We start from the raw sequence: 72,089 nt of genomic DNA on the forward strand, positions 1-72,089 counted from the left end.
GTAGCCTGAAACCTAGGTCCACCAAGGAGACAGAGACCATGACACTTAAGCTTGTGTTGTTGGCTATAACACTAGTCCTTGTATTTGTTTACCAGAAAATGCTCTAATAATGACACTTTTATCGTTGTCTAGGATTCAGCCTAACCCTGGGCCCCTGGCTCTATCTCATACATCATATTTAAACTGCCTTATTGAAACATACTTCATACAAACGCTTGTACTTTGGTACCTTTGAAAATCAGTTTTGGACTGTTGGCCTCCACAGGTGCTGCGGGGGTCCAAACAATACACTTCTCTTCACTCAACTCAGTCTCTCCAAACACTCCAGAGCAGGGAAAAATCCAGAGGTCTGTATCCTTGGAAAAGAACAGTGGGATTACTTGCATGAGAAAAGGGCAAGACATACACACAAGATTAAGAATCCGGCGCTGAACTAACTGCAAAGTTTAACAAAGAATGTGGCGGCCTCCTGATCAGACCGTCTGGGAGAGCTGGTTGATTTCTGCAGGCGTGTTCAGCCAAAGGCGGGAACACAGATACAAAAGACAGGGAGAAACAGGGAGAGGGGGCACAAAGAAAGACTTTTATATGTCATTTAAAAACTTTGAATAAACAATTATCTGAATGTTACAACAAAAGTGGTCATCTGATTAAATGTATAGAAGTCCATTACTGTATATAGTAACTATTAAGTCTAGTATACCCTAGTAAGCTGTAGTACTTTTTCCTTTGGGAAGGTACCATCTGTGCAGTCTGCAGTTCTGTTGAAGAAAGATGTTGAATCTATTTAAATACTGTAGAAAAATAATTGATTTCTGTGCATTTGTTTTACTCCTGCATTAAATTAAAGTTTACATCGATTAAGGGCGGGGGGTGGTTCCCTAACGTTTTTGCTGGGAGTTGGAAACCCTATGAGGTAGGTAGGTAAGTACTCTTTAAAATACCAGGATAGGGAGGATGGTGCAGGTTTAAATTTATTAGATTGATCAGTGTTGCTGAACTATAAAATGTTTTGGCTGCAGTGTGTTTTTTGCATACAGCTATAACAGAGTAGCTTCAGTCTCTTGTTTTTTAAAACTTGAGTATGAACTTATACAAAATGCAGCAAGATATTTATAAAAAACAGTTTTATTGATTACAAAATATGCTATATCAGAGTCATATCGGCAGATATCCAAATTTATGATATCGGTATCGGACGTTAGAGAGTGGTATCAGAGTTAAGAGGTCAAGAGTTAATGTTTCCATTGTAACACCTCCAGATTTGACAGAGAAACACTCATTTTTAACACTCGATTTTAACTACTATCATTTTACTCCTCAGAGTTACATTAAAAGAATGTGACTCTACTTAGAGTAAAATTAACTCTACTTTTGCAAGAAGACTATTAACACCAAAACATTTAACACTTTTGAATTTGCTGTGTACGTTCATTAATAATCCTAACTGATAAGGGAAGAAATGAGTGCTTGTAGCGGTAAGAAACTCTGCACCTTCGCCCCCAGTTTAGTAAAACGTACTCAGAATGCAGAACATGAGAGGTTAAAATGCCGTCTGCCTGTCTGAGGATGTTCTAGTAGTTCTTGGGGGTTTACAGGAGCTGTCGTGGCCATAATCCTCCCTGCTGTCCTAATCAAAGTTTAATCTGAGCTTCTGACTCTACAGTTAAATTACCAAACCAGCGTGCAGTGCCATACCTTAAGATCGACTCAACTGTTGCTCTGTAAAAAATCATCATGATATCACTGTGAACGCCAAACAACCAGAGTGTAGATGCTGACGGATCAGAGCACAGACACTGTTTGCTTGTGTTCTCCAGCTGAGATCACTGTCAGTATGAACTCGCAGGTATTTGAAGGAGTTAATTTTTTAATTCAGTTCAATTCAATCCTCCACCAGGATCCACCAGCATCTCCACTGTCTTGTATTAATCTGCAGTTGGTGAGCATCGCAGCAGCTGACACACTTCTCCACTGCACAGCTGTGGGGTTTTAAATTGGACTTTGCAGGTAAAGACTAAGTACCACAGTGTGATCAGATAATTTCACAACATATTGATTTGAACGGGAGATTAGTGTAAAGTGTGATTAATTCATATTTTACACTGCTGTGTAAGAAAAGCTTAAATTAACAGTGCAGTATTGAATATTACATAAAATAAACTGTATACACAATGCAGAGATGCAGAAATGTGTGGATGTAGCACAGAGCCATGGCTCAGTGTCTCACAGGATTAACTGTACTTTCACAAGTGTTCGTTTTTCTTACTGATTAAAAACCTCCGTTAGGCTGTTAGTTCTACACAAAGTAATTAAGCAAAATATTAAATTACAGAAAAGTGTTTTTCAGTTTCTGCTCAAGAAATTTCATTTATTTTACAACTACAGTTAAAAAAAAACAGAAGGTCTGGGTAATGAAATACCAGAACATTTTGTAATTTTAAATATTTATTTCTTACAATATAACTGCGAAGAGTCTTCAGATTTCTTCCTGAAGAAAGCGGAGATGTAGTCAGTGGGCTGCGTGTGGTCCGAGATATATAAATCTAGTCTAACAGCGTAACAGCTCGTAGCTCAGTGTTCCAACATTTAGAAGTAGCAGCTCAATGCGGTACTAACATGCTGTTAGTTCATTTTGTAAGGTAGACCCTACAATAATACATACAGAGAAAAAAACAACAATCATATGACCCCCAGAAGCACTTTGCCGACAGTGGGAACAATGCTGGGATGGCGCGGTGGGTATGATGTCACGTGGTGTGTGGAGGCGGCGGTCACGCCTGCCAAAGATCATCTGGATGGATCTTGATATCCCATAGTGCCAAAGCACGCAGGTCCTTCGAATGAGGTCCTGCCAGCTCTGGAAATTCACCCCACGGGAGATTTCCCCACGGGAGCACTCTCGTGATGACACCCTGTGTTCAGCCTTTGACCAAATGATAGAAGCTGATGGTCATGTGATGCACCCTGAACTGAAACTACCTGTGCTTCGTATTATTGAAAGGCTTTGCCAAGTGAGTCGAGACACTGGCATGGAGGAGACACACACCAGTGTACAGTGTTGCTGGTGAAATGATTTTCCAGGTAACTCATTATACAGCAATGAATAATGGCCCCATTTTATTGGCCCGGCATCCCTTCCAACAGCACCTTTGCACCTGTTACCATTAATGGAGGTCTTGTTTGAGCGCATTGGCATGGACCTCATCGGGCCATTTCACTGGAGTGCATCGCTTTGTATTAGTGGATTATGCAACGCGATACCCAGAAGCAGTGCTGCTGCCCACCACCCAGTTTAGTGCAGGCGCCATTTCAGGTCATCTACTGAGTCAGCATCCCGAAAGAGATACTGACTGACCAGGGCACATCCTTCATGTCTCGCACACTAAAGGAACTGCAAATTACTGGGTGTTAAATCTGTTCAGACTGATGAGCTGGGGAGCGGCTGAATAAGACTTTAAACTCCATCATTCATAAGTTCCCTCCACGGGATTTTCACACACAGTCGGACAGGGGAGGGGCCACACAGATTTATCACCTCAGCCTGCTGAAAGCATGGAGATGGATAGATGATAGATGAAGTGTAAGTGGAGCAAACTTTAACCTCTTTCCATGACAGAGTTTTTCTTGTATCCAGAGGTCCTGCAGCAGCTTCATATCCTCTTCTGTTTGACCCAGTTACAGACTGTGCAGGTTCAGAGGTGTCACAGTCTGTAACACTGAACTCTTTATGTTCTTTGAATGTCCTTCCAACAGGAGTTCAGTTCAGTTTTATTTATATACGTCAAATCACAACAGCAGTGGCCTCAGTGTCCAGACCTGCTGACTGTGAACTTCTACACTGATGCAGTTTCCAAAAGTCCTCCAAAGCTGAAGCTGCTGAAACAGAAGCACTGAAACCATCGCAGTCAGACTGTTTATTAACCATCAGGTGACTCGAGGACAAAATACTGACACTTTATTTGACTTGCAGCAGGAGAAATATGTCTGGGCTCAGAGTTTTATCCTCTGTGTGATTAAAGTCTGAGGTTTATGACACGTGTGTTGGATTTTGGGTTGATTAAGTTTTCACTTTTCACTTGTTTTGAGGACTCAGAGGTGAACAGCTGTTAAGCCTGTGGAGGAGTTTTTATGTGATGAGCTCTGATCATGTTTCAGAGAACAGCGAGCTTCAAGAAGCTCAGACATTTACGTGTCTGTGTTGGAGAACTGAGTCACATGACGTAAACAGCAGCAGCGTCTCTGAGGTTTACCATCGGTCACCTGAACTCTCAGAAAGTCCCCGCTCTCTCTGTGCTTTCACTTCCTGTTCAACCAATAGGAAAAGAGCAGCTGCTGCTGTGTCAGCTGTTACTACAGGCAGAAGTCTTTTATGTGAACGGCAGCAGAGACGCTCAGAGTCAGACGCTCTGCTGGATCCACACTCAGTCAGAGTTTAAGGCTGGAATGTTTTTAAACCAGTTTAACCAGTCTGACTGTCTGACTGGAGTCTGCAGGTTTGAGTCACATTAATAATAAACACCGATCCACACACAGTCTGAAAAGTTAAATAAATATTTAGAGCTGATTATTGCAGCAGGACAGCCAATCAGAAACAGCTGAGTCATCAGTTACTAGGTAAAGCTGGACAGCAGAGGAAGTGCTCTGATCCTTCACTGCAGTACAGCAATACTACAAATACACAATAAGTCCTGCATTAGAAACAAATCTACTTCAGCCGCCCTCGTCAAGCAATCACGGTGCACAGACTGTGAGATCATTTCAAACTCCTGCTCTGAAAATGTGGAATGTCTGACTCTGAGGTTAAGGCCTTTTTATTTGCCCACAGTGCTGCAGTGCATCATTGTGAGTGTCGTGCACATCCCCCCCTCCGCTAACTGAAGGAGCTGCACGACATGAACAACGAGCACGAAAATAAACACCCAAGCGCTGCTGTAATTGTTCTGGGAGACTTTAATCATTGTAATCTCCAGAAAAACGTGCCTTAACTTTGTAACCTTCCCCACCAGGGAGAATAAAAAACAGGATCAGTGTTCACAAATGAAATTTTTATCATTAGAGAAAAAATTACCAGTAATCATCCCACAGATGTAATATTATCTACAGCTACTCTTAGTACCATTGATGTTAAGTTAGACTCTTTATCTCCAATTGATCTTTCTGAGTTAACTTCAATAATTACTTCCTCCAAACCATCAACGTGTCTTTTAGACCCCATTCCTACAAAACTGCTCAAAGAAGTCCTGCCATTAATTAATTCTTCCATCTTAAATATGATCAACCTATCTCTAATGATCGGCTATGTACCACAGGCCTTCAAGCTGGCTGTAGTTAAACCTTTACTCAAAAAGCATCTCTAGACCCAGCAGTCTTAGCTAATTATAGGCCAATCTCCAACCTTCCTTTCATATCAAAAATCCTTGAAAGAGTAGTTGTCAAACAGCTAACAGATCATCTGCAGAGGTTTATTTGAAGAGTTTCAGTCAGGTTTCAGAGCTCATCACAGCACAGAAACAGCTTTAGTGAAGGTTACAAATGATCTTCTTATGGCCTCTGACAGTGGACTCATCTCTGTGCTTGTCCTGCTAGACCTCAGTGCAGCGTTCGATACTGTCGACCATAATATCCTATTAGAGCGATTAGAACATGTTTAATGATCTTCTCTTAATTACTGATTCAGGGCATTCTGCTGTATTAGTCTTATTGGATTTGTCCTCAGCCTTTGATATGGTTGACTATAATATTTTATTAACAAGGTTAGAATGTACTGTGGGCATTCGGGGCGAAGCCCTTAACTGGTTCAAATCATACCTTTTGAACAGGTCTTTCTCTGTTACCTTGGGTACTTATTCTTCCTCAACTGCATCGTTATGCTGTGGTGTGCCCCAAGGCTCTGTGCTTGCCCCAATGTTATTCTCATTATATATGCTCCCCCTAGGCTTAATCTTTGAAAAATATAACATTTCTTATCACCTCTATGCCGATGATATACAGATTTATTTTAAATTAGATGATGACGACATTGCTCCTTCATTGCACTGCTTCCTCGAGTGCGTGAGAGAAGTCAGAGAATGGCTTTCAGACAACTCCCTTATCCTGAACGAAAAGAAAACGGAGATTGTGGTGTTTGGCAACCATATCCCTAGGGGCCTATCAGCTGATACCTTTGGTTCCTTTGCCACTTCTTTCTCTGACTCAGTTAGTGACCTAGGGGTTCTGCTGGACAGCTCTTTCAAATTTAACAAACAAGTGTCCTCAGTAATCAAATCTAGCTTCTACCAACTGCGCCTTATTGCTAAGGCTAAGCACTATGTCCCTCATAAAGATCTTGAAAAGCTCATTCATGCTTTTGTGACTTCTCGATTGGATTACTGTAACTCCCTCTACTTTGGTCTTCACTCCGCTCTCCTTCACAGACTTCAGCTTGTCCAAAATGCTGCGGCTCGCCTCCTGACTGGCACTAGAAAGCATGCCTCTATCACCCCAGTTCTTATTGAGTTGCAATGGTTACCCATAAAATATCGCATTGAATTTAAAATATTGTTGCTCACCTTTGAAATTATAAATAATTTAGCCCCTCGTTATCTAGTCGATCTTCTTAGTCTACATGTCCCTGGGCGAGCCCTCAGGTCTTCAGCCCAATTACTCCTGGCTCAGCCTAGTCTTTTAAACGTGCTATACAAATAAAGTTGTATTTCCAGTCACCTTTCTCACTCACTATGTATTAACAGACCTCTCTGCATTGAATCATATCTGTTATTAACCTCTGTCTCTCTTCCACAGCATGTCTTTATCCTGTCTTCCTTCTCTCAGCCCAACCAATCACAGCAGATGGCCCCGCCCCTCCCTGAGCCTGGTTCTGCCGGAGGTTTCTTCCTGTTAAAAGGGAGTTTTTCCTTCCCACTGTCGCCAAAGTGCTTGCTCATAGGGGGTCATATGATTGTTGGGTTTTTCTCTGTATCTACTATACAAACACTGTTAAATGTTCAGGTTCGATGCCATATGTTAAAACAAGATCTAGAGTGTGATTAAAGTGGTGGGTGGGTTCTTTTACATGTTGAGAGAAGCCAATTGAGCCTGATAATACAGATACAGCCACTTTAAATAGCCGCCTCATCACTCACAGGACCATGACAGATACTTAGTGGATTCCTGATGGATTGCCAGCTGATTTGTTACTGTAATGATAGGGTAATGTCTTGTACATCCACCAGGGGGCACAGTGGTAATGGAAGTTAACAACCTGCTTACTCAAGTCTGGTGCTAATCTCAGTCTCTAATCACCTTTGCGATTTATTTTAATATTCTACGCTGTGAAAGGGACTTTCTAAATCCAACAACTGGTACATGTCCTGCAAACAAGTGTCCAACCTGCAGTATTTATCTATTTAGTTAAAGGTGGAAAAGCTCCATGTGCCGACAGGTAGGAGAGAATTAATAGTTATTAGCGTTCAACCTGGTCTGGTTGTGTACGAACAAGGTCTCTGCAGGACCTTTACACACAGAGAGAGCACAGACTGTCATCAGCATCACAGAGGATTCTTTTGTCACACATCAGGTGGTCATTCAAACAGCTCTCTGACCCCTACAGAAGGACTACAAACCCAAATATCCTCTCTGTGCCAGCTGTGGTTTTAACACACGTACACAGTATTCCAGGAATCACTGACAGGATGTCAGTTATACCTGTCTGTGAAACCTTCTTAGTGAGTGCTATTGATGTGATTTGGCCTTTAATAAAATTAATCAACGATTAAGATTTTTAGATTTTTACATTAGTGTTAAAATCCTGTTTTCAAAGTATTGTAACGATCCTTGAGGTGATTTTATTGTGATGTGTTCACTGATGTGAGTTACCAGAGCTGGACAGTGAGGTGTTCCGGTGGACCCTGCCCTGTTACCCTGTTAATAAACCATGGTGAGACCAAAATGTCTGCTGCTTGAGAGTCTCCATGAACATTACAGTATCCAGTAAAGGGTTAAACACTAAAACTGTTATTAACACATCTGCAAACTGTGTGACATCATGTTGAATTTATAGCACACTGTGACTAAAGATATGCAGAAGCAATTTCTACTTGATGGAATTATCTGACAGAACATGCCGTGTAGTTTATTTATGTCTCAGTCAGAAGCAGTTTTCAGTGCTGAGCTGTGTTCATGAAAACTCCGACATCAGAATACCAGCCTCTTTTTATCTTGATGTGAGATCTTATCTTAACTGTGAGAGCATGTACTCTGTTCCTTGAAACAAACTGAAGGTTTCAACAGACATAACAAAAACTAAATATCAAGTATGAAAACCTTAAATTTATGGAATTCACATAGTAGTATTGACTGCATTTAAATGGTAGCCTCCTAATGTCCCAGTTTAAGGAAGGCACCATGAGGTTGCTTTTGTTTGTTCCCTCACATTTCCAAAGACCCAGCTCAGCCGCCACAAAACAAACAGCTGGTATGAGTTACACGCGAATTAACCTAAATGGCCAAACAGGAAGTCCACAGCTGGATATTAGATTCAACAGGCACCAGTGCTAACCACCACACCACCGAGCTGGCCTGTGACTTGGCGCTATATAGATAAAATTGAATTGAATTTACACTCCATAATCACACACACTGTTAAACTAAACTGATCAAAAGTGCAAGGTTATTACAGTAAGCTAAAACTAAACCAAAACTAAAACCAGATATGAAAAAACATTTTAATTAACTAAAAGTAAAAATAAGAAGTGTAAGTAACTGAAACAATGTTGTAAGTTTTTTAGTAAAAAAAAACTTTTTCATCACTTGTTGATGAAGCCTGAATTTTTACTGAGACTCTGGATGTCAACAAGCCTGACAGTGACTGCTTTCAATGAGTTCTGTTTTGATTGGGATGCCTGTGCTAATCTTACCGCCGACACAATAATACTACAAACAAGCATTGAAGCTGATAAAAACTCATATCAGTCCCCTCTAAACACCCTCCACATGAACACATCCGTAGGTTTGGAACAACATGAAACCTTCCTGCAGGACAGTGGGGCTTCCTCAGTGTTTAAACTGGTTTAAACAGGTTTCTCTGACATCAGTAACATCTGCAGTGATGCAGGCAAACAAACACAGCTGAAAGTTTGTGTCATTTTATTTTGACATGAAAGTTAAAATCTGTAAATTAGAATCAGACGAGCAGAGAGAACAAAGTCACCCTGAGACCTGGATTACAGGGATTATATTACATGGATTGAAGAGCAGAGTTAAACAGAGAAGCATCAAACAGCAGAGTCTACATTTGACCTGATCCAGGACCATCCCAGTGAAACCACAACAACCACCAACAACACTGAGATCCTGGATCAGGTTCAGAGTCCAGACAGAGATCATCATCATCATCAGTCTGCTGAACACATGAAGCAGCTGCTTTTATAACATCAGACAGGACCAGGACCAGGAACAGACTCAGTTACTGGGAACCAGAATACGACCTGGAGAAAGAAGAAGAGACGAGGACACAGTCACCAACACTCTGAAAACACTTCATGGAAGCTGATTTTGATCAATACTAATGATCAGTAAAGTTTCATGTTTCAGGGCTTGGATCAGGACTGAGAGTCTTTTAAAAAAAACTACTAAAAAACTGGGTTTGACACATGAATGAAACTAACAGTGGTCTGAAAATAAACAAACTGGTCTACAACTGTGTGAAACTGGTTTAAACTGGTCTGAAACGGAATTTTAAAACATCGATATATATATAAAAATACTGATGTAAACCAGATCCAAACCAGTTTTAGACTCGTGTAATGTGGTTTGAGATTTAGACTGGTCTAAACTGGTTTCATTCTGGTCTAAACTGGTTTCAGGTATGAACTGGTCTGTGAGTGGGAGTTCTGACCTCGGGCCTTCCTCCTGTAGTAGATGAATCCAGCCAGAGATAAGATCAGACCCAGGATCAGTCCTGAGGCTCCGATGGCGAGCTTGTTCCTCTCTGACTCAGGCATGGACGGGTCTGAGGACACACAGGTGAGTCACACAGGTGTACATTCAGGTGTGTACAGGTGTGTAGATACAGACAGGTATTTACCCCAGTCAGTGATCAGAGGTTTCTCCAGGCTGGCGTGCTCCACCACACAGGAGATCTTCTCCCCAGACCTTCAACACAAACAAGCATTAGTGATTCTCTTACAGCTAAGAACTGGAACAGGAACTTATTTTAACCATCAAATCCAGGTAAAAAATTATATAAAGGATTCAATTCAATTCAGTTTTATTTATATAGCGCCAATCACAACAATAGTTGCCTCAAGGTGTTTTATATTGTAAGGTAGACCCTACAATAATACATACAGAAAACAACCCAACAATCATGTGACCCCTATGAGCAGCACTTTGGAGACAGTGGGAAGGAAAAAGTCCATCCCGCTGAACTCTAATAGGGTGATATGGTACTACAAGGTCATTAAGATAAGATGGGGCCTGATTATTTAAGACCTTGTATGTGAGGAGCAGGATTTTGAATTCTGGATTTAACAGGAAGCCAAACAGGAGAAATCTGCTCTCTCTTTCTAGTCCCTGTCAGGACTCTTGCTGCAGCATTTTGGATCAGCTGAAGGCTTTTCAGGGAGTTTTTTGGACTTCCTGATAATAATGAATTACAGTCGTCCAGCCTGGAAGTAATAAATGCATGAACTAGTTTTTCAGCGTCACTCTGAGACAGGATATTTCTAACTTTAGAGATGTTGCACAAATGGAAGAACGCAGTCTTACATATTTGTTTAATATGTGCGTTGAAGGACATGTCCTGGTCAAAAATTACTCCAAGGTTCCTCACAGTGTTACTGGAGGCCAAGGTAATGCCATCCAGGGTAAGAATCTGGTCAGGACTGATGCTCCACACTTGGACCTGACTCACCTGGGTGTGTACTCCAGGTGTGAGTGGGTCTGGTAGTACCAATCACCATCTGCCATCTCCTCAGTGGAAGTGACATCAGAGGTTATTTCCTTTCCATCTCTCAGCCAGCTCACTTTGATCTCACTGGGATAGAAGTCATAGACGCTGCAGACCAACATGGCGGGATGGTGACTGGAAGCAGGCTTCATGGAGTGAAGTTTGACAGTGGGTTGAACTAGAAGACAGTATTATTTTCTTTTATTATTAATATAAAATTTTCAGTGATGCACATAAATTAATAAATATTTTGTGATACATAAATATGTGGATGTGATATCAATTCATTTCATGAACTCAGACATGCACAGACAGTAATCAGTGAGAGGAGGAGGAGTGAGAAACAGCAGTTTAACTTTAACCCACAGAAGCATCAGCAAACTGTAAACTGCATCATTTTTGTTATGCTCAATCTCACAAATACAGCCTGCATGTTCTCATTCACAAAAAAGTTTTTTATTTAAATGTTTCAAAGGACTTCATATAAAATACAATATGAAATTAAACTGCTACTTTATTGTGGTGTTAGAGGTTTTTACAGGAAAATATGAATAGAAAACTTAAAAATATAAAAAAATAATAATAATAATAATAATGAAAATTGACATTAAAAGTGTCAGTATGATTTTTATCTGTGGTTCTGAATACTGTCTGTCTCTGTTTCACCACCAGGGTGCAGCAGAGACTGCATTTCATTTTTTTAAAAGACTACTTATTATTGAATTTAATGAATAAAGACAAAGCACAGTGACAAATAAGTTAAAGTGTTTAATGTGTAAATTCTGTTAATACAGTAGTTTTAAAGCAGCATCCTTCAAACTAACTGTGTGCAGTCAGTGAGTGATTCAGAGTGTCAGTCAGAGTGAGGTTAACATGAACACCTGATGATGTCACACAGACCAGCACACTCACCTGATTTAGACAGAGGGTTGCTGTACCAGATACCAATGTTGTGTTGGCAGTACCTCTCCTTCTGAGCTGTCCATCTAGCCACCTCTCCTGGTAGATTGTTCCGGTAGTCTGCCTGCTTCACTCCGTACTCAGTGTATCCCACAAACTTCCCCAAACTGCTGCTGAACCTGAAAATCTCCAACTTGTTGTAATATTCAGAGTAGATGAACTCGATGTCCTTCAGCTCAGTGGAGCTAAACTGACAGCGCTGCACATAATAATTCAAAAACGCATCTGAGAACAAACAGAATCACATTCACTGTCAAAGTGTGGACTGATCTGAGATCAGAGTATTGATCAGTATCTTCAGCCACATCATTGCTTAGGGTATTGATGAGTGATCAGTGTATTAATAAGTGTATTGATAGTACCTGCTGTGCTGAGGCTGATGAAGAGGAGGCTGAGGCAGAGGAAGGATGAAGCCATGTTCCTGAGTTCTCCTGACAAACTGACTCAGTCTGACTGAGAGCTGCTCTAAAAACAGAGAAGAGGTCACATGACCACAGCATCAGCTGTTACCAGGAAGAACTCTGTGACACCAGCTCACACTCTTCATCATCACAGAGTAACATTTAGTAGTCAGAGACTTTCCACTATTATTATTTCACATGTACAGCAGCTTTACTTTGATGAAAGATGTTTAAGTGTGAAATCATACTATACAACATGTGGATGCAACTATAGATTACATAGTAATGAACTTAATATATTAATAAGCATCAGTCAAATATCTTGCAGGTTTAATTACAAAAACAAAAAAGCTGACATGAGGCTCGAGGCATCATTACATTTAGGTTCATTTTCATTTATTTTAGTCCAAAAATGAAATCGGACCCAAACACCACAGTTCCATGAAATCATTCTGACCATGAGGCCATAAGACACTTCAGTGAGTGTCACATATTTGTTTCAAGGCTCAAGGTCAGCTGTGCTGTTATGTGTTACTGTATCACAAAGGTAAACAGCAGCACTTGTTGTACTGGATCGTGTTGCTACAGACAGCTGGAGACAGTTTTAGTTTCAGAGGACGGCTGAAGGATGTTCTCAGAGAAGATGAGAAGATCTGCAGCAAACCCACAAACAGGATGAGCATCTGAACATAGACGAGGATTTGAACCAGAAGTCTCAGTGTGGATCCATCAGACCTGTTCCTCTAATCCAGTCCAGTTCTTGTCATTTTCATACCTCAGCCTTTCCTCCCGTGTCACTTCTTCTCCCTGACAGCCACCCTTCACTGAGACATTTCTGATGAGGCTTCAGTAAACAGCAGAAAGTCATGTCTCAGGTCCTGTGTCGGGTCTTTCAGATCCTGTTCTCCAGAGGCCTCACACTTCTTCTTCTTCTATCCAGCTTCCTCAGGATTTTAAGCACACACTGAGATATGCAGTTTTCAGCTAACACTTCTTTGGGAATCCGTTTGTTAGAGAAAAAATACTATTTTCATATTAAAATGTTTTTTCTTTGGTATTTTACACAGATTAAACTAAAGAAATAGGACCAATGTTTGTGTGACAGGGTGCTGGGAACAAAGAGCCTACAGGTACCATTTCAGACTGGTTCTTTGCTCAGTGGTCTGTTATGTGCAGACTCCAGTGGCGTGTCTAGAAAATTTTTGTTGGGGGGGCCAGGTAGGGGCACAGATTCAAATCAAATCAAATCAAATCAAATCACTTTTATTGTCACATCACATGTGCAGGCACACTGGCACAGCACATGCGAGTGAAATTCTTGTGTGCGAGCCCCACAAGCAACAGAGATGTGCAAACACAACAACACATACGAGCAAAATACAAGAATGGCCAACCTGAAACTAATAAATATATGTACAATATATAATAGTGTATGCATTTCTGGATGTGTATACTAAATGTTTTCCTACGTGTGTGTGTGTGTGTGTGTGTGTGTGTGTGTGTGTGTGTGTGTGTGTGTGTGTGTGTATGTATACACATTTTTACAAATTAAATAGTAAAAAAATAAAATAAAATAATAATAATAATAATAAAATATATAAAATATACAGAGTTGAATATGTGCAAAACAAGTGGCATTTATATACAGTGTGGAGATTTGGAGAAGGGTGGCAGATGTAATTGGCAGATAATGTTAAAAACAATTCTACCAACCGTTCACCATAATTCAATAACCCTGTAAACCTAATAACATCAATAACATCAATATTTGCATAGTATTTTTACTGACATGTAGTGCACATATGTTTTGGGCAAAAACATTTTTGAATATAAAATACGAACATTTGTAACAAACAATTGACAAATTAGCCAATGCAAAACTTTATCTGCCTGTTAAAAAAAGAAGATAATCTTCTCACAAACTGGTGTTTGATTTTGAAACAGGAAAAAAGTGGGGAAACAACTGAAAAGACTAATATTTGAATAAAACCTGAAAGCAAGTAAATACTTTCTATGCTGCCTTATGGTAAACTTTGGTAATATTGATAAAGAACAACACTGGCTGATGATGAAATACAGACAGCTGGCACGGTGACACTGCCAGTATTAACCTGCAGGGCTGGACTGGGACAGAAAATCGGGCATTTTGACTACAGACCGGCCCCCCAGGTATTAAAGCCATAAAGACTTTGACTGAAAACAAACGCTGTTGTGACCCATATGGAAAAGAAATAGTAAAAACTTATATGATTTACTCATGAAAGTGGCCACTTTCTCATTACTTTCATATATTGTTTTAGTAAGTATCCAAAACATACAAGTTTCACTATATAATTTTTCAAGGGATCTTATATCTGTTTTTACTCTTGTATGCTTTTCATACAAGTTTCACACAAGACAGATACAAACTTTATAAGATTTATATATATCTTTTCCATATGTACACTGTCTTGTTGGTATATGTATGTGTTAAAAGTCCGCTTGTTCACTGTAGCTGGTTTATACTACGTTACCCATGATGCACCTCGGTATCTGTACTTCCGGTTGGGAACGTGTTCAGCGCAGCGCTGCACAGATGAGAGGTGTGTCGGAGGAGTAACGTATTAACGTGCATTCGGTGTGAGTTAATACTGCGTGCGTGCTTACCATGTGAGTATTGTAAGATGAGAGTGAGGCTTGTTGACTTTATCTGTGTAATTTGCTATCGCTAAGAGGCTAGTCCCGTTGCTATCGCTAAGAGGCTAGTCTCGTTGCTATCGCTAAGAGGCTAGTCCCATGGCTATCGCTAAGATGCGTTTTGTTTGGCCTACTACAGGCAGCCTTGTGTTCAGCCCATATTTCATTCCATATACGACTTACTGTCAAGCATTGTGGTAGGTGGATGTAACTATTTACTATGTTTATTCTCTGAATCGTTGCAATCTGCAGAGGTCTGGTTTGCCAATGTATATACAAGCCAGAAATTCATTTATGGTCTTAGGGTGCCATCTAGTGGCCATGAGGTTATGGCAGATTGTATAACATTACCCTGGAAACTCACAGTACTGTATAAGGGGTACACTGCTATCCATAGTGGTTAATACAAATGTTTGTTCTTTCTGTTTACAGATGACCACACACACATACCCATATACACACTCACACCCCCGTTACCTGCATGTGAATACTGTAATGCCTCCCTACCAACGCTGTACATCCTGTTGATGTCATCTGCCACCTCTTTAGTAAAGTTATTTGAACTACATCACTGTGGAGTACCATTCCTTCTGACCGAGGACGACTCAGTTGAAGCGTGATCGGCAATCAGTGCAAACATACATTACAAGTGGTCCTTCGAGCCGGATTCGCCTTGGCTGAGTTAATGAGATGGCAAACCCTCAGGATAGAGGTGCATCGAGTAGCCCCCGTCCAACGCGGGAGAAGAAACTTCCAGTACATCTGGTGGACTATGAGCACAACCTAACTGAGCCATCTAGCGCTCCAAGTAGTTCAAGCAGCTCCGACTATGAAGAGGATGAGAGATGGCAGAAGATGGAATCAGTTTGGAGCAGTGTCCTCCAACACATGACTCAACTGCAAGTGTCTATGGAGGAAACTCGTGGGACACTACTGAAGCGGGTGGAGCGTTTGGAGCAAGCTTCTAAACCTGGCAGTCCTCTTCCCCCAGAAACAGGAGCGTTAGAACAACCCCAACATATTTCCTCCATAACAGAAGTTGCACCACTACAACCTAGCAATGAGGTGTTACATGACACCACAACACCGGCGAACATGCCGACGCCAGTGGAAACATCTGCTCCATCACCTCCCCGTAAAGCGAGCCTTCACATTCAGCCAGTGCTGCACCCTGCCACTTATGTAGCTGCATCGACGCCACTCAGGAGACCTGGGCGATGCACTGCTGAACCCTTCTCATATCAGCGATCGGAACATCAGCTCCTGATAAACAGGCCATGCCAGGTGCAGCTATTACATTCTGCATCCCCAGCTGATCAGCCACTACAACATGCTCATCTTTCAGTGCACCAGCTATCACAGGCTGTGGACCCAATGAGTCTGCAGCAGATGTCACATCCCGCTGCTCCTGTCTTCCAAGTCAGACATCCAGCTAATCCTGTGTACTTGCAGCAACCTTCACGTCCACCAGCGCCTGTGACCCAGCCATCACAGTGGACAGAAGCTCATCGCCCTGTGCCCACCATACTGCATCCTGAAGCTGTGCCTGATCCAGCTGGCAAGTACTATGTTCCTTATCCCTCAGGCAGTAACTATTCATCATCTTCCTCTGCTGAACACCATAATCCACAGGTTGCCACAACTCACCCAGCAGGAACGCCTCTACCAAACCTGATGGAGATGATGGTGGCATCTTCATACGGCATCCCAAAGCCTAAGCTGGTGATCTTCCGGTCGGGGAGAGAGAGTGACTTTGCCTTATTGAAGAAAGGGCTGGACAGCACCTTAGGGCCACATTCTCATCTGGGAGAAGATTACAAGTATCAGGTCCTACTAGATCATCTAGAGCATCCCAGCGCCCTACAGGTAGCCAAGCGCTACATTCACGACCGCACTCCCTACACTAGTGCAATGAGGGCGCTAGAGCAGAGGTATGGACAGCCAAGGCAGTTAGTCCAAAGTGAGCTTAGCACTATATTAAACTGCCCCCCTATTAGAGCCGGAGATTCTCAAGCTATTGAAGACCTCTCCCTCTCGGTGTCCAGCCTGGTTGGGCTTCTCAGTACCATGGATGAAGTAGCAGCCAGTGAGCTTCATTGTGGTTCACATGTGGACAGACTGCTTACTAAGCTCCCTCTGAACTACAGGGACAACTTCATCGAGTACTGTATCACCCGGGGGATCATCCGCAGTGGCAGCAGCCGAACATACAATATGTACGACTTCTCAGAATGGCTCGAACGGAAATCCCAAGTCCTTCAGCTATCCAGACAAGCCTCTCAAATGCCCCCGGACAAGCCACGTCCAGAGAAGAACCTACTCAAAGCCTCAGCAGGGCTCAAGCCACACAACAGATCTGCCTCCATCTACTACGGCCCAAATCTAGCCCAAGCCAAGCTAAACCAGGAGGGAGAATCTACAGCTCCAGATCCGACAATCCAACCTAAGAAGAAACAGAAGTTCAAACCTTATTGTCCATACTGCGAAGGGACAGAGCATTATCTGAATGGCTGTGATGGATTCAAAAGGCTAGACCTCAAAGCTATGGCTACCTGGATTACCGAGAAGGCCAAATGCTGGCGCTGTGGCCGTAAACATTCTCCAGAGCAGTGTACTCTGAAGAAGCCGTGCAGCACCTGTGGTGACCAGCATTTGTTGGTGCTCCATGACCTGGTTGAGGCCAAGAAGCGGGACCCTAACATACTAACTGTGAGTACTAGTATGGTCTACCTAGACTATTCAAGTCACTCAGGTCGTGTTATGCTTAAGGTAGTACCAATCCAACTACATCATGGGGGAAAATCACTGGATACATTTGCTGTGCTCGATGACGGCTCAGAGAAGACTGTTGTGCTTCCAGCGGCAGTTACATCTCTAGGTTTGGAACAGGAGGAAGCAACACTCTCACTGAGAACTATCCGTCGAGATGTAATCCAGATGAAGGGAGGCTTTGTCTCATTTCAGGTGTCACCAAGGGCTAAGCCCAAAGTGAGGTACAAAGTAACACATGCCTTCACAGCCCAACAACTGAGCCTAGCTACTCAGTCATGTCCAGCTGAACAGCTAAAGAAGAAGTATCTTCACTTACAGAAAGTCCAGATTGAGGGATTTAACCAGATCCAACCTTTGGTGCTGATTGGCTCAGATAACGCTCATCTCATCACCCCTGTCCGCCCCGTCCTTCGGGGGTCGTCCAAAGGGCCAGTAGCTATCTGCACCAAGCTCGGATGGGCCATCCAGGGGCCGGCCAGTAGTATGCCTACATCTGAGGGGGACCTGCAGTGCCTGAACATGTGCCTTTCTCCTGCAGAGGCCGTGCATCAAGATGTGAAGCGTTTGTGGCAACTAGATGCTCCCCCCTACAGGACAGAGAAGGAGGTCACACGGTCAAAGGAGGACAGAGAGGCGGTAGCTATGTTGGAGACAAAGACTATCAGAGTCCCAGTAGACAGTGTCGAGAGATACGCCACTCCGCTGCTGAGAAGAAGGGACTTTCCACGGATGTGTGTCTCTCCTGAAGCAGTAAAAGGCCTCCTCAGATCCACCGAACGTAAGCTGGCCAAGAATCCTGATCTGACCCTCACATACAGCCAGGAGATCCACAGGTTAGTAGATTCTGGTTATGTTGTTAAGCTGAGCCCAGATGAGACACATAGCCCTTCCGAGTCATGGTATGTACCCCACCACATGGTACATCACAATAATAAGGCTAGGGTGGTCTTCAACTGTTCGTTTGAGTTTCAGGGGGCCGTCCTGAACCACTACCTCTTACCAGGACCTCCCTTGGGGCCCACTCTGCTGGGGGTATTACTCCGCTTCCGCCAACACCCTGTAGCCGTGAGTGGAGATATCAAAGCCATGTTTCACCAGATTCGGCTGCTCCCAGAGGACTGTCCTCTACTACGGTTTCTGTGGAGGGATTGTGAAACTGACCGGCCCCCAGACGTATATGAGTGGAGAGTTTTGCCCTTCGGAACGACATGTAGCCCCTGTTGTGCTATTTACGCCCTACAGAGACATGCAAGGGAGCACGAAGACACCCACAAGGACATCTGTGACTCTGTCCACACAGCCTTCTATGTGGATAACTGTTTACAGTCCCTATCCAACCCAGAAGAGGCAAAGCAGCTCATCGACTGAATGAGAGATTTACTCATTCAAGGAGGATTCGAGATACGTCAGTGGGCGAGCAACGTGCCCGAAGTAGTTGCTCACCTGCCCGCTTCAGCTAGATCAGAGAGCTGCGAGCTTTGGCTGAACTTCAAAAGTCTCGACCCACAAGAGTCAACATTAGGACTCAGCTGGCACTGCCCGACAGATGTCCTGGGGTATAAGCACCGCCCTATAACCTACTCCACGGTCACGCTGCGCAACGTGTACAAGGTACTAGCTACCCAGTATGACCCCCTAGGTTATATTTGTCCCTACACTACAAGGGCCAAGCTGATTGTACAGGCCCTGTGGAGCACAGAGAGAGGATGGGATGAGCCCATCGAAGGGAATCTACTTCAGTCCTGGCTTGAGTGGGAAGGTGAACTGTCACACCTTCAGCATGTCACCATTCCCCGCTGCTACACTCCTTCTCACAACTCCAGCAATGTGACATACGAGGCTCACATATTCTGTGACGCATCAGAAAAGGCGTATGGGGCTGTGGCTTATCTCCGAGTAATCGATCAACAACTGCCCATCGCCACATCATTCCTGATGGCTCGCTCCAGAGTGGCCCCACGTAAACAGGTGTCAATACCCCGGCTGGAGCTTTGCGCAGCGCTCACAGGGGCCCAATTGGCCAAATTACTCCAGACAGAGCTCACCATCCTCCTGAAATCGATCTACCTGTGGACAGACTCCACAACGGTGCTGCAGTGGATCCAGTCTAGTTCCTGTCGCTATAAGGTATTTGTGGGGACTAGAATCTGTGAAATACAGGAGCTGACATCTCCTGAACAGTGGCGGTATGTGACCTCTGACCTCAATCCTGCTGATGACATCACCAGAGGGAAACATCTCGCTGACCTAACTGTCCGCAATCGTTGGTCACATGGTCCACCCTTTCTGTCACAAACTGCTGACACTTGGCCTAAGTTGCCAACAGAGTTCCCGGCATGCAGTGAGGCAGAGCTCAGGAAGACTGCATTCTGTGGGCACGTTTCTGCATCCCCGACTTTACCGGATCCAACACAGTATGCCACGCTAGATGAGCTGATTGCTGCTACCTACCAGACCCAACACGGGGCGGCTGACGCTCCTATTACAGCAGCGGAGCAACTAGAAACCAAAACCATGCTGCTTCGCTCGGCACAGACTGACAGCTTCTCAGAGGAGGCTCGAGCCCTCCAGATCGGGCACCCAGTCCGCTCAGACAGCCGTCTTAGCGTGCTGTCCCCTGAATATGACAGTCTTACCGGTCTCATCAGAGTCGGAGGCCGCCTCCGTCGAGCTGCCGACTTAGATCCAGACAGTATTCATCCCATTGTATTAGCAGCTGAACATCCCCTGACCAAGCTCATCATAAAAACTTATGATGACCAGCTCCTTCATCCAGGTGCAGAGAGGCTGTTTGCGGAAATACGGCGCACCTATTGGATTCTCAGAGGACGTCAAGCCATTAAGAAGCATCAGCACCAGTGTGTGGACTGTAGGAGATGGCGCGCCTCACCTTCTACACCCAAAATGGCTGACTTACCTTCATCGCGGCTGAGACTCTATAAGCGGCCGTTCTGGTCAACGGGCGTAGACTGTTTTGGGCCATACACGATAAAGATAGGTCGTAGAAGAGAGAAACGCTGGGGAATCATCTACAAGTGTCTTACAACCAGATGCGTGCACCTTGATCTCCTCCCTAGTCTTGACACCGATTCCTTCCTTATGTCATTACGCAGATTTATTGCACGCCGAGGAAAGCCGTACGAGATGTGGTCTGATCGAGGGACCAATTTCAGAGGTGGGCACAGAGAACTCCAAACGGCGTTTGAAAACATGGAGCCGGACCTCAAGCAGCAACTGGCTAAGCAGACTATCAACTTCTGCTTCAATCCCCCACACTCTCCTCATTTCGGAGGAGCATGGGAAAGGGAAATCAGAGCAGTGAAGTCAGCTCTGCAAGTGGTCCTGAAGGACCAAGTTGTGGTGGAAGAAGTCCTACTCACTGCTCTCATAGAGGTTGAGGGCATTTTGAACTCAAAGCCGCTTGGCTATGCATCGGCTGACATAGCTGACCCAGATCCCATCACACCAAATCTTCTCTTGATGGGGCGGCATGATTCGGCACTACCCCAGGCAGCTTACGGCCCCTCAGGCACTCTTTCTAACAGAAGATGGAGGCACAGTCAGGTCATCAGCGACCACTTCTGGAAGCGGTTCATACAGAACTACCTCCCAGGACTGCAACTCCGACAGAAATGGAGGAGGTCCACTGACAACATGGCTGTGGGACAAGCTGTTATGATTGTGGACTGTAACTTGCCTAGAGGCCTTTGGCCTGTGGGTACCATTGCCAAAGTTTTCCCAGGGATTGATGGCGTTGTTCGAGCTGCCGAGGTCAAGGTTAAAGACAGTACCTATGTTCGCCCGGTAACTAAGTTGGTGGAACTTCCCAAAGTTCCTGAGGACTCAAATGACACTGTTTCAAAATAGAAGGACTCTAGCGGGAGTGTATTTGCCTACAAATACAGGGGCGGCTGTTAAAAGTCCGCTTGTTCACTGTAGCTGGTTTATACTACGTTACCCATGATGCACCTCGGTATCTGTACTTCCGGTTGGGAACGTGTTCAGCGCAGCGCTGCACAGATGAGAGGTGTGTCGGAGGAGTAACGTATTAACGTGCATTCGGTGTGAGTTAATACTGCGTGCGTGCTTACCATGTGAGTATTGTAAGATGAGAGTGAGGCTTGTTGACTTTATCTGTGTAATTTGCTATCGCTAAGAGGCTAGTCCCGTTGCTATCGCTAAGAGGCTAGTCTCGTTGCTATCGCTAAGAGGCTAGTCCCATGGCTATCGCTAAGATGCGTTTTGTTTGGCCTACTACAGGCAGCCTTGTGTTCAGCCCATATTTCATTCCATATACGACTTACTGTCAAGCATTGTGGTAGGTGGATGTAACTATTTACTATGTTTATTCTCTGAATCGTTGCAATCTGCAGAGGTCTGGTTTGCCAATGTATATACAAGCCAGAAATTCATTTATGGTCTTAGGGTGCCATCTAGTGGCCATGAGGTTATGGCAGATTGTATAACATTACCCTGGAAACCCACAGTACTGTATAAGGGGTACACTGCTATCCATAGTGGTTAATACAAATGTTTGTTCTTTCTGTTTACAGATGACCACACACACATACCCATATACACACTCACACCCCCGTTACCTGCATGTGAATACTGTAATGCCTCCCTACCAACGCTGTACATCCTGTTGATGTCATCTGCCACCTCTTTAGTAAAGTTATTTGAACTACATCACTGTGGAGTACCATTCCTTCTGACCGAGGACGACTCAGTTGAAGCGTGATCGGCAATCAGTGCAAACATACATTACAGTATGATTTCTATACATTTTACGTCAGATAAAAACTTTGGTTGTAAGATTCAGATAATTATTTTTTAAAAGTGAGACATTTTAAATGAGAATAAGAAAGAAAAGTATTTCTTTGTGCCCCCCTCTCCCTGTTAATGCCCTACCTGGCCCCCTGGCAACACATTGCTAGACCCGCCCCTGCACAGTTACCAGCTGTCAGCTGCTTAGAAAAGGATCCTGGTGTTATTTGTCTCTCAGAAACAGTTCATAACTTCAACTCATCCATGTCACCTAAAAGGTAAACCTGTTTCTCCATCACCTGCTCAGCTCTGATGATTCAGTAAGGACATCTCCTGGTTTCATCTTCATGTTTCCCTCTCACCACATATCCAAACCGACATCATGACCAGCAGCTTTACAGCTGTGGCTCCAGCAAACATCAGCTGATACTAGAAATTAATATTAAATACATTCTAACAACAGCTGATCGAGCTTAAACGTGCTGCTGTTGTTTAGCGCGACATCCGCTGGTTTCCTCTTTCGGCGCAAAGTGGGCGATAAACAAACGAGAGAGAAAAGCCGATCAGCTGATCATTGATCAGTTTCATAATAGAAACAGGAGAGGGAGGGGAGAGAATGAGAGAAGCAGCGTAACGACAGAATAACTCCAGCTTTGTGTCTTTTTCCATTGTAGCTAAAGTTCGGGACAAACTGCGTCTCTTCTCAGCTCAATACGAAACGTGTAATATTTTCTCTGAATGAGGGACCATTCCATTTTTAAGGAGCCGTTGGCAACTCTACTAACTAACCTTATGAATAAAGTTCACTATCAGTAACATCATAGCAACCGAACAGCTGTATAAAAACTCCGTCAAGCTAGCTCACGCAGTACGAGTTATTGTAACTGACTGTAAAAAGTCAGCACAATGAAAATAAACTCCACCTAAACTTGGTTTATATCTGACCCAGATAGACTGCAGGTCATAACTTCTTACCTGAAGTTCAGTTCACCTGACACTCTCGGACCGGTGTTCCAGATCTACTGGCGTTTAGATCAACTGGCGTTGGTCGAACAGATGTGTGGCAGTCTTGCGTTTCAGTAGCTGCTACCGACAAACCAGCAAAAAAACGCCAAATGTGTCATCTGTGACACTTGTGAGGTTGTCTCAAACACACTCCGTCAGTCTTGATGCTGTTGAACAACAAAATGTTTAAAATGTGGCGAGTTTACCTGGTGATATCCTCATGCGCGACGCGATCGCGAAAACAGCAAACAAGTAACACCACGCCGTTGTTGTTCACAGGACAGCAAGAGTAAACGATCGGGAGACTCTTGTCGTCGTCATCGTTCCCCTCGCACGGTTTATTTCTCCGGTTTCAGCGTTTTTGCTTCACAACTACAGCGAGCTGTTTACTTTGTGCACTAACATGGAGTCGAGTCAACCAGCGCCACCTCTGGCCAAGTGCCACAGCCTACAGCCAGATCAACCTGTGACACACATCTGCAGCACGTTTGAATTTGTGTCATGCACATTTGTACCTTTCAATTGTGTCTGTTTGTGCGTCATGCAAACAAACCTTTGAAATGAATGAAATGATATCATGTATTTATTATCAGCCTACATTTGTACAAAATGCCAAATGACATACACATAAGAATCACCATCCTGATATCAATACTTTTGCCCATACGAAAAATGTCGTGAACACACTAATATTTCACCAGTGTTGTAACATCACATGTCGTTAGCGTAGTCTGTCTGTGTCTTCCCTCTGCAAACAAACATGTTAGAGTTGGTTGTGATATACAGTCTGCACAAGTGTGGTCAATCTAATAAACATTTATAAGGAGATGGCAGTTACTGTGAATGTACAGCAGGTGATTAGTAATAAACAGTCAGACAATGACCCTGACAATCTCATTCAATCTTGCAGATTTCTGTGGAAAGTGGTACCACACGGTGTGTGTGGACTTCCCCTGTGCAGAAGGCGACTACAAATGTTGTGGGTGCTAAATAAACAGAAACAAATGATCCCTGTTGTCTTTGCTTACTGATTGTTTTTAGTGTTGACAATCCACATTGCTGCCATTGCATCTTTCAACATGTTTGTGGGTAGATTTGGATGTACCAGGGGTAAGTGCAGCCACTCAGCCTCTACTCACTGTGATCATAGCAGCAGGTGCAGATGTGTCACAAGTTAATCTAGTAGTGGGCTATGGTCATGTGTTAGTGGTGGGAACAGTCATATCCACTCACTCTCACTGGCTGTTTATTACTAATCACTGTGTAACTGCTGTGAATTCACAGTAACTGCCGTCTCCTTACAAATCTTCATTAGATTAACCACACTTATACAGACTGTATATAACTCCAGCCATGTTGATGGATTGTCTATATTGGCTGGAAATATTCATTTTCAGGGAAAAGACACAGACAGACGATGCTTACAGGATGTGATGTGACAACACTAATGAAATATTGATGTGTCATATTTGTCCAAGGTGTATTTCATTGTTATGGAAAAAGAGAATATTAAAATCATGATGACCAATTGGAGTGGTGATTTCTATGACTTTGTGTATATAATTTGGAATTTTGTACAAATGTAGGCCAATAAGGAATATATGATATCATTTCATTCATTTCAAAGGTTTATTTGCATGACGCACAAACAGACACAATTGAAAGGTACAAATGTGCATGACACGAATTCAAACGTGGTGCAGATGTGTGTCACAGGTTGATCTGGCTGTAGGCTGTGGCACGTGGCCAGAGGTGGCGCTGGTTGACTCGACTCCATGTTAGTGCACAAAGTAAACTGCACGCTGTAGTTGTGAAGCAAAAACGCTGAAACCGGAGAAATAAACCGTGCGAGGGGAACGATAACGACGACAAGAGTCTCCCGATCGTTTACTCTTGCTGTCCTGTGAACAACAACGGCGTGGTGTTAATTGTTTGCTGTTTTCGCGATCGCGTCGCGCACGAGGATATCACCAGGTAAACTCGCCACATTTTAAACATTTTGTTGTTCAACAGCATCAAGACTGACGGAGTGTGTTTGAGACAACCTCACAAGTGTCACAGGTGACACATTTGGCGTTTTTTTGCTGGTTTGTCGGTAGCAGCTCCTGAAACGCAAGACTGCCACACATCTGTTCGACCAACGCCAGTTGATCTAAACGCCAGTAGATCTGGAACACCGGCAGCCGCCTCGGGTCTCTCCTCCTGCCTCCCCTTCCCTCATCCACCTGCTGCCTCTGTGGAAGCCCCGCCATAGCCACCACCAAACAACGGAGTTATTTTTACACATCGACCTGCATCTGGCCAATCCACCACCTCTCATTGTTCATGCCATTACAAAAAAAAAAAAAAAAAAATAAGTCAAATAAGCCCGATGGCCAGTCCAGCTATGTTAACCTGCAACCAAATCTGCAGCTCCATACAGCAATGTTACGACTTAGATTATATCTTATAACTCATAACTCTTATGTTAGCTGCCCTCTGTAGCATACTGTCTGAAATATTCCAATAATTCTTTAAGTGTTATTTTTTCCTTGGTATTCTAATTTCACCGAAGTTTACTAAACTCAACAAACTTAATATTACTTACCGGGACATTTATTCTGTCCTCATTTTCTTTCACCGAAAAATTGTTTCCTGCAGTGTTGTCCTTCGTGCTTGGCTCTCCTACCTTTGCTAACGTGATGCACATAGCGCAGAAGCCGATGCTGCATTCACTTACACTCGGATATCTGAGCTTCACCGTGAAAACATAATCGTACATTTGATATTTGATTGAATTTTATTGTTTTGCCTTTGGGGTGGCACCTGGGGTGGCCAGTCTGGTTGGGGGGGTGGCCTGTGCCCCCCCAGGCCACCCCGCTGGACACGCCACTGGCAGACACAACACTGATTCATTCCATCAGTTAAGAACATTTCTTTGTTCACCTTCAATAGTCATAATAACATTTAGAGTATTTTATATTTGGATTTAGTTGTTTATAAGGAGTGTGTTGAATTGATGTGAAGCAGATGTGTTCATTTCATACGTCAGACATGTTTCCACAGTCACACTTTATTGACAGAGCAGTGAAAAACAGCAGAGAAAACTCTGATTGGCTCTGCAGATAAAGATCATGTTTTTAACTGTTAAAAGAAGAATCATACAGAAAGCAATATTTTTAGATGTAAAATATCACATCATGATAGCATCGTGATGTTTACACAAACACATGAATGTCTGAAGGACAACAGGCTGAGGGTCTGTGTTTCATTCACTGAAGCATCATTTACAAAATGTCCTAACAGCTGGATTAAATCCCATTTTTATCTACACTCAAACACTGATGACATCATCACTGTGCGCCAATCAGCTGCACTCGTTTCCTTTGATGAGGAAGAAGGTTCCAGCAGCCACACCGAGCAGACCCACAGTCAGACCCACTCCACAGAACGCCGCCGGTCCAACTCCTGGATCAGACTGACCAGAGGCCTCCACATCTGGAGACACAAACACACAGAGAGATGAACCAAACATCTGGTGACAAATGGTCAGCTGACTGACTACAGTCAGCTATTAACATTAATATTGGCCCAAGTCTTGTCAACATCAGAAGAAAATGAAAATAAACAAGCACTATGTGAACTATACATCTGTCTTCAGCTGATTAAGCAGCGTTAGCTGTTTGGGCTCAGTCTTCTCCAAAGGAAGACAAAGATAGTTGTCTTTGTATTTCAGTCAGTGTGCTCACTTTAAATAAAGGGTTTATTTTCTCACCATAGAGTCTAGTTTCTGGTTTTGTCAGGGCCAGATGTTGCACTGCACAGCTGTAGATGTCTCCCTGCTGTGGGGTGAAGTCCAGTCTGGAGATCTGGGTGAAGGTCCCATCTTTGTTGGGATAGGGAACGTTGATGCTGGATCCTGTGACCTTCTGCTCGTTCTTGGTCCAGGAGACGTTGACAGGAGCAGGATAGAAACCAGTCACATGACAGATCAGAGTGTTATTCTCTCCAAACTCCACCTCATCTCTGGTGTAGATCGTCACACCTGAAGGAGCATCTGTGCACAAACACAAAGATTTGATGTATTTTACAGATCAAAAAGATCATTTCTAACAGATTTGTACTTCTAGGCATATATTTGAATAATATTCTGTTTATCTCAGTGCTGTGGGAGGGATTAGCACTGTTCTGAATATGAGAGTATTTATTTGATTTAAGAACCACTTTAGTTAAGGAATGACCGATGGAGGAACAGTATGTATGAGCCCAGTTTAAAAAACAAGCAAACAAACAAAAAAGCCACAACAAAAAACACTATGCCAGCATGACTACAAATCACCAAATTCTATTTGATTAAGAGATGAGATTAAGCAGGATACATTTTAATCTAACATGGATAGACTGGTCTTTAGCAATTGGTCTGGAAAAATATTTTCAAATAAACTCTGCTCTAATGGGGTGATATGGTACTATAAGGTCTTATCTTAATGACCTTGTAGTACCATATCACCCTATTAGAGCGCTCCGCTCTCGCTCTGCAGGCCTACTTGTTGTTCCTAGAGTATTTAAAAGTAGAATGGGAGGCAGAGCCTTCAGTTTTCAGGCCCCTCTTCTGTGGAACCAGCTTCCAGTTTGGATTCAGGAGACAGACACTATCTCTACTTTTAAGATTAGGCTTCAAACTTTCCTTTTTGCTAAAGCATATAGTTAGGGCTGGACCAGGTGACCCTGAATCCTCCCTTAGTTATGCTGCAATAGATGTAGGCTGCTGGGGGATTCCCATGATGCATTGAGTTTTTCCTTTCCAGTCACCTTTCTCACTCACTATGTATTAACAGACCTCTCTGCATTGAATCATATCTGTTATTAACCTCTGTCTCTCTTCCACAGCATGTCTTCATCCTGTCTTCCTTCTCTCACTCAGTTAATCAGGTACATGTTTTTATAAAAGATAAATAAACTGTTTTTGCTTTAATCATTAATCAGATCTCTTTATAAGGGCTATTCTATTTTATTCCTTTTACTTAAAGAAATATAATTAAAGATAATACCCCTGTATCATTGTGGTGATATTATATGGAAATTATTTACACATTACTCATGTGGTAATTTCCTGCAGCTAGTTTATGGATATGACCTTTATTTTTGCATTATTTCTACTGTTAAATGCTGTGATTAATAAATTATAGCTTGATTATTTGAAAACTACACATAAGCACCAACACTACAGTGAAACTGAGTTAAACAGTACTTGATTTATTGATCAGTAAATCTTTCTTTGTGTTGATGACGATGGAAGGATAATGATCACCAAGAGGGAAGCCCATTTAAGCACACAGAACTAAGGGCTGGTGTAAATGGGTGAATGAGGTATGTTGCATGAATGCACTTTAGGTGATCAGTTACGATAGAATAGTGCTATATATGAATTCGTCTGTTTACCAGTACAAACATTAACTCTGAGCACAGATTAAGTTCATTCTGCAAACTGCAGAGTGAGAAAACTTTAGAAATAAAGCTAGGAATGATATTTTATTCATACAGTATTAAAACAGATCAAGTGAAAAACATGTGCCCCTTAACGTTTCTTTCTAAGTTTCTTAGTTTGTTTGTAATTATTTCATTTACACATTTTTGTAGTTTTATTGCAGTTTCACGTATGACAGCACTGTTCTACATCCAGACACAAGGGGGCGCTCATTGTGCTGGCAGTACAGAGCAGTATTTTGGAACACAAAGAAAGAATAAACATCTGTGTTGTGAAGCTAACACTAGCTCAACATGTGTGTGTCTTCTGTTGTGTACTGAAGCAGAGGGTGAGGACACAGAGCAGTGGCCTCTGACTGCAGATTTAGAGAAGCTGCAGAACAAAATGTGAGCTTTGCTACTTTGTGTAGTTTAAGCAGCAGCACAGAAAACAAAGGTTAAGTGTTGTGTTTACCGTGCTCCAGAGGAATGTCCTTCATTGCATCACGTCTTATCTTCAGGTTGTTTTTGCAGACCTGTTGATTACCCACAGCTGCTTCATAAGTTCCTTCCCGGTAAGTCATAGGATCAATAAAAGGAGGCTGAGGGTAGATCATCTCCTGCTTGTTGAAGTCTGCGTAGGCAAGCTCTTCACCATCCAGTCCATACATCTTCTCTCCATCAGAGTCTGAACAGCCAGCGATACTAATGTCACTGTGCAGAGCTGAAACACATCAAACACTGATCAGTGACCTGATCAATGACCTGATCAATAAGCTGCTGTTTACAGAGACAAACTCACCGTCAGCAGAGACACAGAGGACACAGGAGAGGAAGAGGAGCAGCTCCTTCATCTTCATCAGCAGCTCTCTGACAGTTAAACTCTGTGTGTCTGTGTGTGAACCTCACAGAGTGTGTGTGAGAGTCTGTGAGTGAACTGAAAGTTGCAGCTGAGCTCTAACACACAGCAGCCAATCACAGAGCTCACAGTTCATGATGTCATCAGTGTCCAGGCAGACAGCAGCTGGAGGTGAACATGATCCGAGACAGACAGCACAATCAATAATCAATATTTATAGACTCTTCAAAATAAAGTTCAGCCTGGTAAATGTTTCAAAACAAATGATTGTTCTGAAACATTTACAAACAGATGCTGCAAAATATAATTTATTATATAAATAATTTCCAACATCAGACACTCTTAAATAAAATCCCTCTGACAAATTTATGTCACCTTCACACTTTTATTTTACTAAATGATTTATGTTTTATGGCACACAGTCTGCTGTGACTGATAAAGAATGAGCTGATCAGGTGTCAGAGTGCAGATGAGTGTTTCCCAGCGGTCCTCCACCTGCTGCTCACTCTTTTTAACTGACTGAGATTCATTTGTAGATGTGTTTGCTGAAAACAGTTGAGTCTGTTAAACGTATTAGCGGAAAATAAAACTGCTGAATTCTGATCCAAGTACGTTACAGAAACATCCTGTGAAAAAGGAAACTGACGGATAAATGTATAAGTCATCAAATTTATATGAACTTATAAACAGTCTGACTAAACTAACATGTAACTGTCACAGGCTTGATCAATGGAAGGACATAAGAACAGGAGGTCACATAACAAAGCCTTCTGGATATGTTATGTGGAGCGCTCTGAAGGAAACTAACCATGACCCCAACAAATCAAACCCCAAGCAGAGAGACAGTGATGCTAGCAGCCTTTATACCAGCTCAGATGTCACCTGCTTCACCTGTTGCAACTCTGCAAAGGAGGAAACAGCCTGTAACCCTCACAGTGAGACATAATGGAGGATGTTTTATTCTGATTAAGATTACTCTGATTACTCACACTGATTAAGTTTTGTTGTAGTTTAAAGGAGAATTACAACAGTTTTGTTACATTTGAACAAAATTATGAATATTTTGGTGACCTACAGCTTTGGTCTTGTTAAACTAAACCTCCTGTGGCCAGAGTTAGAATAATCTGGGTAAACTCGTGTTCATATGGCTTTTGCTTTATTTTGTGAATTGTGATTGGTTGTCCTGCTACTCCTCAGGAGACATACAGAGACTCGGATTCTTATTCTTTTAGTAAACTGTGAATTTAGACAGTATCTGGTATCAGTATTGGATCGATACTAGTGTGATAGGATCAATACCTTGTTTCTATCCTCTAAATTCAGTATGTAACCCACTGAACTGTGTTAACTGTGCTATTAAATAAAAATTATCCCTCAAACTTTCACCATGTAAAATGTCTGAACTGTCAGATCAGTTTGACTTACAGCTTAAAGCAAGTTTTAACAACAGAAGCTGACCACAGTGCTTTAGAGCCAGGCACCATTACACTGCAGGTCTTTAAAATAAGTTTCAAAATAAAAGCTGAAGGATGTGTTTTTATTGTATTTATGATGCGTCACCTCATAAATCATGACACACTGCTCTCATGACATGACAATCATGTCATTACAGATGCTCCAAAAGGCTCCAACTGCACAAACACGGTCAGCACACAGTCACCTGTGTCACCATCCACCTGTCAGTCAGAGAGGCCACGCCCCTGATAAGCAAACTTTACACCTTAATACAGTTTAAACAGGTGAGCTACAAACTTTCAATTCAATGTTAATTATACAGCACCAAATCACAACAACAGTCTCCTCCAGGCGCTTTATATTGTAAGGTAGACCTGACAATAATACATACAGAGAAAACCCAACAATAACATAAACAGTTTTAAATTATATACACAGACTAATCAGTTTGCTGGACATTAGAATAACTGCAGGTTTCTTCATGTTTCAGGCACAGAGGTTGTTGCTTAGATTTCCAGTTGCCAGTTTTGATTGGCTGTGTCAGGTTTAGCTGACGCTGAGGCTGTGTCCAAATTCAGGGGTTGCATCCAGCCGGGTCCTTCGAAGACTGAAGACCAGAATTGCCAGACTGTCTAGTCTACAGTGCGTGGTTTCTGTTTCTGCGGGGCAACAGAAACCACGACATAAGCAGCTTCAGCTATGGTGGACAGCATGTAAGACAGAAATGCAGAAAATCTTTATTTTATGTCATTCCGCTTTTATCTGGGAAAATTGTGTCATTTAATTTCTGTGTGATGTATCTGTGAGAACATTACAGCCACCCAGAGTCCCCTTGGCCAACAAGGACACTAAGTTTAGATAGGAAAACAGTTTGCTAAGGTAGCTGCTGAGACTAGTCTCATTTCACTTTGATGGTACAAATGTAACAGGATTTACATTACTGATATTTTACTATATATACTCTGTGGTTGAATTTAACTCAGTTGTCTCAAATGATGCTGAAGATATGAGAGCATTAAACAGGCTGATGTTCGGGTAAGAGGCTCTAACAGGAGACAGATGATACAGAAACATGATATCCTTATAAAATACTGACACACTTTATGAATGGACCACCTTTCTCAGCTCTTTGAACCTTTTATTCAAATGAGCTGCATACTTTTCCCACTGAAACCAGCACAGTCCCACTGTGATGAAAATAATATTTTAACCAAATATATTCTGGATAAATCAAAGCATTATCAAAGTTATCTGTGGTTCCCTTTAGTTTTCCTTCTTTCCCCATCAGATCCTGTCCTGCAGGACAAATAGTAGTGAGTGGTTCCCTGTATGCAGCTGTCTGTTCTCCCTCTGTTTTCCTCCTCCTCTTCCTCACACACTGTCCAGGATCTGTCCTGGTGCTTCATCAGGGGTGGAGAGCCTCCATCTCCTCTCAGCTTCTCAGTCTTTTCTGACCCTGGACACTTGCAGAAGGAAATCAACCACGGCAGTCAGCAACTAAAGCAGCAGAAGTTTATCAAATATCTGTTAACTTGCAGGATGAAAACACAGTTTTCTCTTCACACTTTGTATTTAAATCAGAGAGAAAAAACTCAGAAAGGGGAACATTTAGTTTTTCTTCTTTTATACCCTGTCTTGCCAGCCACGCTGTGGAGTACTTGGACGCGTGTGATGGAGCATTGTCCTGCATGAAAATCATGTTTTCTTGAAGGATGCAGACTTCTTCCTGTACCACTGCTTGAAGAAGGTGTCTTCCAGAAACTGGCAGTAGGACTGGGAGTTGAGCTTGACTCCATCCTCAACCCGAAAAGGCCCCACAAGCTCATCTTTGATGATACCAGCCCAAACCAGTACTCCACCTCCACCTTGCTGGCGTCTGACTGGAGCTCTCTGCCCTTTACCAATCCAGCCACGGGCCCATCCATCTGGCCCATCAAGACTCACTCTCATTTCATCAGTCCATAAAACCTTAGAAAAACCAGTCTTGAGATATTTCTTGGCCCAGTCTTGACAGAGAGATACTCCCATACGGTTTATGACAAAATTTGATCCGATTTGATTGATGGCCCTAATCATGACCTTTTGACCTCCCCCCTCCCCCCCGGAAGTGTGTAATTTGATCCCCTAAGCGTGACGAATTGCATCCGGAGAAGGGAGGGGAAACCTCCGGAAGCGCGCCACCTGTTGTTGGAAAAAAAGAAAAAAAAGTTTTTAGAGGGAGGGAGGGTCTGCGGCAGGGGAGGGGGAATAAAAAGCAGAGAGGAGGCCGTCACAATTTCTAGGCACAGACGCAAGACGGATCCTTTCATTCTGCGCTGGGGAGATGAGAGAGGGAGGGAGGGTTCCTGATGCACAGCGGTGATGCAGCAGTTGACTCTGTGCTGTATAGAGAGACAGAGCGGCAGATAGTTTTCCACAAACTCATAGTTTGAATTCTGTTTCAATATTATGACAATTTTCTCTGTATTTCTTTTTTTTTTTACAATAGCGGATGTAATTTTACTTTCTTAAGATGCACCGGCGCTTGTAATGGGAAAAAAGAGTGACTTCCTGTAGAGAACCGTTTCTTTCAATAGTATTTTATTTTCCTATAATACAGACGCAGTAAAAAAGCCTTTAAGATGATCAGCCTAGCAACAAATTGCATTTTTAGGCTACACCATAGCTTGTGATGAAAAGAAGAACTTTCTATCCGCTTGTAACCTACAGGCTGCCTACCCCGTATGTGTAAAAATGAATAAATATCCCTTAGTGAATACTTTTCTTTGAATACTACTTTTCCTTTTGAGAGTCCTTTTTACAAGGGACTGAAAAACAAACCATAATTACCGTGACAGGCGATCTTGTTTCACACACACACACACACACACACACACACACACACACACACACACACACACACCGCGGGTCAAGGAGGAGTGAGACAGCAGATATCAGTTTTTTCTCAATGCCTATAACCTATAACGCGCCCCCCAAAAAAATATTATTATTATTAAAACATCTATATGAGGTAGGTTTTGCGCAGCCTGCTCCTTGTCAGACCAAAGTAGAGAGTTTTTTTCTTCAATACTTTTACAATGGGTTTTCTCAATAGACAGAAAATGAAAATGAGGAGTCAACAGCCGATATTATCATTGCTTGTAACCCGGTAAATAATTTCGTACATCTCCCCATAAAATAAGCCTTAGTGGAAAAAAGCTCATATTCGAATAAGTTTATTCCCCTCTGTGGGAAAGAGTTTTTTTCTCAGAGTCAACCATGAGGCGAGTTTTGTCAACAGCAAGAACAACTGTTGCCCATAAAGTAAAACAAATATCCGCCTCTAAGTCGTATTTTACCGTTGCAGAATGTGGAAAACAGACAGCCCTCACAGGAGGCACCCAGGGGCCCACCTCACACACCATAGTTAAAATATTTAAATTTCAACTAAATTTGTAGTAATGATCGGATTTCCTCACTTATCTACACCACACTCCTTGTCCTTGATTTCTTATCGTTTCTTATCGTTCCTCTGTCCCTTAATAGAAACCACATATATAGAAACTATCCTCCCTTTCAGTTGTCTTTTGCACTTCCATATCGCAAAGCAGTTACTGTAGGTTATTTTCTGCTTATGCATTAATGTAATTAATTAACTTATTTATCCTTAAGTAAGGTAATGACTTGAGTTCTAATGCTTTTTGTCTCTTGAGTTAGCTGTCAATGTGGGATTTTTTTCCCCTTTTGTCCAGTTAAAGCTGCCTTTCATTCTTCAACACAGCTTAAACTCTAATAGGTAAGCTTTCTTGTAATTTCTTAGTTCTGCAGGCTTCTTGAAAGACATCCGAGACTCTTCTTTGGATGCTGGCTGCCTTTTGTTTTGTTTTCTGTCAAGATGATCCCACACCGCTTCGATTATCTTGAGGTTCGAACCCTGGAGAGATCAATCCATGACTGATGCGTTGTTTCATCCAGGCATACTTTGACTACATTGGCAGTATGTTTGCGATCATTGTCGTACTGAAAAATGAAGTTGAAGCCAATCAGACACTACGTGGTAATACATGGTCGATCAAAATCTGGTGGAACTTTTCTACATTCATAATTTGATTAATTTGGATAAGAGCTCCAACAACACTGGCTGAAATCCAGCCTCAAAGCACGGTAGAGTATCCACGCTGTGTTAAAGACGGCTATAGACATTCACTGTTGTATCTCTCTTCGGACCTCTTCCGTGCATATTTCAAATTTGGATTCATTACTCCATAAGACATATTACAGCTGATTTCTTTTTCCAGTCAATTTCTTGTGTAATTTGGCACACCTCAGCCTTATTTTTCTCTGTTCTCCTTCCTTAAGAATGGCTTATTAACAGCCACCCTTCCAACTCAGATAACTTTTGATGAGGTTTCATGAAATGTTTACAGCACTTGAGTTACTCGCCACGGCCATCCTAAATGCTAAAAACACTAAACTTTAATTCTAAATTACGTAATTAACGTTAACCAGAAAAAACAAGCCAAAGTCGAAATGTTGCTGAGCTGACCTGTGGTATGCTATGTCTTCTAAAGCACGTATAATGTAAACAGAACTGGTCTTTGCACAGAAGCCTGTGGAGCTTCATAATTAACCTCAGTGTGTGAAGAGGACTCTCCATTTAATAATAGCTGTAATAAAATGTTCTGGCCGACGGTGTTAAACGCTGCACTTGGGTCTAGCAGGGAAGATTTCAACTTTTCAATATGAAGGCTGAAAACTGATTAGATTAATGTCTGATGATCTTTTCTGTGCTTCTTCAAGTTTGTAACACCGAACATATTAAAGGATGATGTAAGGTTCACAGGAAGAGTTTAATTAGACACACATTTACTATTTTCTTTATACTCTTTCTTTCTTGACATGTTTAATATGTTTACTATCAGAGGAGAAAATGACCCTTGTGTAGTTTAAAAACGTTTTTATTTAATCAAACTGTAATGTTGTTGAACTCTGACGGACGTGTCTTTTAATCTTGTCAACAAATCCTTAATCACCTAAATCTGCCATTTATCATCTTGTAAAATGTTCCCTCTGCTTCTGTTGCACATCTCCCCCCGACACTCTCTGCTTCACCAGCCCTGTGCAGCTGGTCCAACCCCTGCCTGCCTCCTTAAACTGGGGTGTTTAAATCTCTTTACCTCTGTTGTGAACTTCACACAAAGTTTGTGGTAACAAAATCAAACTGACGAGGATCTCATTTGAAAAAAAAAAAAAAAAAACACACAGTCACGAGACAAAATAAAAACAGACTGCTCAAAGCAAAAGCAGAGTCCTCACAGCTGGTAGTACAAACACAGTGACAACATGCGTATTAGATACCCTCAGTGCCAAAAGCATAAATATGAAAAAAATGTGATCACCAAGAATATCCTAAAAATGGCATTGAGGTGCGTGTTACAGGAAAAAAAACAAAAAGCAGCCAAATTTTCATCGGAAAATGTTGAATTTTAGTAAAAACAATGCTCTGTAGTTTGATACTGTCGTTACAGACAAAGCAGATGTTTAAAAGCCTTTGGACGCTCATTTGAAACGCACTCATTCTCCTTATCAGCTGGAAACATTAAAGCCGTAAAATGACTTTTTCAAACGGATAAAAACTATTGAACAGCAGCAATGTTGAGCCTGTTCCAAAATTTGAATGTACATGTGTTGAAGGTGCGGGTCTTGTTGAATTATTAAAACAGTATCTCTCTCTTGACGTTTCAGCTTGTGTGTCTTGTTCAGTGGTGGTCGTCTTTCAGCCTTTCTTACCTTGGCCATGTCTCTGAGTATTGCACACCTTGTGCTTTTGGGCACTCCAGTGATGTTGCAGCTCTGAAATATGGCCAAACTGGTGGCAAGTGGCATCTTGGCAGCTGCACGCTTGACTTTTCTCAGGTCATGGGCAGTTATTTTGCGCCTTGGTTTTTCCACACGCTTCTTGCGACCCTGTTGACTATTTTGAATAAAACGCTTGATTGTTCGATGATCACGCTTCAGAAGCTTTGCAATTTTGAGACTGCTGCATCCCTCTGCAAGATATCTCACTATTTTTGACTTTTCTGAGCCTGTCAAGTCCTTCTTTTGACCCATTTTGCCAAAGGAAAGGACGTTGCCTAATAATTATGCACACCTGATATAGGGTGTTGATGTCATTAGACCACACCCCTTCTCATTACAGAGATGCACATCACCTAATATGCTTAATTGGTAGTAGGCTTTCGAGCCGATACAGCTTGGAGTAAGACAACATGCATGAAGAGGATGATGTGGACAAAATACTCATTTGCCTAATAATTCTGCACTCCCTGTAAGCATGACAGACACAGGAGGAGGACTTCTCCATTTACCGTCTGTCTCATTATTAGTGGATTAGAGCTCTTTGAACTCCAAACTTCAGCACAGCACGGTCGAGTCTGCGTCCTCACTACAGTCCACGGGTCAGATATTTGGTCAACCGTCTGCTCTGTATTAAAATGTTTAAGTATGTTTGGTTTCACACCGACAAACAGACCCAGCTTTGGTTTTCACAAAAATTCCTTCAACCTTTCATTTGCAATGAATCCTGGGATATGTTGGGCCACCAAGGATACACCTGACCCGTCCTTCAAATCTGGGGAAAAGAAGGATGAATTGGACAGACTTCATCGCCTCAATGTGATGAAATCGGCCTACAAATGCAGCCTCCAAAGGATCGAGCCCCTGAATTTAGACACAGCCAGTGGGTCTGACACATCAGATACAATTAGATCAGCCAGTGATCTGTCAGCTTTCTTCTTCTGTCTTCTCTGACTTCCTGTGTTTCTTTTTACTGGCTCGGTCTGTGTTCCAGTTTCTCTGCTCACCACAAACCAGTCTGACCTCATGATGCCTTCGGGTGTCTCTGTGAAAACAAGATTAGCCTCTTCTGATCCTCAGTTAATCTGAGGATACTGATATTTCCTGCAGAGCATGAACACAGCAGCAACTCTGTGGAAAGTCCCAGTGTTTACTAACCTCTGCATCAGCAGCCAATCAGGAGCTGAGCTGCTGGTGAGTCATTAGGAGAACCAGGAGAACTGAGCTGGATTTAATTAAGTAGACAGGCACCCCTACTGACTCAGGTGACCTCTGACCCTGCTGTGATCCTGATGATGTCAAACACATTTTAACGGAGGGCCCTCCGTTAAAATGTGTTTGACATCATCAGGATCATAAGTATTTTTTATCACATTTCCAGCTGATAAATACAGACAGTGTGGACAGAGATACCAGAACCTCTCTGTAATTACACACATTTATGATGCAGAAACACTGAGACGTGCTGAGGAAGAACGTCATCTTATCTTAAATCTTATATTCACACATCTTAGATTAAATATCTTTACAATGGCAGAAAAGTTTCCCTCTTCTCACCCACTGAAGGTCACAGTGTGGCAGTTCAGAGACTCCAGGACTCCAAACAGATGCAGAACATCTGGTTTAACGGGTCAGACTGTTGATAGGAAAATCATCTGTTCCAACATGAACTTCAACTCACATTCATTCAGGACAGTCCTGACAATCTCAGCTGAGCAGGTTTTCTGTCTTCATCCTGATGTTCCTGAGGATGATGTCATCAGTAACCACAGCTGTGAGGCAGGATGGAGTGAAGACCAGGCTGGGATCAGCTGTGGTATCATGGACTAGCCTGCTGTGGGTGGAAGTCGAGGTGCTGCAGGATGCTGTGGAGAAACTGAGGCTGTGACATTCTTGAAATGTCATCTGAAGGGGAACAGGTTTCCTTCAGGAGTCTGATCCATTTGAATTCCCTGGAAATGAGGACCAAAGATTTTCCTCCACTAAGGAGACTTAGTTTATCCTGGAGGCTGAAATAGTGGAAGAACTCCTGAGAGCGAGGGGCAGAGTCAGGACCGTCTCCCAGTGCTTCGTACCATGGTCCTGGGTTTAGGTCATTGGTGGACTGAAGCTCACTGGAGCCTTTGGTTTGGTACCCAGTGTGCTCCTGGGACTGGATATTTGTTTCTCATCATTTTCAGTGTAAAACTTTATGATTTATTATGACTAAGGATCATAAAAGGCTTTGCTGTCATCAGAGATAACAAGGATGAATGCATAGATGATATCTGGGTGGAAGTGTAAGCAGAGCTAACTTTAACCACTGACTGAGGTTTTCTTGTTTCCAGAGTTCCCACAGCAGCAGCAGCTTTATATCCTCCTCTGTTTGATCCAGTTAAAGACTCTGCAGGTTCAGAGGTGTCACAGTCTTTAGCAATAATCTCTTTATGTTCTGAAAATTCCAGCATGAATTCAGCTTTGTTTTCTTTTTTAGAAGAAACCTATCAGAGGGAGGATATTTATGAGAGTGACAGAGGACACAGATCTGTTAATGACTCTCACCGCTGACCTCTGAGGGGTTTATTGTGTTTCAGAGAACTGTTACAGTCCTGCTTTTATCTCATGACTACAGTTTGGTCTATACTGAGGTGTTTTATATGTGTGGATGATTTACAAACATGCTGACTGTAAACTTCTACACTGATGAAGGGTCCAAAAAATCCTCCAAAGCTCCAGAGTCACCTCTGAAGCTGCTGAAACAGAAGAACTGAAACCATCGCAAACAGTATCTGCTTAGTAACCGTCAGAGTGACTCAAGGGAAAAATACTAACATTTCAATTTACTTGACTTACAGCAGGAGAAATGTGTGCCAGGCAAAGTTAAAGTCTGAGGTTTAAGTTGAAGGTCCTGTTGAAGTTTTTACTTTGCATTCATTTATGATGGGATCAGAGGTGAACAGCTGTTAAACCTGTGGATGATTTCAGAGATCAGACTGATTTTTATGTGGTGAGCTACGATCATGTTTCCAGAGTACAGCAAGTTTCATGAAGCTCACACTTTTACATGTCTGTGTTGGAGAACTGGGTCATATGACGTAAACAGCAGCAGCGTCTCTGAGGTTTACCATCGGTCACCTGAACTCTCAGAAAGTCCCCGCTCTCTCTGTGCTTTCACTTCCTGTTCAGCCAGCAGCCAATCAGAAAAGCAGCTGTTGCTGTGTCAGCTGTTACTACAGACAGAAGTTTGTATGTGAACAGCAGCAGAGACACAGAGAGTCAGACGCCCCCTGCTGGAACCACACTGTAACAGCTGATCTGGGATCAGTCAGAGTCAGCGTTTAAGGCTGGAATGTCACAAACCAGTTTAACCAGTCTGACTGTCTGAGTGGAGTCTGAAGGTATGAGCAACATAAGTCTCATGTCCTCACACAAAGTTACAAAATGAAATATATATTTAGAGCAGATTATTGCAGCAGGACAGCCAATCAGAAGCAGCTGAGTCATCAGTGATCAGACACCTATATTAAAATCATCTGTTCTTGTGAAAATCTTGTAAGTGAGCAACTGAAGGAGTATCTTATAAGTTATGATATTATATCATATGTTCATTCTGCTTTTAGAAAAGGTCACAGTACAACTACAGCGTTAATAAAGTAATAAATAATTCATTGACGCTTTAGACAATAAGAAACAAACATTACCTTCTGCTTCTTTGATGTGGTTAAAGGTGCTCTCCAGGGATCAGTTCTGGGGCCCTTATTATTCACCTTATATGTTAATGCTCTTGATCAAGGAGTATCAAACATGAATTTCCATTTTTATGCCGATGACACTGTGATGTATTCCACTGGATCCACACCTCAGCAGGCATCAGCTCCAACAAGCCTTCCATGCTGTCCAACAAACTTTACACACTTCTAAATTTGCTCTCATTGCTAAAAATTTTTTTTATAAAATTATGTTGTTTTCAACAACTAAATGTAATTCTTTGAATTTTCCATCTAGTACAACTTTTCGTGGTTTCATTCTCCTTTAAGTCATATATCAAACAGTTGGTAAAAATATGAAACTGAAGCTCAGATTTTTCTTTCGACTTAAGTCCTGACTTTCTTTTGAGGCTAAGAAAAGACTTGTGTCTGCCACTTTCATGTCATTGCTTGACTATGGAGACGTAATTTATATGAATGCTTCGTCAAAGTGCTTAAATTTTCTTGATACAGTCTACCACCGAGCCTTGAGATTCATCACACGTTGTACCCCACTGTCAGATGTTCTGTATTGTTGGTGCAAAGACTAAATCACTGGTATATGCTCCTTTATAAAGGTATCTATGGCTTTCTCCCTTATATATAATATCTTATATTATCCAGTGTGGGACCTTACTACATTCATTCTTATTGATGAGGTCAGGGGTTCGCACTGAGTTGGGGGAAAAAGCTCTCAAGTACTAATTTGCCCCTTTATGTGTGGAATCAGCTCCAGAATGAGCTACTCTGTGAGTTTAAACAAATGTCTAATATTTGAAATGAACTAAAAAGAGATCTTATTTTAAAAATCTCTATCTCCATTGATATTAAGGGTACCAAGCTTAAAGTTGCTCATATTTGAAGAAGAGCTAAAAGAAAACAAAGACAACAGTACCAGAGAAAAACAAGGAACCAGTCAGCCTCACTAATTTGATTCCTAACCTTCATTATCAGTTTTCTCAGTCTGAAAAATTCTTCTTCAGAATGTTTTTTTTTTCACTGAAACATATTTCACTTATAGTTATATGATGGACATGGACATGATCTGTAGGCTCGCAGCTTCCATGTCAGGGTTTCCACATTCAAACTGGATGAAAGGTTTAGAAGTTTCAGCTCTTTAACATTAACCACCCTCTTTTTAAAGTAATTGGACAGTTAACTCAAAGGCTATTTCATGGGCAGGTGTGGGCAATTCCTTTGTTATGTCACTATTAATAAAGCAGATAAAAGGCCTGCAGTTGATTTGAGGTTTGGTGCTTGCATTTGGAAGATTTTGCTGTGAGCAGATAACATGTGGTCAAAGGAGCTCTCTATGCAGGTAAAACAAGCCATGCTTAAGCTGTGAAAACTGAAGAAAACATCAGAGAAATTGCTACAATATTAGGAGTGTCAGGATCTACAGTTTGGTCCATCCTGAGAAAGAAAGAAAAAAAGCAATACAAGACACCTGGACGTCCACAGAAGACAACAGTGGTGGATGATCGCAGAATCATTTCCATGGTAAAGAGAAACCCCTTCACAACAGCCAACTAAATGAATAACACTCTCCAGCATGAAGGCGTATTGATATCCAAGCCTACCATAAAAAGAAGACTGCATGGAAGTAAATACAGAGGGTTCACTGCAGGGTGCAAGAAACTCATAAACCTCAAGAATAGAAAGGCTAGATTAGACTCTGCTAAAAACAAACAAACATGTAAAAAAGCCAGCACAGATCTGGTAAAACATTCTTTGGACCGATGAAATGAAGCTCAACCTCTACCAAAATGATGGAAGAATAAAGTATGGAGAAGGCGTGGAACAGCTCATGATCCAAAGCACACAGGTCATCTGTAAAATAGCGGAGGCAGTGTGATGGCTTGGGTGTACAGGATTTCAAACAGGTTTGATTATCATGCGACCATACAATTGATGATTGGGAGCTGATCGTGAGGTGTTAACTGCTTTTCGTTAGCCCATGTATACTACAAGATGCACACACGATTAAGGCAAAACACGGCCGATCCCCAAAACGGTTGCGCTCAAAATGGGCCAAAAATCGCACAGTGTATGGCCAGCTTTTGGAGGCTAGCTCCAAGCAAACATCCACAGCTTGGCAGTGTATACAGCGCCATAATGACCAGACCTGATTCTTTTGAAAACATCTTTCCACAGGTCTCCACTTCATCAGACATCACCTAGACTCAGAGCTGGATGAGGCCAGCACAAACAGCAGCCTAACCGACGAAGATGATGGATCCATGGGGTCAGGAAAGCCAGAAGCAGGGCTGGAGAGGTACCTTTCATGTCACTGGAGGTGTGGATCTATTGCATGGCGTTCCTCACATCAAGAAGCTGTCGATCAAAATCAACACAGCTCTTCCTGCATCAGGAGCTTGTGAAGGACGTCTCAGTCATGCAGGACTCCTGTTCACTGCTGAACAGTTACAGCTTCACAGAAAGAACCTTGAGAGCAAACTGCTGCTGAAGCTGAACCATCTCCTCAGTGAGTGAAGAAATGGCACATTTTTGCTGAATATGCAGGAATAGATGCACACCCATACAACTTATGGTAACCTGAGCTGCCTTGTATGAACACATGTTGAAGATGCCTCGTTCTGTTTTCTCTGAGGCTGCTGAGCCATTTGGAGCAAAGATGAATATAAAGTTTACAGCATATCTTGTCACTGGAAATTGTTTGCACTGTTTATATGTTTATATTATTTACTGCAGGTTTTGGTGAAAAAAGCTTCATGTTGTGAAAAACTGAAACCTGGACATTAGAATAGTTGTGCCTTATTTTGTTGATGTTTTTACACATATTCCTGTTGAAAATACTAAAGTTTGTATATTTATTTTTGTTTGTCTGATAGCTTTTATTTATAAAATAAATCTGACATTTCAAACAGTTACTCGCTACTTGAGTAGTCTTTTCACCAAGTACTTTTTTACTCTTACTTGAGTAACTTTTTTGATGACTACTTTTCACTTTTACTTGAGTAATAATATTTTAAAGTAATGCTACTCTTACGTAAGTAAAATTTTTGGATACTCGACCCACCTCTGCCAGTGAGTCACGACAGTCGCACGGAGGAGACACACACCCAGTTGTTGGAGCCACAAAGCCGCCGGGAAATGATTTTCCAGGCGGCTCATAATATAAGAATGAATAATGGCCCAATTTTACTGGCGGGGCTTCCAAGCGGATGTGCGCCGATGGCGCGCGTCCTGCCTGGAATGCCAACTTGTTGAGCCGGCCATTCCAAAAGCGCCTTTGCGCCTATTACCATTAATGGTCTTGTTTGAGCCCATTGGCATGGACCTCATTGGGCCATCTCACCAGACTGCACAAGGCTATCCCTTTGTGTCAGTCCTGGTGGATTATGCAACGCGATACCCGGAAGCAGTGCCGCTGCCCACCATCTCTGTAAAGAGTGTAGTGCAGGCGCTGTTTTAGGTCATCTCCCGAGTCAGCATCCCGAAAGAGATACTGACTGCCCAGGGCACGTTGTTCATGTCTTACACACTAAAGCATTTGTGCAAATTACTGGGTGTTAAATCTGTTCGAACCCTCAGACTGATGGGCTGGTGGAGTGGCTGAGTAAGACTTTAAAGTCCATGATTAGTAAGTTCCCCTCACATGATTTTCACACACAGTGGGACGGGGAAGGGGCCACGCAGATTTATCACCTCAGCCTGCTGAAAGCATGGAGATGGATAGATGATAGATGAAGTGTAAGTGGAGCAAACTTTAACCTCTTTCCATGACAGAGTTTTTCTTGTATCCAGATCCTGCAGCAGCTTCATATCCTCTTCTGTTTCAGATTCATTCTTATATCTGGAGGAATATTTTTTTTTCAATAAATATTAACGTTAGCCTGCGACTTTGTTCAAGTTTTGAATTTTGGCCCACTGTGTATTTGAGTTTGACACCCCTGCTCTAAACAATTACACACACTCTCAGGCCTACAGCTAAGCCAAACTAAAACACAGATCCTTCCTTATTCCTGTGATCTAAACAAATTTAACACATCATATTATAATAATTATTTTCTTGTACTCACAAGGATTCTGCGCAGTATCTTAACTGTTCCTAGGACTGCGCTCTTCTGGACAGAGATCTCCGATGTTATTCCCGGGATCTGCTGGAGCCACTCGCCTAGCTTGGGAGTCACCGCACCTAGTGCTCCGATTACCACGGGGACCACCGTTACCTTCACCCTCCACATCCTCTCGACCTCTTCTCTGAGCCCTTGGTATTTCTCCAGCTTCTCGTGTTCCTTCTTCCTGATATTGCTGTCATTCAGAACCGCTACATCGATCACTACGGCCGTCTTCTCATGTTTGTCTACCACCACTATGTCCGGTTGGTTAGCCACCACCATTTTGTCCGTCTGTATCTGGAAGTCCCACAGGATCTTAGCTCGGTCATTCTCCACCACCCTTGGGGGCATCTCCCATTTTGACCTCGGGACTTCCAGGTTATACTCGGCACAGATGTTCCTGTACACTATGCCGGCCACTTGGTTATGGCGTTCCATGTATGCCTTGGCTGCTAGCATCTTGCACCCTGCTGTTATGTGCTGGATTGTCTCTGGGGCATTTTTACACAGCCTGCACCTGGGGTCTTGCCTGGTGTGATAGACCCCAGCCTCTATGGATCTTGTACTCAGAGCTTGTTCTTGTGCTGCCATGATTAGTGCCTCTGTGCTGTCTTTCAGTCCATCGTTGTCCAGCCATTGGTAGGACTTCTGGATGTCAGCCACTTCTTCTATCTGCCGGTGGTAAACACCGTCTAGGGGCTTGTCTTTCCATGGTGTTTCCTCCTCCTCTTTCTTGGGTTTCTGCTGCCTGAAGTATTCACTGAGCACTCGGTCGGTTTGCGCCATCCATTCGTGGATGTTTGTTGTCTCATCCCGGACTGTGGTGCTGGCACTCACTAGTCCCCGGCCTCCTTCCTTCCGCTTGGCATATGGCCTCAGGGTGCTGGACTTGGAGTGAAACCCTCCATGCATGGTCAAAAGCCACTGACATCAAGACCAGGAATCTCCTATCTCCTCCTTTGGGAAACTTACTGTATGTCTTTGAAGGATGTACAATAACAATCTGTGGCTTATGTGATAGGCGATAATCATCCAAGAATATAACCTCAACATTTGCTATAAGTAAGGGTCAGAAAATGTCTTGGCTGATGACTGTCACATGCTGTATGATCTCGTATTTAGAAGCTCCAAACATCTTGTTTGGGCTTGGAAGGGTGGGGGTGTTACATATCTTACAGACTGTTTGTTTCCTCCATTCTCCCTAGAATGCAGGCAGGTGTGAATTTGAAATCTCCAGCTAATTAGAATTTATAATTTTTTTATAATTTCCTATAAAAGGAAGCTTACCTGTGGCTGGACTCACGCTCCCCTCCTCCCTGCTGATAACTGTTTGGCACACCTGTGAGCATTTTTCTTGTTTGTTAAAGGCTTGTGGTGCGAGTTAGAGGACTTAGTAAGTCTGGGGTACCCTGCACATTTTGCCTGAGGCCAGCTCCCCGCTGACCGAAGTAGGTACCCGCGTTCCCTGAAATCCACCAAAGGAAGGGGACCAATCCAGACAGGGTCCACAGTAGCCGAACCACCAAGCTCCACAGAGCACGAGGCGGCCCATAGTTCCATCGATGCACCAGAAGCCCCCCCCCCCCCCCCCCCCCCCCCCCCCGCACCAGGGCTGGGCCCCCATGCACGGATAAGGTAGCCCTTCCCCAGACAGAACAATCCATCAAGCTTCCAGCAACCAGTGCAGAGAATCAGCCTGCTGTTGCCTCCTTTTCCTCAGCAAAGCCCACACAGAAAAAAACACTCTTATAGAAGTCTGGAAGAAGTTAAGAGTTCAGCTTACTCGAGTCCATCAGAAACAGAGAAAATCCAAACCCATATGACCAAGCTGCTGAAGAATACAGCACGATACCCTCCTCCATACTAGATCTGGGGGTCCTGTAAGCAGACTCTGAATAAACTGAAAGTGAAAAGCAACCCCTTTATTGGCCAAAAGAACCAGACCTTGTCCACCTTCCTCTCTAAGGAGAAAAAGGACACTTTGAGGAATCCAGTGCAGCTTATCCCAAAGAAATCCAACAGGAGCCTTTGAATGTTAGACAAAAGAGGAACTGGGGGGTCAACACAAGTCAACCGGTGCCACAGAGCAGAAGAAACCAGATTATTGATGACGAGAACCTGACCTCTGTATGACATTTTAGGTAAAATCCAATTCCATCTTGAAAGCCGGCCATTTATTTTAACACATTTTCCCAATTTTTCTGCAAAAAAGCTGCATTACCTACAAACACCCTTAAATATTTAAGCTCACCCTTTTTCCAGACTAAACCTCCAGGCAGGCTGAGCTGATCCTCCAACTGCCCTCTCACAGTTACAGCTTCACTCTTTTCCCAATTTATTTTGGCAGAAGAAATATAACCAAAAAGAGAAACCGTGTTCACTAAAATCTTTCTGTGAGTTGATCAGAACAATTAAATCATCAGCATAAGCCGACAATTTTAGAGGGACGTCCCACCCAGCAATATAAACACCACACAAGTTCTGTCTTAATTTTTAAAGCAACGGTTCAATCGCCAGGAAGTACAGCATCCCTGACAAAGAACAGCCCTGCCTCGCCCTCCTTAGAACATTGAATGGACCACTTAAGACTCCGTTCATTTTCAGTACACTCGTAATGTCACAGTATAGAACCTGAATCATTGCTACAAAACCATGGGCTGGAGCGAAAAGCAGTTAAAGTTTGCCACAAATATTGGTGTTCAACCCGGTCAAAAGTTTTTCTAGGTCTATAGAAATGAGACCAATATCTATACCCAAAGAGCTAGAGATTTCCAAAACATCTCCAATTAACGTGATATTGTCACTTATCAGCCTGCCGGGCATGTTTGGTCTCCACGAATGACAGAAGCCATCACGTCTTGAAGTCTGGTGGCCAGGACTTTGGAAAAAATCTTGACAGAGCAAGGAGACTGGTCTCCAGTTCTTCAAATTTCGTAGATCTCCCTTCTTTGGTAGCAGAGTAATGATCGCCCTTCTACAGCTCAGAGGCAGTAAGCCTCTCTGCAGACTATCTGTGACAACCTCCAGAAAATCCTCACCCATCACAGACTAAAAGGATTTGTAGAACTCAACAGGAATGCATTGAGTTTTTCCTTTCCAGTCACCTTTCTCACTCACTATGTGTTAACAGACCTCTCTGCATTGAATCATATCTGTTATTAACCTCTGTCTCTCTTCCACAGCATGTCTTTATCCTGTCTTCCTTCTCTCACCCCAACCAATCACAGCAGATGGCCCCGCCCCTCCCTGAGCCTGGTTCTGCCGGAGGTTTCTTCCTGTTAAAAGGGAGTTTTTCCTTCCCACTGTCGCCAAAGTGCTGCTCATAGGGGGTCATATGATTGTTGGGTTTTTCTCTGTATCTATGAAGCGCCTTGAGGCGACTTTTGTTGTGATTTGGCGCTATATAAATAAAATTGAATTGAATTGAATTGAAGACCATCAATGCCAGGAGTTTTGCCACTCTGAAAACTCATCAGAGCAGTATAAAGTTCATGCAGAGTTGTCTGAGCCTCCAATTTTCAATTGGCTTCAGCCGCCACCTGAGGGAGTCCTTTGAAGAAACTATTCTACGTCAAAAAGGTCCTTATAATAGCTGACAGCAAATGTCCTGATCTCAGAAGGATCTGAGATTGTGGAGCCACTGTCAGACATTGGAGAGTGAACAAGCTTTCTTTGCCCATTCTTCGTTTCTAGTCCAAAGAAGAAGTGAGACGGGGCATCCATCTCTGTGACACTGAGGAAACATGACCTGACCAAAGCCCCTTTGGCTTTCGTGCCCAACAGGTCGACCAGAAAAGCCTTTTTAGATTTGAGGGAATCTAAAAGCCCTCGTTTTCCTGTAGACGCTGCTAAACCCTGCAGTTCTACTACTTGAGTCTCCAGGTCCCTCATAGATCTGGTTATGTCTCTGGTAACATTACGAGTGAACTGTTGACACAATTGTTTAATATGACACTTGCCAAAATCCCACCACAGTTGGATACAAACAAAATCTGATTTAGATTTTTTGTGACTGAGCCAAAAATACTCAAAGTATTTTTAAATGAAAACAGAACAACGAACCAGACAATGACCAGAGAAACCAACTGTTTATCTGACAGTCTTTAAAAATACTCAAATGGTGTTTAAATGAGTATATGCGATCCAGTCTTGCCAAAGATAAACGATTGTCCTTAGAATAACTCCACGTGTATCTGACGTCCGTTGAAAGCCCTCCACACATCTGACAGGTCCACAGCTAGAGCCAGCTGCCTGAGTCTGCGAGAGGATGCAGGATGAGGCTCTGTGTGGTTCCTATCCAATAAAGCACATGTTCCAAACTCAAGGCCCGCGGGCCACATCCGGCCCGGCGTACATTTATATCCGGCTCGCAAGATCATTTTTTATAGATTTATTATTATTGTCATGCGTGGCCCAGCGATTTGAGGCGCTAATAACGCACAAACTACAGATCCCATAATGCAGCGCTGCAGCCTCCTTGCTGATCGCTAGGCTACTGGGAACATTCAATCAAGTCAAACTTCTGTTATTGAAAAGTCGATTCTGAAAGCAGAGCCTTTCAGCGCCAGTGGGAGGCTGAATATATGTTTACAGACATTGCTGGTAAACCCGTGTGTCTTATTAGTGGAGATAATGTGGCTGTAATGAAGGAATTTAATTTAAGACGGCACTACGAGACAAAACGTCAGGATAAGCTAAAAAACCTAAATGCAGAGCAGAAAATACAGAAAGTAGAAGAGCTGAAGAAGAATCTGACGTTTTTCACAAATATCTTTAAATCCATAAGCTTGAAAAAAGCTCTTTTAACATCATCTCTGCACAATTCAAATTTAATGTGCCTATTTTAAATTCACACGTAAAAAAGGAGAGACAGAGAAAAAAGGACAGGAACATTTAGAGTATATTTCTAAACATCATCATCAGCACTAAGTGCTTGAGCTCTCACTTTAAAAATCAATTTCTTTAAACGATAAATCTCTCGATCCGTTAATACGTCATCAACGAAATTTCCAGATTTTTTTTATCAAGACCCAAGACGACTCAACAAAAAGCTTCAGGTCTGAAAAATAATCCACTTTCACCAGCCTGAGGCCTTTGGTTTCTGTAAGAACCTCCTGGTGTCAGCAGGAGAGTACAGGTTCTGGTATTCCTGGCTCAGGGACAAATCACTTTCAGACTCCATACTGCTCTCTTCTGCTTTGTTTCCTAACTCAGCTTTTAATGTTTTAGTACTGCAGTGGGCAGGTTCAGAGGTCTTCCTCTTTTGAGACAACTTCAACAAATCCTTATCAAACATACTGTCATTCTCACAAAGATCCTCACACACAGACCACAGACTCAAGAGTTGTTTCATCTTTCTGACTTATGTCAAAAACACCTGCAGACTGGTCATTAGTCAGATCAGTCTCTATGCTGTCAGCTCTCCTCACATTGTCATTTTCACCAGACCTATCACTGCTCATAAGTGGCTGTTTTTCTACCAGCGCCTCGACAGCGGCGTCCGCCTCAGCAACGGCAGGGCTGCCTGCAGCTTCGGCGGGCTTTGCAGGGGCAGCTCCTTGGTTAGAGTTTCATTTTTAATAAAAGGAGGTGCATTTGAGATGGTAACCTTTTTAGGAGGGCTAACCAACGGGAGAATGGACATGAATGTGTCATGAATAACAACACCTCTTTCCACCAAATTATTAGATACATTATCAAGAAAGATAACAATTGCACCATTCATACGAGAGGCAGATTTGAAGCTGTCGTAACCCACCACCTCTCCTACAGCTAAACTAGCCTCCTCCACTCAACAGTTCATAGTCGGTATGAGTTTGACAGCATGAAGGCGTGTCAGCTTCTCAAACTCTGCACCGCCCTCAACAACGGTCAAACTGAGAGGGATCACAATGTGACAACATCTTGTAAAGTAACCATGACGGTTCATATGCTTTGAATTTTATAAAGGTTCACCGGTTTAACCCAGTCTTAATCATTACTTTTTACTAGTGTAATGGCTTTACAAAAAGGGTTGTTTGTTCATTTAGTGACAATATTTTTAGGAAGCATGACTTATTTCCAGTATGATTCTTTTAAGTGTAGGTTTTTAATTGCGTTGTTGCTTTTAATTTCTGGCAATGTACAACCTAATCCAGGTCCTGAGTCCACTACCTTCTTTTTTAAACGACTCCTGCTGATTTTATAGCAAGAACTGGACTTGGCTTAACTCCTCTATCACTGTGAAACTTCTTTTTAACAAAAACTGAAAATCTCCTTCTTCTTTTGGGATGGTCTGTCCTATATATATATTATAGCCTTCAATACCAATGTCTTTGTCAGTGATAAGTGTGATATAAGTCATATAACAATATTACTCTTCTTATATTTATTGTTTGTTTACTTGCACTGCTGTAGCTGGAGCCTCGTCGTCTCGTCTCTATATACTGGACTGTATGTAGCGGAGATGACAATAAAGTTTACTTTGACTCCAGCAGCGAGCAGGCGCATTGAGGGCTCTCGCTCTCACTTTTCGCGTATAGAATTTCGAAAAACCATCGGTGCAGGCGCACCTTGCAAACGGAGGGCGGCCTTACTCCCAGCAAATGGGCGAAAGAAACCGATCGGTGCCTATGCCATTCCCAATATGCGCTGGCTGACGTTAGGGCAGCATGAGTATGAGCATTTTTTTTTTTTTTTGCCGATGCCCGTGATGCTGCCCCCCACCAGGATGCCACCCCGGGCAACCGCCCGTGTTGCCCGTATCAAAAACCACTACTGCCAATAAGTTCTGTGATGTTTCAAGTTCATCTTTCGGTTTTAGTTCAATTTTAAATTCACAGGTACATGAAGCTCTAAAGTGTTTTTCTTCCGTACAATTTGCTGCTGTTATTTAAAAGGTGCAACCCAGTGACCTAAACAGTTCCAGCCCTATATTAAAATCATCTGTTCTTGTGAAAATCTTGTAAGTGAGCAACTGAAGGAGTATCTTATAAGTTATGATATTATATCATATGTTCATTCTGCTTTTAGAAAAGGTCACAGTACAACTACAGCGTTAATAAAGTAATAAATAATTCATTGACGCTTTAGACAATAAGAAACAAACATTACCTTCTGCTTCTTTGATGTGGTTAAAGGTGCTCTCCAGGGATCAGTTCTGGGGCCCTTATTATTCACCTTATATGTTAATGCTCTTGATCAAGGAGTATCAAACATGAATTTCCATTTTTATGCCGATGACACTGTGATGTATTCCACTGGATCCACACCTCAGCAGGCATCAGCTCCAACAAGCCTTCCATGCTGTCCAACAAACTTTACACACTTCTAAATTTGCTCTCATTGCTAAAAATTTTTTTTATAAAATTATGTTGTTTTCAACAACTAAATGTAATTCTTTGAATTTTCCATCTAGTACAACTTTTCGTGGTTTCATTCTCCTTTAAGTCATATATCAAACAGTTGGTAAAAATATGAAACTGAAGCTCAGATTTTTCTTTCGACTTAAGTCCTGACTTTCTTTTGAGGCTAAGAAAAGACTTGTGTCTGCCACTTTCATGTCATTGCTTGACTATGGAGACGTAATTTATATGAATGCTTCGTCAAAGTGCTTAAATTTTCTTGATACAGTCTACCACCGAGCCTTGAGATTCATCACACGTTGTACCCCACTGTCAGATGTTCTGTATTGTTGGTGCAAAGACTAAATCACTGGTATATGCTCCTTTATAAAGGTATCTATGGCTTTCTCCCTTATATATAATATCTTATATTATCCAGTGTGGGACCTTACTACATTCATTCTTATTGATGAGGTCAGGGGTTCGCACTGAGTTGGGGGAAAAAGCTCTCAAGTACTAATTTGCCCCTTTATGTGTGGAATCAGCTCCAGAATGAGCTACTCTGTGAGTTTAAACAAATGTCTAATATTTGAAATGAACTAAAAAGAGATCTTATTTTAAAAATCTCTATCTCCATTGATATTAAGGGTACCAAGCTTAAAGTTGCTCATATTTGAAGAAGAGCTAAAAGAAAACAAAGACAACAGTACCAGAGAAAAACAAGGAACCAGTCAGCCTCACTAATTTGATTCCTAACCTTCATTATCAGTTTTCTCAGTCTGAAAAATTCTTCTTCAGAATGTTTTTTTTTTCACTGAAACATATTTCACTTATAGTTATATGATGGACATGGACATGATCTGTAGGCTCGCAGCTTCCATGTCAGGGTTTCCACATTCAAACTGGATGAAAGGTTTAGAAGTTTCAGCTCTTTAACATTAACCACCCTCTTTTTAAAGTAATTGGACAGTTAACTCAAAGGCTATTTCATGGGCAGGTGTGGGCAATTCCTTTGTTATGTCACTATTAATAAAGCAGATAAAAGGCCTGCAGTTGATTTGAGGTTTGGTGCTTGCATTTGGAAGATTTTGCTGTGAGCAGACAACATGTGGTCAAAGGAGCTCTCTATGCAGGTAAAACAAGCCATGCTTAAGCTGTGAAAACTGAAGAAAACATCAGAGAAATTGCTACAATATTAGGAGTGTCAGGATCTACAGTTTGGTCCATCCTGAGAAAGAAAGAAAAAAAGCAATACAAGACACCTGGACGTCCACAGAAGACAACAGTGGTGGATGATCGCAGAATCATTTCCATGGTAAAGAGAAACCCCTTCACAACAGCCAACTAAATGAATAACACTCTCCAGCATGAAGGCGTATTGATATCCAAGCCTACCATAAAAAGAAGACTGCATGGAAGTAAATACAGAGGGTTCACTGCAGGGTGCAAGAAACTCATAAACCTCAAGAATAGAAAGGCTAGATTAGACTCTGCTAAAAACAAACAAACATGTAAAAAAGCCAGCACAGATCTGGTAAAACATTCTTTGGACCGATGAAATGAAGCTCAACCTCTACCAAAATGATGGAAGAATAAAGTATGGAGAAGGCGTGGAACAGCTCATGATCCAAAGCACACAGGTCATCTGTAAAATAGCGGAGGCAGTGTGATGGCTTGGGTGTACAGGATTTCAAACAGGTTTGATTATCATGCGACCATACAATTGATGATTGGGAGCTGATCGTGAGGTGTTAACTGCTTTTCGTTAGCCCATGTATACTACAAGATGCACACACGATTAAGGCAAAACACGGCCGATCCCCAAAACGGTTGCGCTCAAAATGGGCCAAAAATCGCACAGTGTATGGCCAGCTTTTGGAGGCTAGCTCCAAGCAAACATCCACAGCTTGGCAGTGTATACAGCGCCATAATGACCAGACCTGATTCTTTTGAAAACATCTTTCCACAGGTCTCCACTTCATCAGACATCACCTAGACTCAGAGCTGGATGAGGCCAGCACAAACAGCAGCCTAACCGACGAAGATGATGGATCCATGGGGTCAGGAAAGCCAGAAGCAGGGCTGGAGAGGTACCTTTCATGTCACTGGAGGTGTGGATCTATTGCATGGCGTTCCTCACATCAAGAAGCTGTCGATCAAAATCAACACAGCTCTTCCTGCATCAGGAGCTTGTGAAGGACGTCTCAGTCATGCAGGACTCCTGTTCACTGCTGAACAGTTACAGCTTCACAGAAAGAACCTTGAGAGCAAACTGCTGCTGAAGCTGAACCATCTCCTCAGTGAGTGAAGAAATGGCACATTTTTGCTGAATATGCAGGAATAGATGCACACCCATACAACTTATGGTAACCTGAGCTGCCTTGTATGAACACATGTTGAAGATGCCTCGTTCTGTTTTCTCTGAGGCTGCTGAGCCATTTGGAGCAAAGATGAATATAAAGTTTACAGCATATCTTGTCACTGGAAATTGTTTGCACTGTTTATATGTTTATATTATTTACTGCAGGTTTTGGTGAAAAAAGCTTCATGTTGTGAAAAACTGAAACCTGGACATTAGAATAGTTGTGCCTTATTTTGTTGATGTTTTTACACATATTCCTGTTGAAAATACTAAAGTTTGTATATTTATTTTTGTTTGTCTGATAGCTTTTATTTATAAAATAAATCTGACATTTCAAACAGTTACTCGCTACTTGAGTAGTCTTTTCACCAAGTACTTTTTTACTCTTACTTGAGTAACTTTTTTGATGACTACTTTTCACTTTTACTTGAGTAATAATATTTTAAAGTAATGCTACTCTTACGTAAGTAAAATTTTTGGATACTCGACCCACCTCTGCCAGTGAGTCACGACAGTCGCACGGAGGAGACACACACCCAGTTGTTGGAGCCACAAAGCCGCCGGGAAATGATTTTCCAGGCGGCTCATAATATAAGAATGAATAATGGCCCAATTTTACTGGCGGGGCTTCCAAGCGGATGTGCGCCGATGGCGCGCGTCCTGCCTGGAATGCCAACTTGTTGAGCCGGCCATTCCAAAAGCGCCTTTGCGCCTATTACCATTAATGGTCTTGTTTGAGCCCATTGGCATGGACCTCATTGGGCCATCTCACCAGACTGCACAAGGCTATCCCTTTGTGTCAGTCCTGGTGGATTATGCAACGCGATACCCGGAAGCAGTGCCGCTGCCCACCATCTCTGTAAAGAGTGTAGTGCAGGCGCTGTTTTAGGTCATCTCCCGAGTCAGCATCCCGAAAGAGATACTGACTGCCCAGGGCACGTTGTTCATGTCTTACACACTAAAGCATTTGTGCAAATTACTGGGTGTTAAATCTGTTCGAACCCTCAGACTGATGGGCTGGTGGAGTGGCTGAGTAAGACTTTAAAGTCCATGATTAGTAAGTTCCCCTCACATGATTTTCACACACAGTGGGACGGGGAAGGGGCCACGCAGATTTATCACCTCAGCCTGCTGAAAGCATGGAGATGGATAGATGATAGATGAAGTGTAAGTGGAGCAAACTTTAACCTCTTTCCATGACAGAGTTTTTCTTGTATCCAGATCCTGCAGCAGCTTCATATCCTCTTCTGTTTGACCCAGTTACAGACTGTGCAGGTTCAGAGGTGTCACAGTCTGTAACACTGAACTCTTTATGTTCTTTGAATGTCCTTCCAACAGGAGTTCAGTTTTTTATTTGAAACTGATCAGAGGGAGGATGTTCGTGAGACAGACCAGCTTTAATGGCCACAGCTGACCTCTGAAGGGTTTATTGTGTTCTATTTATTGCAGTTGAGATGAGAGAGGTTGTGTTTCAGAGAACTGTTACGGTCCTGCTCTTATCTCATGGCCACAGTTCGGTCTGTACTGATGTGTTTTAAATGTGTGGATGATTTAAAGTGTCAAAATACTGATACTTCACTTTATTTGACTTGCAGCAGGAGAAATATGTCTGGGCTCAGAGTTTTATCCTCTGTGTGATTAAAGTCTGAGGTTTATGACACGTGTGTTGGAATTGGGGTTCAGCTTTGGTTGAAGTTTTTACTTTTCACTGATTTTGAGGGATCAGAGGTGAACAGCTGTTAAACCTGTGGATGAGTTCAGAGATCAGACTGATTTTTATGTGATGAGATCTGGTCATGTTTCCAGAGAACAGCGAGCTTCACGAAGCTCAGACTTTTACATGTCTGTGTTTGAGAACTGAGTCACATGACGTAAACAGCAGCAGCGTCTCTGAGGTTTACCGTCGGTCACTTGAACATCTCTCTGTGCTTTCACTTCTTGTTCAGCCAGCAGCCAATCAGAAAAGCAGCTCCTGATGTGTCAGGTGTTACTACAGGCAGAAGTTTGTATGTGAACAGCAGCAGAGACACAGAGTCAGACGCCCCCTGCTGGAACAACACTCAGTCAGATCAGTCAGAGTCAGAGTTTAAGGCTGGAATGTTTTTAAACCAGTTTAACCAGTCTGACTGGAGTCTGCAGGTTTAAGTCACATTAAAAATAATCACCGGTCCACACACACAGTCTGAAAAATTAAAAAAATATTTAGAGCTGATTATTGCAGCAAGCACACAATCAGAAACAGCTAAGTCATCAGTTACTAGGTAAAGCTGGACAGCAGAGGAAGTGCTCTGATCCTTCACTGCAGTACAGCAATACTACAAACAGACAGTAAGTCCTGCATTAGAAACAAATCTACTTCTATCCTGACTTTATTTTTATTATGCAGCAGGAACAGCTGCTCCTGAAACTCAATCAGATCAATTCAGTTCAGTTCATTTTTATTTATACAGCACAAAATCACAACAACATCCAACAATCATATGACCCCCTATGAGCAGCACTTTGGCGATGGTGGGAAAGAAAAACTCCCTTTAACAGGAAGAAACCTCCGGCAGAACCAGGCTCAGGGAGGGGTGGGGCCATTTATTTACCTACATGTTAGTTACCTCACTTAGTTAGTTACTGCGTGTCTCATAGTGGATTTATTTCTACCTCTGACCTCTGACCTGTCCCACCATCATCACTCTGCTGGTATCAGTGTCAGTAATGTTACGGTTACAATGCTTGTCACACTTACTGTAACCAGCACAGTATAAGCATTAGGGCAGGGCAATAAGGCCAAAAATATTAATCACAATATATATTTGAAAATGTGCGATAACATTTGCATTAAAGTTATATAAAAATTCACAGTGCAAATGCAGAATTCACACATAAGGCACACGGGATTATAAGGGGCACTGTCGATTTTTGAGAAAATTAAAGGATTTTAAATGTGCCTTATAGTGCGGAAAATAGGGTATTAACGACAGCCCGCTTGCATGTTCTACAAAAACAATGTGCTTTAGTGTGTATCTGACGGACAAAAGCCAAACCAGTTCCACACCATTGAAGTTGCAGCATTTTTACAAACCAATTCTGGTTCATTCAACGATCCGCTGTCGCCCTTCTCATTCTCTATTGCCGCCGTGCTTTTTCCACCATGTGCGTATGAAAACAAAGGCACTGCGCGTTTTACCCATATTCTATCGTGATATTTCATTTTCTTATCATTGCCTAACATTACCTAATATTACCGTGAACGGTATAATATGGCCCAGCCCTAATAAGCATATATATATATATATAAAAAAACACCCAGCACGCCCTGCGGGCGGTTTATCCTTCAAGCTCGGGTCCTCTACCAGAGGCCTGGGAGCTTGAGGGTCCTGCGCAGTATCTTAGCTGTTCCCAGGACTGCGCTCTTCTGGACAGAGATCTCCGATGTTATTCCCGGGATCTGCTGGAGCCACTCGCCTAGCTTGGGAGTCACCGCACCTAGTGCTCCGATTACCACGGGGACCACCGTTACCTTCACCCTCCACATCCTCTCGACCTCTTCTCTGAGCCCTTGGTATTTCTCCAGCTTCTCGTGTTCCTTCTTCCTGATATTGCTGTCATTCGGAACCGCTACATCGATCACTACGGCCGTCTTCTTCTGTTTGTCTACCACCACTATGTCCGGTTGGTTAGCCACCACCATTTTGTCCGTCTGTATCTGGAAGTCCCACAGGATCTTAGCTCGGTCATTCTCCACCACCCTTGGGGGCATCTCCCATTTTGACCTCGGGACTTCCAGGTTATACTCGGCACAGATGTTCCTGTACACTATGCCGGCCACTTGGTTATGGCGTTCCATGTATGCCTTGCCTGCTAGCATATTTATATATGCTAAGAATATATATATATATATATATATATAAAGTGGTCATAATACATCACAGCGTCAGACTGAGGAAGAGCTCACAGAAGTCTGCTGTTATACAAAGAGCAGAAACACAGGATAAATCCATGTTCACTGAACTTCAATAAAAAGCTGTTCTCTTTGTGCTCTCGGAGCTTAAATCACTCATTTTTATACTGGACTCTGGTGAGTCAGGATGTGTTTTGTGGTGATGTGAGTTTGTCTGGTTGCAGCTTTTAACAGATCTCAGTATGAACAGATATCTGGGTGACTTCCTGATCAAATAAAAGTTTATAACCTGCTGGTTTAATCTGTGATAACCCGAGACCATTAATCAACCAGCCGGGGACCAGAATCCGCCGATTCCCAGTGATCTGAGCCTGGATCTATGTATGATTATGAGCTGGCTCACTTCATGCACAGCCAACACACACACACACATACGCACATACACAAGGTTCACCAAAGTAAGCTGCACAGGGACTGCTCACACAGCCGAATACAGACATTTTAAAGAAGCTAAGTGGCTAAAGCTAAAGCTATCAGAGCTCAGAGCCTCGGTATGAGCAGTGAAAGAATCAAAGCATTTAGGAGGAAAGTCAGGAAGAGGAGAGGGGATGTCCTGTTATCCACTGAGAAGCAGCTGAGATTAACTGTAAGGTCAGATCTGAGCACACAGCAGCTCATGTTCACTCCATCATCTGTACCTCTGCCCTGCTGCTGAGCTCTTTATCACCTCCACCAGGCAGGGTCTGTGTTTGGTGTTTGCATCACTCTGTCCGGGGGAGCGGTGTCTATTAAAATGTTGCTTCCATCCACAGGATGAATAACACAAGCCTGCATTTGGACAGATCTTTACTACAGACGTCTGACAGTGTGTTGAAAGATATGAAAGAAAATTAAATGAATATATATAAATATATATTCCGTGCTAACCAGGCAGCACGGTGGCACGGTGGTTAGCACTGTTGCCGCACAGCAAGAAGGTCCTGAGTTCAATTCCAACATCAGGCCGGGGTCTTTCTGTGTGGAGTTTGCATGTTCTCCCCGTGTTTGCGTGGGTTCCCTCCGGGTACTCCGGCTTCCTCCCACCGTCCAAAGACATGCAGCTTGTGGGGATAGGTTAATTGGAAAATCCAAATTGCCATTAGGTGTGAATGCGCGTGTGAGAGATCCTCAAACTAACTGCAGTTTGAAACAAACTGTAAAGTTTAATCATTTTTTTATTATGAAAATTATATCTACCTTTGGAGAAAAGTTGATTTTATCAGCCTTCAGTTAAGAAAATACAACAAAATCAGTATCAACAAAAATTAGAATAAAAATTAGAAAAAGGTTGGACACCTGAATCAGAGCATGTGAGTGTGTGTTTCTGTGTATTTGTGTAGTTGTGTGTGTACATGCTGACACATGCTGTCACTTTGTTGGGACAAAAACAGAAAGTAGAAAGTAAAAACCTCCAACAGCCAATCAGAAAAGCAGCTGCTGCTGTGTCAGCTGTTACTACAGGCAGAAGTTTGTACATGAACAGCAGCAGAGACACACAGAGTCAGACGCCCCCTGCTGGATCCACACTGTAACAGCTGATCAGGGCTCAGTCTGAGTCAGTCAGCAGTTAGCAGATAAAGCTGGACAGCAGCAGAGGGTGAGGTACTCTGATCCTTTACTGCAGTACAAGTACCACAGTCCTATTTCTAGACTGAGACAGCAGGCGCATCGCGCACCACTGCCCAGTATCCTACTGGCCAATGTACAATCCATGGAGAACAAGCTCGATGACCTAAGAGCAAGGGTCACCTTCCAACGTGACATGAGGGACTGCAACATTCTGTGCTTCACGGAGACATGGCTGACCCCCACCGTGCCGGACCAGGCCGTAACTCCGTCGGATTCATTCTTTGTGCTCCGCGCGGACAGAACGGCAGAGTCGAACAAAACCAAAGGTGGAGGAGTGTGTTTCATGGTAAACAGAAAGTGGTGTGATGCCAGGAGCATTTCTACTCTCTCCAGCGGCTGCTCGCCACATCTGGAGTTCCTGAGCATTAAGTGCCGCCTTTTCTATCTGCCCCGTGAGTTCACCTCAGTCATTGCCACGGTGGTCTACATCCCACCCCAAGCGGACACAGGTATGGCTTTGTCCGAATTACATGATGTGCTGAGCTCGCTTCAAAACAAGGACCCGGGCGCAGCCCTCATTGTATCAGGAGACTTTAACAAAGCGAACCTCAGACAAGTCATGCCAAACTTTTACCAGCATGTCTCGTGTCCAACGAGATCGGATTTTGGATCACTGCTACACGCCATACAAGCAGGGCTACAAAGCTGTCTCACACCCGGCTTTTGGGTAGTCTGACCACAACGCCATCTTCCTCATTCCCCAGTATAAACAAAGCATACGGAGGGAAGACGTGACCACGAGGGAGGTAAAACGGTGGACTGTCCAATCAGAAGCTACGCTACAGGACGCACTCAACGACGTCGACTGGGACATGTTCAGAGCATGCGCAGTCGACATCAACGAGTTTACGGAAAGTAGCAGTATGCTTCGTCAATATGCTAGCGGAGGGGATTATCCCCACTGCGAGAGTCACCACATTCCCAAACCAGAAACCGTGGATGGACAGATCGATCCGCACTGCAGTAAACGCCAGGACCGCCTCCTACAACGCGGGTCTCGCCACTGGCGATATGAGCGCCTACAAAGCGGCCTCATACGGCGTGCGGCGCGCGGTGAGAGATGCCAAACGCCGGTACCGGGAACGTGTGGAGTCCCGCTTCCACCAGGGCGACACACGGAGTATGTGGCACGGACTACGCACCATTACGGACTACAAAGCCAGGGACACTGCGCCGATCAACGCCGACTCTGCATTCACCAACGAGCTGAATCGGTTCTACGCCCGTTTCGAGATTAGCCAGGCGGCTAATGCTATCTACCGCCTGACTACCGAGGACAGTGACGTCATCAGTGAGAGACTGGTGACCAGCATCGCGGAGCATGACGTCCGAGCGGCACTGAGGAGAGTGAACACAAGGAAAGCGGCGGGGCCAGACGGCATCACCGGCCGTCTGCTGCGCTGCTGTGCTGACCAGCTAGCAGGTGTGTTCACTTACATCTTCAAGTCTGTGGTCCCCACATGCTTCAAAAGATCCACCATCATCCCTGTGCCCAAGAACAGCAAACCCTCATCCCTGAACGATTACCGGCCAGTTGCACTGACCTCGGTAGTAATGAAGGTGTTTGAGAGGCTGCTGAAGAACATCATCTCCTCCTCCATCCCAGACATCACAGATCCGCTGCAGTTCGCCTACAGATCCAACAGATCCACAGAGGATGCCATCGCCCACGTCCTACACACCACTCTCAGCCACGTGGACAAGAAACAGGGTAACTATGTGCGAATGCTGTTTGTTGATTACAGTTCAGCGTTTAACACAATAGTGCCCTGCAGACTGTTCACAAAGCTGAGGGATCTGGGACTTAACAGCCGTCTGTGTGCATGGGTGTTGGACTTCCTCACTGGCAGAACTCAGGTGGTGAGGGTGGGCAGGTGCTTCTCCAACAGCATCACCATCAACACAGGAGCACCTCAGGGATGTGTCCTCTCGCCACTGCTCTACTCCCTCTACACTTCAGACTGTGTGGCCACCCATGGCTCCAACACCATTGTGAAGTTTGCTGACGACACAGTGGTGTTGGGTGCCATCTCCAACAACGATGAGACGGCCTACATGGATGAAGTGAAGAATCTGGCATCGTGGTGCCAGGACAACCACCTCCAGCTGAACGTCAGCAAGACCAAGGAGCTGGTGGTGGACTTCAGAAGGGGTCAGCACAGAGACTACAAGCCCATTATCATCAATGGAGCTCCAGTGGAGAGGGTGCAGTCCTTCAAGTATCTTGGTGTCCACATCTCCTCAGACCTGACATGGGCTGCCCACATTCAGGTCCAGACCAAAAAGGCTAGGCAGCGCCTGTATCACCTACGACAACTGAGGAAGTTCAGGGTCTCTCCAAAGATCCTCAGGAGTGTGTGTGTGTGTGTGTGTGTGTGTGTGTGTGAGATGGTGAGTTTATGTGTGCTTCTGGATTATTACAGTCTCTCATTATCATCCCCCTGTTCTCCCACTGTAACCAGTATAACCAGTGTCAGTGCTGGTGCCTACGCTCACTGCTAGTTCACCTTGTTTAAAGGTCCATGAAGAACATCACGTGCACCACAAACAGCCATGTAATGTACCAGGATGTGAGCTTCAGCAAAGGTCAGCAAAGGTCACCCTGTATGACCAACGGCAGAGGCTGATGATCTGCACTGAGATCAGACGTTAACACTGACCATGAACACTGTGTGTGTACAACTACACACTAACAACATGATGTCATGGCGTCGATGAGCACTGATGACCAGCAGTCTCGTGCTTGTTTCTCTCCTGAACCTTTAGTAGCACTGTAGTTTTCACGCAGCTCTCTTTATACGTCTCATTAACTCGCGTACATCAGCGGCTCCTTTTCCAGTACAAATGATCTAATATGTGTGGCTCATTTAAGGGGAAATAAACATGTTCTATAACTACAGGATTCACTGCAAAGAAGAACTGTTACACCAAAGAAACAGCCAACTACAGAGATCTGTGTATGCATCTGATACTTCTTATGTGATGCATAGTGCACGTAGCAAGTGCTTAGTTGTTTTTGTTTTCTAAAGAGGAACAGATCATCATTTTGACTCCACCTGAACTAGAGACACACATTCATGAAACAGGCGAGGATTGTTCTGATATCAGGGGCAAAAGTGACGATGACCAGAAAAAAGAGTGTTCAGTGACACCTTCACCTAAGGATGATGGACCATATCACAGATGATCTCTGCCACTGTTTTTGTAAGACACAAACGTCACAGCAGTGTTCATAACCTGTGAAAGGAGAGTTAAAGCATTCAGAGAAGTCAGAGTTTACTCAGAATCAGAATATCTGAATTACTGAATTTCCCGGAGGAACCCACCCGAGGGATTAATAAAGTTTCATCTAATCTAAATCTAATCTAATCTTTACTGCCACTGTAACAAGTACAGTGAAATTAAGTGCCATCCCTGCAGTGTCAAGAGAAAAGTTTAAATATGTTTACAGAAGAATGACATAAAAAAAGAGGTAGAACTCAGGCCTTCAGTATAATAAATCAAACCTTATTGTACATAGACATTACTGAACAAATATCAGGTTTTATAAAGTGTTACGAGTTCAAAAATTGGGGATGGAGACAAGAGGAAAAACCACAATAACAACACTGGTCCGGCCGGGTTGAGTCAAACGATGATTTTAATGATCACACGCGTGGGAGATGGATACTGTATGCAGACAGCCTCAGATCTCAAAATGGTGGAGCATTGATCAAACTCTTATAGCCTCTGGTGCCTCCACCTTATCATAAAAGCCTAACATTCACATGCTTTCTCTCACACGGCGCCTAAGCTACGACCTTGGCTCCCCGTTTATCTGCTCCTGCTGAGATGGAGCAGGAAACTCCAGCATGTTCTGTTCTAATCAGACAAATAAGACGATGACTTTCTGCAAACAGTATTTCTTATAACATCATAAAACAATATCATTCATTCACAATAAGTCAGCAGTCTAATGTAATGCAAATCAGTTTAACTAATGCAATAGTTATCAGCTTCTTCTAATTCAGGAGAATAATGCAAACTAAAACTACATAATAATTCACAATCTTTAATTAGGGGTCTAACATGGCATAAAGTAATATTATAATTTAACAAAAGTAACAACATCATCTAATCATGGATGAAAGCCTCATCAAGTGAGTCCATACTGTGTAACAAATTTAATGTTGTCCAGTCACCTAACAGAACTCATGACCAGTGTTGGTCAAGTTACTTGAAAAAAGTAATCAGTAACTAATTACTGATTACTTCCCCAAAAAAGTAATCCCATTACTTTACTGATTACTTATTTTCAAAAGTAATTAATTAATGATAGAGATGAGGAGAAGATTAAAGTACTTCAAGGAAAGCTCACTTAATCTTTCGTGGCTCAAGAGTTGGGAGTTCGCCTTGTAATCGGAAGGTTGCCGGTTCGAGCCCCGGCTTGGACAGTCTCGGTCATTGTGTCCTTGGGCAAGACACTTCACCCGTTGCCTACTGGTGGTGGTCAGAGGGCCCGGTGGCGCCAGTGTCCGGCAGCCTCGCCTCTGTCAGTGCGCCCCAGGGTGGCTGTGGCTACATTGTAGCTGCCATCACCAGTGTGTGAATGTGTGTGTGAATGGGTGGATGACAGGTTGTGTAAAGCGCTTTGGGGTCCTTAGGGACTAGAAAAGCGCTATACAAATACAGGCCATTTACCAGTTACTTAGTTACTTTTTAAAAACAACCTGAATAGGTGATAAAGCGATAGATCTTTCAGCCCAATTCTACTTTTTCTGCATAATCCATCATACAAAATGTAATCAAATGGAAAAGTCTCTTTTTAACTTGTTTTATTAGTTTTAATCTTTTAACTTTATGCATCAAGCAAAAATGTAATTATATGCAACATTCTCTGACTGGAAGAAATTTGTTTAACATTTAAACCTATTTTCTGCACATTCCAGCTCATAAAATAAAATATTTTTTGTGTTTACACTCAGTCTTTCAAATAGATGCAAGTAAAACACAGCAGAAAATAAATAAAGTCAAAGACTCAGCGGTCCTGTTGCTCTATTTTCACCTGTAAAGCAGGAGTGGGGTAGGCGGAGGTTTACCCTGGTGCAGGTGTGCCGCGGTCAGTGGAAGAATCCGCGAGTTTCTCTGTGAGTTTCCCATTACGTCGTAGCTACTCGGTGCTTGTTGGAAGTTTAGGGGTTTTTTCGCTGTAAAAAGAAGTTTTCTTCCCACGCACGATGGACACTAATGTTTTTGTCACTTTTTATGGAATCAAACTCAAAGTAAGGTCAGTACTTCCACGCTTTAAACGCTGCACGCTCATACTCTCTCTGCACTCGATATATGATCCATTGTTGATCTGCACACAGCTGTTGTCACTAACGTCGCACTCGCTTACGTCACTGTCGTGAGACATTCTCGCAAAAAAAATCACGGTTTTAGTAACGCAGTAACGCAGCGTTCCTACGGGAAAGTAACGGTAATCTAATTACCATTTTTGCAATAGTAATGCCTTACTTTACTCGTTACTCGAAAAAAGTAATCGGATTACAGTAACGCGCTGCCCATCACTGCTCATGACAGTTTTCAGTCAAACAGACGGTGTGTTTACAGGGACCACACCTGTTACTAAACACCTGACAAGTCCCCAGTAGGCTGCTCCCAGTCTGGGAACTCTATCTGATCATTTGTAGTGATAAGTTGGTTTAGGTCCTTTCTGAGATACTGCCTGATTGTTTTTTCAGTGCTGTAGAATTACCAGAAAAGGGCGGCTCCCACCACACATACTCTGGTCATGTGTCCCTACAACATCACAAAGACAAGGATGGGTGGATGTGTTGGTTGACCACATGCTTTCACTTCTTCTATGAATAGAAACAGAAAGTAAAAATCCTCCAGCAGCCAATCAGAAAATCAGCTGCTGAATACTCATCAGTTGTCAGAGGAAAACTTTCTCTCCTGAACAGCAGAAAACTGAATAAGCTTGAGCGCCCCCCAGTGGAGGTATGAAGTATGTAACCACAGAGCTCCTCAGTCACAGAGCAAAGCCTCAGAAGGCACACGAAGGAGAAACTACATGTAAATAAATCTGTGAGATCACCAGGATAAAAAAATGAAGTAAAATAAAGTGGCTCCATGATTCAGTATGAACATTTTTACAGAAGAAACAGTCTAATAATCAATGATCATTACGGGACTTTAAGTCAGTCTGTTTCCTGTGAGTGTCAAACTCCTGCTGACCTTATAAACTTTCATACTGAAGATTTACCTGAACAGGTGGAACATAAACCAGCATCAGTGTCTGAATGTTTCAGGTAACCTGAGAGTGCAGAGTTTCACACTAAACTGACACACCTTCATCAGCTGACTGATCAGCCAATCAGCTAACAGCTGCTGCAGTCTGCAACTAAATGAAGGAGCTGAGGCGCCCCCTGCTGGCTATCATTGTCACCATCATATCATTACTTTAATCAGAAGATGAATGAATCTTTATGTATGACCAGTTAAGAGTTATTATTAAACTGCTCATTAGTGAAATAATCACATTTCTGATCATGTTTATGGGCACAGAAATTATTTCCAGGGTCTGCATCATTTTCCAAGTCTGCAATCAGTGTACTCAGAGGGTTTTAGTCCCAAATCCTTATAAACAATGTTCATGTATGGGTAAGGTTCATTCTCACCTTACAAAGAAAGTGATTATTATCAGCATTTTGTCGTGTTATATCATTTATATGTATAGTTGGCTGTCAGTAGATTCCAATAGAGAATTTTAATTTTTATTGAACCTGTCATAGTTTTTAACATTTCTAATATTTATGCAGAAAGTTCTTTAATGACCACAACTTTCTGTTCTTCTGCTGTTCCTTTGAGTTTGATGTAGACCAGGCACGTACGGGGGGAGGGGGGATGTAGAGAGGATGTAGAGGAGAGGGCGAGCCAGGAGAAAGAGGTTGGAGTGAGAGAGACAGAGGAGAGTGAAGCCAAGGACATTCTCAGACCTACTTGGACTTACACACCCAGCTGATCCTGCCCATGTCACACAGTTCCACAGACAGTATGATGAGGCCCAAATGTGTGATAATATTGGACCCTGCCAACCAGTCCTGTCATCACATCCAAAGAATGAATGATGATGAGACCTTGTCAAGTCAAAAGTGAGGAAACTTCTGGGAGCTAGCTGAGTTGTTCATCAAGTATGACGGTGTAATTACACCTCGATGCCATAAAAGAGCGACAGGGACCTGGAAAAGGACCCCTCGTCTCTCTCCTCTCAAACAGAAGTCAGAACAACATGATCAAAGCTTTGGCCACATCAGTGAGACGTGTACTCCATGCAGAAATGCAACAGTGTCTCTTGTCTCTTGAAAAGCCAGTAATGGCTCTACTGAAAGAAAATCAGAATCAGAATCAGAATACTTTATTCATCTCGTGGGAAATTAGGGTTACAGCACGCTAATGGCGCATGCGCACTTACAAAGGAACCTTCTGACCAACTTTACACAAACATCACATTGGGCAGACATGTCAGAAGGTAGGCTGATAGGAAAAAAACAACGAAAATACACTACATGAGGTAAGAGGAGGAGAAAAAAAACTCCACTCAGACTGAGCTCCTGGTGGGAGAACAGTTTGATAACAGAAAAAACACCTCAGCACAAAAGCACATGACTATCAATACACCATAGAAACACAAGACAAGCAACAGGGGCGGGTAAAGGGTAAGAGAGAGCCGGCATAGACAGCACATCCGGTCCTGCAGCATCTGTGCTGGTCCAGTTGACTGCTATCTTCCCCGGTAGGGCACAAGCATCGAAGGCGTTGGAAAGGGAGGGGGATGAGTGAGTGCTTATCAGTGTAAGTGTGTGTGTGGGCGTGTCCATAGTTTAGCTGAGACAGTGTCCTTCGGCCTATCAGGCTAAGTAAACAGTCCTCCAGCCAATCCAGGTGTCCTTGCATGGGACGGGAAGAATAGCCGTAACACAGTCGTTATCAGGGAGTGATTGTTCGGCTCCAGCCTTGGGCAGCTGGCGCCGTTATGGGGGTCCGCAATTTTGATGTTGATTTTGTAAATTTCCATGCGAGCAGCCCAGGAGAATAACCTGAAGATTGACAACATCCCGGGTCAACGTTACGATGGGGCTGCACACTGTTGCAGAGGCGCACGTCTCTCCATCTCAGTACTCCTTTCTTTTGTTTAGTTTGTCCGTCCTTCTTGTTTCTTTGTGCACTATCGGTTCTGCTTTCAACATTCACCTGCCAGGACCTCATAGACATCAGTGATCAGCACCAGATATCTTCATCGGACTTTCATCGTACACACAACATCCCAGATCACATAGCGAGACCACGGGGCTCTCCGTGGATTGTTATCAGGTCTAGGCGGCAGCGCAGACGGGGGGGGGGGGGGGGGGGGGGGGCGGCGTCATACTGAGGTTAAAAAAAAAAAATCAACAATACAAGCCACCTCTGCCAAGATCATGTTTACTCCAAGGAGGTGGTAACTCCACATGGGACATCTTGAATGCCTTACATTTCATGACAGTCCCAGAGAACAGAGGCACACCAAGCTGTGAGGAACTCTACCGGTTCTATAACACTGAGGAGGAAGGCACTTTACAAACTTAAGGTCTTTCATGCTTCATACTCACCAGTGTGACATTCTTTCAAAGAAAACAATGCACATCTGATCTGCCCCAACATGACTGAGCTGCTGAAAAGATTATTCTTATCATTAGAGAAAAGATTACCAATAATCATCCCACAGATGTAATATTATCTACAGCTACTCTTAGTACCATTGATGTTAAGTTAGACTCTTTTTCTCCAATTGATCTTTCTGAGTTAACTTCAATAATTACTTCCTCCAAACCATCAACGTGTCTTTTAGACCCCATTCCTACAAAACTGCTCAAAGAAGTCCTGCCATTAATTAATGCTTCGATCTTAAATATGATCAACCTATCTCTAATAATCGGCTATGTACCACAGGCCTTCAAGCTGGCTGTAGTTAAACCTTTACTCAAAAAGCATCTCTAGACCCAGCAGTCTTAGCTAATTATAGGCCAATCTCCAACCTTGCTTTCATATCAAACATCCTTGAAAGAGTAGTTGTCAAACAGCTAACAGATCATCTGCAGAGGAATGGTTTATTTCACATGTGTCAAAGTCAAGGCCCGCGGGCCAGATCTGGCCTGCGAATGACTTATCTATGGCCCCCGGGATGATATTTGATTAGTATTAGAATCCGCCCGCAGGTCACAGCCGCCTGCTAGGGTTTTGCACAAACCAATACTCCATTTCCCACAATGCAACGGAAGCCGGTGAACTCACTGCAGTGACACAAGCGGGGCTTGGCTTCATTATTCATTCATTATTCATCAGCATTCAGAGCAGATGTCAACTTTCAGCAACTCCCCTCCCCAATAATGGCTAAACCGAAGGTGGACGGTGAGAACAGGGAATTTCAAGCCAGGTGGGAGGCAGAGTACATGTTCACGGAGGTGAAAGGCATCCTGTTTGTCTTCTGTGTGGAGAAAGTGTGGCTGTAATGAAAGAATATAATCTAAGAAGGCACTATGAAACGTTTAAGAAACACAAAGAACATTGACTTGACTTTCTGATTAATAAAATGTTTGATTTATCCTCCTGTTGGTTTGTCATTTTTAATGTTTGAAAGAAAGAAAGAGATTTTAGAGTTCTACGATCTAATCCCCCCAGCTGGTGGTAAGGATCATGCTACTCTGTGATGCTTAAGGTTCAAGGTTCAAGGTTCTTTATTTGTCACATGCATAGTTATACAAGTATAACACACAGTGAAATGTGGCCTGACGCGCTCCTCGACATGTGCAAAAATTGGGGGGGGGGGGGGGGGGTGTAGAGGAAGAACATTATATATATATATAGTATATACACTGGGTGAATGTGCAGTAGTAGCAGCAAGCAGGTGAATTCTGTACATTAATATGAATAGACATCTGACTATTTTACAGGATACAATATAAACATATTTAAAATTAAAGGAATTTGAAATGTACATTGTTCCTTGGTTTAGTGTCTGGAAGAGTCCTGTCTCAGTCAGTTATAGATGATGTGAGAGGGCGGGTGTGTGTGTTTAGGGCACGGATGGCTTGGGGATAGAAGCTCCTCTTGAGTCTCTCTGTCCTTGCCCGGATGATGCGGAACCTTCTACCAGATTGCAGAAGTTGGAACAGTTTGTTGCCAGGATGGGACGGGTCCTTCAGTATCTGCGCTGCTCTAGTCCGGCATCTCCTGGTGTAGGTGTCCTGAAGCGGGGGGAGAGCAATCCTGCAGCAGCGTTCTGCTGTACGGATCACTCTCTGGAGAGCTTTTTGGTCCTTCACACAGCTGTTCCCGAACCACGATGTCATGTTCTGTGTGAGGATGCTCTCCACAGCTTAGAAGGTGCCAACAGGACACACATAATCCTCTGTACAGGTTTTTGCTTATATTCTTACAATTCAATTCAATTTTATTTATATTTATTTATATAGCGCCAAATCACAACATAAGTCGCCTCAAGGCGCTTCATAGATACAGAGAAAAACCCAACAATCATATGACCCCCCTATGAGCAAGCACTTTGGCGACAGTGGGAAGGAAAAACTCCCTTTTAACAGGAAGAAACCTCCGGCAGAACCAGGCTCAGGGAGGGGCGGGGCCATCTGCTGTGATTGGTTGGGGTGAGAGAAGGAAGACAGGATAAAGACATGCTGTGGAAGAGAGACAGAGGTTAATAACAGATATGATTCAATGCAGAGAGGTCTGTTAACACATAGTGAGTGAGAAAGGTGACTGGAAAGGAAAAACTCAATGCATCATGGGAATCCCCGGCAGCCTACATCTATTGCAGCATAACTAAGGGAGGATTCAGGGTCACCTGGTCCAGCCCTAACTATATGCTTTAGCAAAAAGGAAAGTTTGAAGCCTAATCTTAAAAGTAGAGATAGTGTCTGTCTCCCGAATCCAAACTGGAAGCTGGTTCCACAGAAGAGGGGCCTGAAAACTGAAGGCTCTGCCTCCCATTCTACTTTTAAATACTCTAGGAACAACAAGTAGGCCTGCAGAGCGAGAGCGAAGTGCTCTAATAGGGTGATATGGTACTACAAGGTCATTAAGATAAGATGGGGCCTGATTATTTAAGACCTTGTATGTGAGGAGCAGGATTTTAATTCTGGACTTAACAGGAAGCCAATGAAGGGAAGCCAAAACAGGAGAAATATGCTCTCTCTTTCTAGTCCCTGTCAGGACTCTTGCTGCATGGAATGGAAGAAGGCAGTCTCACATATTTGTTTAATATGTGCGTTGAAGGACATGTCCTGGTCAAAAATGACTCCAAGGTTCCTCACAGCGTTACTGGAGGCCAAGGTAATGCCATCCAGAGTAAGAATCTGGTTAGATACCATATTTCTAAGCTTTTCAGTACAATAACCTCAGTTTGATCTGAATGAAGAAGCAGAAAGTTAGCGGCCATCCAGGTCTTTATGTCTTTAAGACATTCCTGCAGTTACCCCACCATACCAGCCCCTTTCTTTTGCCCTGCTAATATTCCAGTTTCATTTTATTTCCCACAGTTTTTTAATCTGTTGCCTTATGGTTCCAAGCGCTGTCACCAATCTTTGCATGTTATTGTCTCATAAAGCTTGTTTAGTTGTAGGAGTGGGTGTGAATGGGTGAATGAGGCATGTTGTATAGAGCGCTTTGAGTACTCTGGGAGAAAAGCCTTATTTAATGGTAAATCAGTCCATTTACCATTTAGCAGCAGGTCAGAGGTCACAATAATAAATGTAAAACAGTCCCACATCCTTAAATTCACTCTTTTCTCTATGGACTTCTGCAACTGAATTAGCTCAAAACACTGATTGGCTGCTGCTCTGCCTTATGTCATGACGCAGAGAGCCTACATATGCAGTGCTTTGCATGTATGTAGGACT

General features: G+C 43.0%; 2 protein-coding genes and 2 long non-coding RNA genes across 5 annotated transcripts; 2 read left to right on the forward strand and 2 right to left on the reverse strand.

Annotated features, from left to right (window-relative positions):
- Positions 1-9,109: 9,109 nt before the first annotated feature.
- On the reverse strand, positions 9,110-26,121 carry LOC146712332 (H-2 class II histocompatibility antigen, E-S beta chain-like). Of its 2 annotated transcripts, XM_085452025.1 has the most exons (7): positions 26,099-26,121; positions 12,253-12,355; positions 11,843-12,089; positions 10,895-11,108; positions 10,067-10,134; positions 9,878-9,991; positions 9,110-9,467 (listed from the first exon to the last, which is right to left on the reverse strand). In XM_085452025.1, the coding sequence occupies exons 1-7, from the start codon at positions 26,104-26,106 to the stop codon at positions 9,442-9,444; spliced, it is 780 nt and encodes a 259-aa protein (XP_085308151.1). In that variant the 5' UTR covers positions 26,107-26,121; the 3' UTR covers positions 9,110-9,441. The 2 variants fall into 2 exon arrangements, with proteins under 2 accessions (XP_085308151.1, XP_085308152.1); XM_085452026.1 differs by lacking the exon at positions 26,099-26,121 and having other exon boundaries at positions 11,843-12,115.
- LOC146712333 (uncharacterized) lies at positions 14,810-15,535 on the forward strand. The gene is made up of 2 exons (XR_014919241.1): positions 14,810-14,940; positions 15,400-15,535. It is a non-coding gene; the product is annotated as an uncharacterized LOC146712333 (long non-coding RNA).
- LOC146712334 (uncharacterized) lies at positions 21,707-22,428 on the forward strand. The gene is made up of 2 exons (XR_014919242.1): positions 21,707-21,833; positions 22,293-22,428. It is a non-coding gene; the product is annotated as an uncharacterized LOC146712334 (long non-coding RNA).
- A 426-nt stretch (positions 26,122-26,547) lies between the features above and the next one.
- On the reverse strand, positions 26,548-29,871 carry LOC146712335 (H-2 class II histocompatibility antigen, A-U alpha chain-like). The gene is made up of 4 exons (XM_085452037.1): positions 29,759-29,871; positions 29,432-29,680; positions 27,266-27,547; positions 26,548-26,988 (listed from the first exon to the last, which is right to left on the reverse strand). Exons 1-4 carry the CDS (start codon positions 29,814-29,816, stop codon positions 26,858-26,860), a joined length of 720 nt encoding a protein of 239 aa, XP_085308163.1. The 5' UTR covers positions 29,817-29,871; the 3' UTR covers positions 26,548-26,857.
- Positions 29,872-72,089: the final 42,218 nt, after the last annotated feature.

Source organism: Copadichromis virginalis, linkage group LG3 (genome assembly GCF_057382275.1).
Source record: "Copadichromis virginalis isolate Kocher_CV1m ecotype Utaka linkage group LG3, C_Virginalis_male_GT1.1, whole genome shotgun sequence".
Taxonomy (NCBI): domain Eukaryota; kingdom Metazoa; phylum Chordata; class Actinopteri; order Cichliformes; family Cichlidae; genus Copadichromis; species Copadichromis virginalis.

Bases quoted from the DNA above. Each gene is read 5' to 3' on its own strand.
- LOC146712332 (XM_085452025.1), bottom strand. The intron at 9,992-10,066 runs GTAAATACCTGT...GTGTGTCCTCAG, and splicing joins ACCTCTGATCACTGACTGGG to ACCCGTCCATGCCTGAGTCA. The intron at 9,468-9,877 runs GTCAGAACTCCC...TTCTTTCTCCAG, and splicing joins CTACAGGAGGAAGGCCCGAG to GTCGTATTCTGGTTCCCAGT.
- LOC146712335 (XM_085452037.1), bottom strand. From the start codon at position 29,816: ATGAAGATGAAGGAGCTGCTCCTCTTCCTCTCCTGTGTCCTCTGTGTC. The intron at 29,681-29,758 runs GTGAGTTTGTCT...GATGTGTTTCAG, and splicing joins CCTCTGTGTCTCTGCTGACG to CTCTGCACAGTGACATTAGT. The intron at 26,989-27,265 runs GTGAGAAAATAA...TTGTGTCTCCAG, and splicing joins ACCAGAAACTAGACTCTATG to ATGTGGAGGCCTCTGGTCAG.